At 37.9% G+C, this 72,089-nt stretch overlaps 3 protein-coding genes across 6 annotated transcripts; all 3 read left to right on the forward strand.

Moving 5' to 3' along the window:
* The first annotated feature begins 19,597 nt into the window (after positions 1-19,597).
* On the forward strand, positions 19,598-34,343 carry LOC104111565 (mitochondrial intermediate peptidase, mitochondrial). 4 transcript variants are annotated; one of them, XM_070197141.1, is made up of 19 exons: positions 19,598-19,780; positions 19,981-20,273; positions 20,432-20,513; positions 20,632-20,684; positions 20,787-20,841; positions 24,299-24,434; positions 24,517-24,571; positions 25,589-25,811; positions 26,533-26,628; positions 28,025-28,144; positions 28,246-28,371; positions 30,127-30,286; positions 30,742-30,854; positions 31,547-31,669; positions 31,764-31,831; positions 32,134-32,269; positions 32,384-32,549; positions 32,837-32,895; positions 33,605-33,738. In XM_070197141.1, the coding sequence occupies exons 2-18, from the start codon at positions 20,107-20,109 to the stop codon at positions 32,860-32,862; spliced, it is 1,905 nt and encodes a 634-aa protein (XP_070053242.1). In that variant the 5' UTR covers positions 19,598-19,780; positions 19,981-20,106; the 3' UTR covers positions 32,863-32,895; positions 33,605-33,738. The 4 variants fall into 4 exon arrangements, with proteins under 4 accessions (XP_070053242.1, XP_070053240.1, XP_070053239.1 ...); XM_070197139.1 differs by lacking the exon at positions 32,837-32,895 and adding an exon at positions 33,945-34,343 and having other exon boundaries at positions 19,600-19,780; positions 19,973-20,273; positions 33,605-33,880; XM_070197138.1 differs by lacking the exon at positions 32,837-32,895 and adding an exon at positions 33,945-34,343 and having other exon boundaries at positions 19,600-19,780; positions 33,605-33,880.
* A 481-nt stretch (positions 34,344-34,824) lies between these two features.
* LOC104111566 (protein LPA2) lies at positions 34,825-37,849 on the forward strand. Its single transcript, XM_009621294.4, has 2 exons — positions 34,825-35,328; positions 37,437-37,849. Exons 1-2 carry the CDS (start codon positions 34,923-34,925, stop codon positions 37,580-37,582), a joined length of 552 nt encoding a protein of 183 aa, XP_009619589.1. The 5' UTR covers positions 34,825-34,922; the 3' UTR covers positions 37,583-37,849.
* A 6,545-nt stretch (positions 37,850-44,394) lies between these two features.
* LOC138908026 (uncharacterized) lies at positions 44,395-44,892 on the forward strand. Its single transcript, XM_070198655.1, has one exon. It carries the CDS (start codon positions 44,395-44,397, stop codon positions 44,890-44,892), a length of 498 nt encoding a protein of 165 aa, XP_070054756.1.
* Positions 44,893-72,089: the final 27,197 nt, after the last annotated feature.

Consider the following 72,089-nt stretch of genomic DNA (forward strand, 5'->3'; position numbering starts at 1 on the left):
TGGATCACCTGGATCTGCACATGAAGTGCAGGGTGTAGTATAAGTACAACCAACCCAGTAAGTAACAATAATAAATAAGGAACTGAAAGTAGTGACAAGCTTCTCAGCTAAGTCCAAATATAGTACTTTCCAATATAAAAGGGTGGGCATGCTTTCAAGTTCAACATTTAATATTTCACAGAAATTTCATATCAAATTAGACCGACACAGAAAATAATATATTTTTTTTCAAATTTCCAAAATAGTGATTTATGACAGATGAAATGCAACAAATAATGCAATCAATACATTCTCTCAGAGTAACAGTCACTCAGTCCTTACATTCACTCTAACCTCACAGTCACTCATTCCTCACAGTCACTCGGCGCTCGCACTCGGCACTCGGCACTCGCACTCACACTCAGTAGGTACATGCGCTCACTAGGGGTGTGTACAGACTCCGGAGGGATTCCTTCAGCCCAAGCGCAATATCAAGTCAATCATGGCATATAACAATGAAACATGCTGCGGTGCGCAGCTCGATTCCATAAACATCCTCACAATTAGGCCCTCGGCCTCACTCAGTCATCAACCTCTCCAGTCTCTCGGGCTCAAGATGTCATGAAAATCAGCCCAAAAATGATAATATGATGCATCAATAAATAGCAATAGAGACTGAGATATGATATAAAATGAATGAATATGACTGAGTGTGAAATTACAATTTGAGCATATAATTCAACCACAGAAATGACCTCAGTGGGTACCAATAATAACAGCATATGTCTAAGCATGATTTTTAATACAAGTCTCAGCTCAATTTTCTCTAACACGTAGAAAATGTACGGATATCAACAGATAATTCAACCACACAGTTCCATGGAATTGACCAAGTCACAATTCCTACGGTGCACGCCCACACGCCCGTCACCTAGCATGTGCGTCACCTCAAAACCAATCACACAACACATAATCCGGGGTTTCATACCCTCAGGACCAAATTTAAAATTGTTACTTACCTCAAGCCGTGTAATTCTTTATTCTGCAATGTCTTTTCCTCGTGAATTGGTCTCCAAACGCCTCGAATCTAGCAACAAATAATTCGATTCAGTCAATAAAATTTATTGGAATTAATTCCATAAGAAAATACTAATTTTCCAACAAAATCCGAAATTTAGCTCAAATATCGTCGTCTCAGAACCCGGCAAAAGTTTCAAAATCCGAAAGTCCATTCAACCACGAGTCTAACCATACTAATTATACCAAAATCCGACATCAACTCGACCCTCAAATCTTCAAATTAAACCAAGAGGGTTTTCTAATATTTCCAACTTAATTCACCCATTAAATGTTAAAAACAATCACGAATTCGGATAATTTGACCAATAATGAGTTGAGAACACTTACACCGTTGTTTTTCTTGAAAATCTCCAAAACATTGCCTCTTCCCGAGCTCCAATCCGTCAAAAATGGAAATCAGAACTTAAACTTTATGTCTAGACCTCTCTTCTTCGCGAACGCAATAGGTCCCTCGCGTTCGCGAAGCACAAAATCGTGCTGCCCAACATTGCTCTTCGTGAACACGAGACACTGCTCGCGAACGCGATGCTTGACCGAGCTCTTCTTCACGAACGCGAGCTCTCATTCGCGGACGCAAAGGCAAAAACCCATGCCCACTATTTTTTCCTTCGCGAACGCGAAGGGAAAATCTTGCCTGCCTCAAATTCCCCTTCGCGAACGCGAAGAAGGAAATCAGAAAAACACACCAGCAGTCTTCAGCCAACATGCCAAGTTCAAAAATGATCCGTTAACCTTCCGAAACTCACCTGAGCCCCCTCAGACCTCAACCAAACATACCATCAAGTCCCAAAATATCATACGAACTTAGTTGGACCCTCAAATCACCTCAAACAACGTTAAAATCACGAATCATACCCCAATTCAAGCCTAATGAACTTTGAAATTTCAAATTTCTATAAACAATGCCGAAACCTATCAAATCACGTCCGATTGACCTCAAATTTTGCAAACAAGTCATAAATGACATAACAGAGGTATTTTAATTTTCAGAATCGGATTTCGCCCCCGATATCAAAAAGTCAACCCCCGGTTAAACTTTTCAAAAACTCGACTTTCGCCATTTCAAGCCTAATTCCACTATTGATCTCCAAATAATTTTTCGGACACGCTCCTATGTCCAAAATCACCATACGGAGCTATTGGAATTATCAGAATTCAATTCCGAGGTCATTGACATATAAGTCAATATCCGGTCAACTTTTCCAACTTAAATTTTCAATTAAGAGACTAAGTGTCTCATTTCACTCCGAAATCTTTCCGGACCCCAAACCAACTAACTCGGTAAGTCATAAAATAACTGTAAAGTATAAATTGAGTAGTAAATAGGGGAACGGGGTTATAATACTCAAAATAATCGGCCGGGTCGTTACAATTCTAATCTACACTAAAAATTAAAAAATTACTACCCGGTTCAAAATACATCTCATTGAAAAGAACTGAGGCAAAAAAAAAAACTACGGGGGGATTATTTCTACCTAAGGAAAACTAAAAGGCATATTTTTGTGTTTTTTCTATTTTGCAATTTGTTTCTTTAGACTTTAATCCCTCAAGAAAACTGTCTAGGAGACCCATCGTAAGGAAAAGTCCAATATTTTTTAGTTTTTTAGTTTTTTTAATTTTAAAATTAATCACATAAAATACTACACTACTATATAAAAAACAAAAATACAAAACTGAAAAAAGAAGAAGAAATTAACATACTAATATAATACTACTAATGATCTAAAGGAATTCTCTCACTCTACGCTTAAAAGAGTGCAGTGTCCCCAATACATAAATAAAGCAAAAAACAATAACGATGTTGGACAAGAAACTCCCCGAAAGGCCAAAAGCTGAAGCAATAGTAGCTCACGGGGTACTCAGACTTCTCCCACGGATGATCACCTCACACTAGTTCCAATCATCTGGCTTGCTTTTGCATACTTCCTATGACTTTTTTCCTATGCTCATAATCCTACAAAATAAAACAATACTATAAAAATAATAAAAAATAAAATTAACCAAAAACAAACAAAAATAAAAGAAAGCATTAAAGTTGGGTTGCCTCCCAACAAGCGCCTAATTTAACGTCGCGGCACGACGTGAATCATTTTTTGCCTCCACCTTGAACTTATGAATTGTACCCCTAACATGGCATCCAGTATGTGGCTATGCTCCTTTGGTGGGGTTACAAAGACAACCAGGCCAAGTAATAAATTTTTACTCTACACTTCTCGATTTTTAGATGAGAAATGTAATTTTTGCTTTTTGGCATAACAAATTCAGGAATATATGCACTCTCATCCTCACTCTTTGACTCCCTCATAGGCTCAGATGGCTCGATTACTATCTTACTATCTAAACACAATGTGGAAAAATGAATGGAATGAGGTCTAATGCGCCTTGCTCATGAATTGTACTACTATTTACATTAGGGGTAGGCATTTGGTTTTCGGTTTTCGGTTTTCGATTCGGTATTTAAAAATTTCGGTTCGGTATTCGGTTTATCAATTGTATATACCAAATACCGTACCAAAATAGTTCGGTACAGTTCGATATTTCTTTGTTTGGTTCGGTACGGTTTCAGTTTAAGACATATTCATGTGTCATGTACTGCTAAGTGCTAAGAGCCTAAGCATTAAGCAAGCAGAAACAAGCCAGATGGCGTACAACAAGAACAAAGGATCAAAATTTTACTACACCATCTCCAAGAAAGTCCAAATCTTTCCAAAAAATAATTATTTTGCCCCAAAATCAAAGAAATAATGAAAATTCAGATGCTTCTTTCAATACAAACCAATGATATACATATGAAGTATATTGAAATGGTCATATGATAAAGGAAATTATAGTTCTTCTTCAAATAAACAAGTATGAACTGCACATATGAGCTAATTAAAATGGTCATATGAAGACTCCACGAGTCATGACACAATGAAGACGTTACAATTCTTCTTCAAAAACAATTCAACATATCGCAAGTCCCAGTAATAAATTTGAAGTAGCAAATAAGGATATAAAAAATTGAAGGACAACACAAGAAATCTGCACCGATGTCTTTAATCGTCTAAGCTTCCTTTATCTCAACTTGTGAGATTTACTCTCCAATTTACCAGCTAGCAAGTTGCAAAAAAAAAAACTCTCAACAGAAATTAAGTATACATTTAAGCATCAAAGATCTAGTTTTTTCGAAAAATAAAAGCATTGCAACTTAGCTGGGGATGTTTTCCACTAAAAAATTATACTTTTTGAATAAACATCAAAATAAACATACGCCTTAAAGAAAACTGAGTGCAGTAATACATTTTTAATGCTTTTCAAAATCTTAAAACCTCAATACCAATCAATAGATTATACTTTAATCAGTAAAGGAAGAGTTAGCTAGCCATGGATCACGCAACGGATGCTCATAGGACTGATTTGATGACCATAGCAAGGTTCGTGTTGAATGAGTAAAGCAAATACCCTGAATCACGTGGTGACTTCACTATCTTACTCAGTCACATTGTGACGTCGTCTCTATCGCACTCCCATACTGCAGTCGCAGAGGCAGTCACAGGTTCACAAGTCACAGTCGATCCGTTCTGTTTTCCACTAAAAAATTATACTTTTTGAATAAACATCAAAATAAACATACGCCTTAAAGAAAACTGAGTGCAGTAATACATTTTTAATGCTTTCCAAAATCTTAAAACCTTAATACCAATCAACAGATTATACTTTAATCAGTAAAGGAAGAGTTAGCTAGCCATGGATCACGCAACGGATGCTAATAGGACTGATTTGATGACCATAGCAAGGTTCGTGTTGAATGAGTAAAGCAAATACCCTGAATCACGTGGTGACTTCACTATCTTGCTCAGTCACATTGTGACGTCGTCTCTATCGCACTCCCATACCGCAGTGGCAGACGCAGTCACAGGTTCACAAGTCACAGTCGATCTGTTCACTTCTTTCTTGACACTTGAGAGCTGAGAGTGGAGAGAAACCTAATTCTAATTCCTATAGTGAAACTAGGGAAAGCGACTAAGAGAGTTGGGCCTAGTCTTATTGGGCTAGAGATACAAACTTAAAATTTTGGATTGGGCTAGGGCAGTGTAGGACTAGGATAAGAATTAGGAAGCACATGAAATTCTTCAAAAATTCGGTATTTCGGTATACCGAAATTTCAAGATCTTAATACCGAGGACTATACCGTTATACCGAAATACCAAAAATTTAATACCGAAATACCGAAAAATTCAAAAACCAAAATACTAAATTAATTCGGTCCGGTTCGAAATTCAATTTTTTGGATTTTATGCCCACCCCTAATTTACATCCTCGTATATACACACACTCAATTCTCCAAAAGTAATGTTATTTATTCCCTCATATGACTCTAGAGCACTCTTCTCAATATTGGCATCATCAAAAAAAATATGGTCTAATAATTGGTATTCTTATTTTAGCTCCTCAATTTGGTCTAGAAGATTTTGTTCAGCTTCACACAACTCTTCATTAAATTGTTGGACGTTACACGCATCAACCTTTGCACTTAAATCTGCATCTAAGTTATGCACATCCAAGCAAAAATTATCAATTTTATGTGCAAGCTCGACTCTCTCCTTAGACCAATCATTCACCAATGTTGTTAGAAGACAACGTCGTTTCGTATATTCCCTTAATCGAGAATATTCGTCCCAATACCAACCCTTACTCCCATATTCAAATTCAGACCTCCCAGAGTTAAGGTCATGACAAGCCCAAAAATGTGGGCCATAAAAGTCTTCCGCCAACCAAGCATCTTCATCAATAACATTACCTCCGGATATTTCATCCCCATATGTCATGTTGAGAGAACTAGAAATATACTAAGAGAAAGATCAAATTGTTATTCAAATAAAAATATGTAAAAAAATGAAGAAAAAAAACTTGTAAAGATAAAAGTAAAAGTCTAATCTAGAAAATAAGCTAATTCTAAGTCCCCGGCAACGGCGCCAAAAACTTATTGCGGCCAAATGCACACGCAAGTATACGCGGTCGTCAAGTAATAAAGTGATTAAAAGTCGGATGTCGAACCCACGAGGGCTTGTGATTAACTATTAACTATATTTGATTATCCTAACTATTTAAACAAGAATTACAACTAGAAGTATTTGATTCTAAACTAACTAAAATAAATAAAAACAAATAATGAAATTTGAATAGAGAAAAATTAGATTTTTATGTTATCAATGCAATGAAAACACGATCCGGGGTTATGAGCTATCTAACATTCCTATTGTATTCTTCAATTGAATTGACTGAGTAATTCATCTAGTTCATTGGTTGACATGGTTAATATTGCTCATAAGAATCTGTCGAGTTCTTACTCGCCTATTCAATCTGACCTAACGCCTATATGTCTATGGAATTAGAACTAACAAAAACGCATTTATAATTCCTTCACATCAACCAAGCAAGGCAATTGGGTATATGTCTATCCTAACTGTGAATCCATTCCCCGATGCCCAGGTTCAAGAACTTGCTCTATTCAATCCTATGTGCAATCTAGAGTTCTCACTTTTGAGTTCAATTCTAGATGCGTAGATAATACTCAATTGACGATCAATCAATTAAATAATTAAGCGCAAGATTGAATAAATAAACCAATATGATAAATCAAGAAAGCAAAATCAATATCCGAATAACAATATTCATGAAAGAACCACAACCCTAGAACGTGAAGTTTAGCTCCACGTAGACATGGTAACAAAACAACAAATCATACAAAGAAACATAAAAATTACTAAGTTTGGTGGAAGAAAAGATAAAACACGACCTCCACGGCGGCTCTGTGCTCTCCTTTGGTCAAGAGTTGCTGTCAAAAAACGTCGTCTTCCTTTAAAATAGGTTTAGGACCCCTTTTATATGAGTTGAGGGCATGTAGGGTCGAAATAACCGACTCTCAGTCGAAATAGGACACTTTCACGTCTTGAGCGCCCAAGGCAGCGTGGGGCACTGGCCCTGGCACTCAACTTCTTCACATTCTGTTTTGTGCGCCACAGATAGCGGCCCACGCTGCCCGTGTCGCTCAAATGTGCACTTTTGCCTTTTCTTCTTATTTTCGCTCCAATTTGCACACTTTTATCCTAAATTGCATACGGATGATTCTTACACATAGAAATACCATAAATTAATATAAATCATTATATTATACATTCGAAATCTACGAGACATGAGCACAATGCGAGATAATATACATAAAAATATGCTTACTTTAAGCCGAATATCATAAGACAAGCAAAAATTCGAAGAAACTAATTCTAAGTGCAAGGCAGCTGCCGATAAACACTGTCGACTACTAATCTTTGAAGAATGAGATGATGTTATGGTTCTTTTGTAATAGAAAATGTTTCTAGTTGACACATATAACAAGCTGCAACCAAAGAAGTATGGTTCTTATTGCATCTTAAAGAAAATCAATGACAATGTCTATGTGGTCAATTTACGTGACGCGTTGAAAATTTTCAAGACTTTTAGCCGGATAGATTCCTAAATTTGTTGTGAAAAATTTGATTTGGATGAAATTTGATTTGAAGATGAAAATATGTTTGGACATCAGTTTTCAAAACATATTTCCCAAATTTATTTTGAAAAAACATAAAACATAACTTATACCCACAAGTTCTAAAAACTATCACAAATACCTAACAATACCATTATCAATAATATTCATTATATTATCGCAAACCATAGTCTTGAACATAAATAAATTTGATACAAAATTATCATTTTTATAATGAACTATATGATACACTATCAGGTGACCGAGAAAACGAAGTAACATTGTTACAAAATAATAAATGGTAGGCTCTTTTATGAAATACAAAAGTTTGGGACAATTTTAAAAAAATATAATAGTGATATTTTGGCCCAAAATCAGCTATTGAGTTGGTTTTGGGATTTGGTCAAAATGTAAGCAAAATCTATAGCCAAATATGTATTTATCAAATAAAATCCAAATTTATTTTGACAAAATCTATGGTCAAACGGGTCCTTAATATAACTGACCTTTCACCTTATCACCCATCTAAGGAACCACTCTACCCGGATGAGACAGTTAACTCGAGGACGGGTTCTTTTCCTGAGAAGTGGAGAATTGATGCAGAAAATTAGGCAGAGAATCAAATCCAATAATTTGGAGAATTTCCAGTTGAGATTTGGATGCTTTACAATGGGTTCTAAAGGGCTATTTATAGGCCGTTATAACCCATTGTAAAGCATCCAGAATTCAATACAAATTCTATCCTTAAGGCTTTTCTGTAAACGCTTGTTTCTTTTCTGTTTAGGTTTTGCCGTGAGCAAGCTTTATCTGATAGACTGTTCGTGAAATAGTCTTTCTATTCACCTAATTGTTTTTCTTGTTTGCTCATCCTACATCAGAAAAATATTTACTTCCTTGTTTATAATTTATTTGGCATTATCACAATTCATATTTATTTTATGTAATTTTTAAATAGTTAAATCTAATATTTAAGAAATTAAGAATTTATATTTCAAGTCATGTTCTTGTATTCAAATTGTAAAATGGCCATTTCACTCATTTTCTTGCTAAAAGTTCAAAAATCCTAATACTTACAATTTGACGACTGGAAAAACAAATTAACTTTGATAACATATGAAACTATGTACGCATCTCTTCAACTAACAAACGTACAAACCCGCAAACAAAAAATTTAGAATACAACACCGCTATAACATCAATTTCTATTCACATAAAAACGTGTATAAAAGACTCCATATGTTTCGATTCACATGTCACACTTCGCTTATAGTCCGTTAAAAAAAGAATGACACATTTTATATTTAAAAATTATTTAATTTTAAAGTTTATTTTTTTATTTTACACTTAATGAGTAGATTTTATAGCCACATAAATAGTATGACCCCATAAAGCTTTTACTTTTAAGCTTTTAAGACCATAAGTTCAAAAGTTTTTTTTAAAACTTTATGTCGAATCAAATTATGTCACATAAATTAAAACAGAGGAATAATTAATACAAAGAATGAACATCTTTTCTTATAACATATGAAATATAGTTAACACAAAGAATCTACAACTTTTAAGTTTTGATCAGTAAGCTTCAGTTGGACCCATATTAAATTTTACAAATTTAAAGATAAGGATGTCACGTGTTTTATCACTTGATAATTGGAATAACAAGCTAGTACTATCCGAGACGGATCCAGAATTTAAAGGTTATAGGTGCCACAATGTTTTCGAACATAGACGTATTGATATTTACATGGTCCAAGTGAGGTATTTATTTAACCGGTTTGATCCATTTCGGGTTTCGGTTCGAACTATTCATTTTTTTTTAACTTATATAAATAACTAATTAAGCAAAAAAAAAAAATCCTTTTTAATAATTATGACAACCTATCGTAAAGTACAACTTTGCTTGATATTGCTTATATCACAAAATATAAGAGAATCACACTCCTTCCAAAATAGTTTGGATCAAAATTAATAACTATAACATTCATGAAAAGATAAGAACGACTTACCAATTTTAATGACCTTAGAAATTAGATCTAGTTTAATCTTATCTAACAAACTGTAAACGTTGCTAATATATTAGGAACATTTACATCAATACATTGATTAATTCTCTTCTTTTTTTCTTCTTCAATTAGACGGGTAACCAAAAGAAATTAAGAGAAGATCAGAAAAGAAATAATAACAAAATATGCAACTATGTACATCTAGAGGACTTGAAAAAGGGGAAGGCATGGGAAGAGAATGCTTAATGATATGAGTTTGAGTTTTGAAATTGTGGTTGTTAAAAGGAATTGGTTTCTTTAGTTTAAAAAATAAAAAAAGATAATGTTTTTATAATAAACAGATTAAAAAAGTAAAGAAAGATAAAAGATTGAAAATGTATGAGGCTGACAACCTGAATGTGAATATCAAAGGCTGAAAGCCTAAAAATGAAGCGGAGACATGTTTGAAGCAAAGGGAAAAATCATAAGTTTCCCCTGAACTAAGACCATATTTCCAACTACACATTTTATCTTTGCGCGAAACCTATTATCCCTTTGAACTTTTTTAATACAGAATAAATACCTCCTCATATTGCTGAGATGGCACGGAGAGTGTGCTCACTCTCTTTCAGGCATGCGAGACACAAAAAATGAGTTAAAAACTGATTAATTTTTACACGTGCTATTGTTTAATTAGACACTTTAGAATAAATTATATTTAATTAATTATCATTATAACTTAAACTTTTCTTTTTTCTTTTAATTTTTTTGTTAATGCCTAAGAAGGCACGATCAACCAAGTGCTCGCAAAAACTCCAAATAAAAAAATAAAAGCTGATGTTAGATTGATAAGAAGAATAAAAAATTTTAATTTCAGAATCTTGATTTATTTATAAACACTTGAAATATTATTTTTAATTTCTGTGGTGAGCCTAAAAAATAATGAGACTACAGTAAAATTTTCATTGTTAGGTCTTTGGCAGCTAAGAAATAAAAAAAAATACGAGAAAGAAAAGAAAAGGAAGGGGCAACAATCATGGCGGATCCATGGCATACATCGTCGACATGGGAAATTAATAAAAAAGAAAGAGAAAAGAAAAAACGAAGAAGAAGAAGAAGAGAAAACGTAATAGAGCACGAAAGAAAAGGACAAGACAAAAAAAGAAAGAAAAGTAGCAGCAACCATGGTTGGTTTGGGATGAATAGCAGACATGACGAAAGAAATTGAAAAGAAGAAAGACAGAAGAAAAGAAGAAGAAAAAAAACAAGAAAAAGAGAAAACAAGGAAAAGAACAAGAAAAAAAAAGGAAAAAATGATCTTTTTAATTAAATATATATGTGGCAGAGCGTGTATATCACTGCCTAGCAAAACGTTGGTTGTCCAGTTTTAGGGTAGTATTTATTTTATTTTAAAAAAGTTTAGGGAGGTAAAAGGACCACCACAAAGACAAGGTGTGTAGTTGAAAATCTGGCCTTAGTTCAAGGGGGTACTTATGCATTTCCCCTTTGAAGCAAATGGATTCGAACTCTAGCACTTGGACACAAAAAGATAGGGCGGCAGAATACATAGAAAGACACTTTAACTATCCCAGAAATTCCACTTGAACACCTCAACTAAGCCATTTTTTATTGGAATACTTTTACTCTACCTTTACTGCATTATTTTAACACGTCCGATTGACATGGCAAATAACGTGAACATCACTGTTGTTGAGCGCGTGAACATTAAAAATATGCTGATAAAAACTATTTTAACAGTAAAATACAAACGGTAAAATACACCCCTTCCCTATTATATAATTAAACCCTCATCCCCTTTTACTAGCCTTAGTTCTTCACCCTTCCCTTAAATCCAGCCCTAGTTCTTCACCCTTTTCTTGATTTTCTGGTTTAAAAATTTTACTCTTCTCTCCAAATTAAAAGTAGTCTCGCCTGAGTGTTCGAATCTTGTCTTAAGCTCTCAATCTTGTGGATAATGTCTCTCACATCAAGAGTCGATTCATGTCGGTGTGGTCATGAATGTCAATTAAAAACTTTATGGTATCCATCTAATCCTGGAAGGAGGTTCTATGGATGAAAAATTGAAAAGGTAAGTGATAATTAACTACAATTAATTATTTTTAATATGTTGTCCCCAATTTTAGTTTGAATCAATTTTTTTTTGAAGGACAAAGGTGGATGTAATTATTTTAGGTAGATTGATGACGAGTTTCCTAGCCAAGCGAATAGGGTTATTTGGAGTTTATTGAACATGGTCAAAGCTTTTGAAGAAGAGAGGGCTCGAGCAAGAATATGGAGGAAGAAATTGACTTCTATTATAGTAATAATGCTAATTATTTGGGTTTACTACTGTGTTGTCGATCGTTGAAGTTGTTGTGATTCTGCTGGTGGTTGGAGTAGCTGTTGTATTTTGTGTTTGTAATGGTGGTTGATATATTTTGGGTGTATCTTAACTGGTAGTTTGTTTGAATGTAATTGTGTCCTGTGGTCTTATTTCAATAAAATGAAGATTTTTTTCTGCCATTGTTTTATGTATTAGTTCAAATATGGAACTCAAGGTGCTAACATGTTGAAGTTGTAACTTGAACTCAACTGATAAATCTTAACAAACAACCATATCAGCCTACCATCCTCCAGATTTACCAAGCACGTACAGTCCAACTTATGAAGAAAAAGTACTGCAATTGCATTCATAATTGATGCAAAGGTTGCTGAGGCTACCAACTGATGTTATAAAAGCAACAAACAGCACGAATGTTGGGGCTACCAATAACATTTAAATTACATTCACAACTAAAGTGTTTACAACACTAGTCATATTTTCAAACAACTAAATTATTTACAACTTAAAGTAGTGCCAACTGGTGACCCAAAAAAGATACAATATCCAATCCAAGTCTAGATACTTAGCAAAATACATAAAATCAAAATAGCATAATCCTAACACAACTACATTCTTGAGGATGCTCTTTTGCATTATGGTGCTGGAGGGGCTGGACTTGCAACTGAAGAGGTAGTTGATGAAGATCCAATTTGATTTCTCCTGTTTGCACTTAGTTATTGTAGCTGGAGAGTAATTATAGCATTTCTACCTTTAAACTTAAGCTCATGAGGTTTAAAACCAAGATCAATATTGACAGCACTGGTATCCTTCACAACCTTAGTCTCATATGATACAACTCTCTCACCTGAAGTACCAGGTTGAAATTGACATAAAAGCATATAGATTAGTCATAAAAATGATAGTACTAACATGTTCGAAGTTATAAATAAGCAGTCCTTACCTTAATGACATTCATTCCAGTCGTAGGGTTGGTCTATCATCCAAAACCAACATTTCTTGGCCTTTTTTGCCCATCAGATGGTGGTGCAGATTCAACACCTCTTCCCCTTGCTCTTTTAAACCCAACAGTAAGTTTTCTAGGAGCTGTTGCTGAAGGTACATTTGTAAATGTACCCCTGCCAAATCTAGTGTAATTTCCCCTTCCTCTGACACTGCTTGTGCTTGTATTAGTTGCTGGAGGTGCATTACCCCTGCCAAATCTAGTGTTGTTTCCCCCTCCTCTGCCACTGCTTGTATTAGTTGTTGCAGATTCTTTAGTTGCTTGACTTCCTTGGATTTCTTGAATTGCTTGAGTTGACTATCTACTCGTAGACTCTTCAACTCCACCCTAAAAAAAATTCAATTATACACTTATATAAGTTAGCATTTTAAGTGAATAAAAAGGTAAAAAATATTACAACTTACCTTTCATTGGCAAGTAGACTTGTTATGGCCTGCTTGATTACATTTTGAACATGTCATCTTAACTCCTTGCTTAGAGAGTATTCCATACTTTTTTTTTTCTTAGGCTCATTCTTGGCCATTTTTTTTGGCCTGGCATTGGCTTTGGTGCCGGAGGCTCAATTACCATGTTATTAGTGTCAGGCCACATCTTCATGTTGGGGATTGGTTCAAGAAAGTATTGATATGCCTTGAGAAATGTCCCATTTCTATACCAGTGATATGGTTCTTCTTCTTGGTGATATATTGCACATATTGCATGTGCACAAGGGATCCCTCTTAGCTGCCAGGATCTACAAGTGTATGTTCTTCTCCTCAAGTTCACTATATATCTGTATTCATACATCAACCTCAAACCCATCAGTTCCAAACCACAAAACTTTGCATTTCCAAAAAAAAAACTTTTTATTTTCTTCTAGAATCACCCTTGCTATAGGAGAAATGTCTATAATCCAAGTCTCTGCAAACTTTATCATATCAATATATCTTCTAACTACTTTATGTCTAATGTCCTCTAACATGCTAATAATAGACTTGTGCCCAGGTGCTAATATCCAAGAATTAAAGGTATCACACATATTATTTTCTACAATATCACATTTGGAGTGTTCAAGAAGAAAAAAAGCTTTACACCAATACTCTTTTCAAGATGTAGAGCTTCACATATACCCTTTTCAAGTTTTCCCAAAGCAGCCAATTTTTCTTTCAACTTCACCTCAAAACTAGCCTTAGAATATGTAATGACCCGGCCGGTCGTTTTGAGTATTACAACCTCATTTTCCCATTTACTGCTTAATTTATGCTTTACAGTTTTTATATGACTTGCCGGTGTAATTGGTTTGGGTCTGGTGAGATTTTGAAATGAATTGGAACACTTAGTTCCAAGGTTTAGAACTTAAGTTGAAAAGGTTGACCGGATGTGGATTTATGTGTAACGACCCCGTAGAATTTTTGCTAACGAAATTAAGGTTTTGTGGCAGAGAAATGTGTTTCTGCGGTCCATTATGCGACCGCAGAATTACTCTACGAACCGCATAATGGCCGCATAGTGAAGCAGATGTGAGGTAAGATTTGAGGAAATCTGTAGTGCATTATGCAACCGCAGACCTGATCTGCGGTGCAATATGCGACCGCATAATAGGTATGCAGGCCGCATAATCATCGCATACCTATCCAGGTGACCCTCATTTTGGAGTTTCAATTATGCGGTTAGTTTGCGGACCCCATACCTGTTATGTGATCACAGATCTGCGTCGGAGCTTCAATTTTTCTAATTTTTGACCCGACCCTATTTTGATATATTGAGGCAATGAGACTTTTTTGGAGCAAAAATCTGATGTTTTAGAGAGTGGTGAGAGAATATTAGAGAGATAAAGTGAAGACTTAGTCAATTGTTCATCAATTCTTGTTCAAGGTTTGAAGATTTCACAAGGATCTTGCTAGGGTTTCAAAGAGGTAAGAATTTCTTCCCCCAAATCTTCAATTTTAATTTTTGGGGTAAAAGATGAGAGATTAAGAGTATGATTCTTGGGTGTAAGAGTATCATATATACATACATATACAAATAAGGTTTGTGGAAAGATTATTTAGTTCAAATGGGTAAAGATTGGTTTGAAAATGGTAGAAATCTTCAAAGATTTTGATTGGAGATTTGAGGGTCGAGTTGATGTCGGAATTTGGTGAAATTTATATGGTTAGACTCGTGGTTGGATGTGTGTTCATATTTTGTAAAGTTTGTCGGGTTCCGAGATGTGGCCCCATGTGTTATTTTTAGTGCAATTTCAGATTTTTGTGGGAAAATTAGCATTTTTATGGAATTAATTCCTATAGTTGTGTGGACTGAATCAAATTGATTGTGGCTAGATTCGAGCCGTTCGGGAGTTGATACGCGTAGAATGGAAGTTCTGAAGCATTGTTTAGCTTACTCGGCATTGGATTCATTTTGTTTGAGGTAAGTAACTCTTCTAATCTTGGAGCTGGGGGTATGAACCCTGAATATACATATTATGTGTTTGGTATTGAGGTGATGCACATGCTAGGTGACGGGTGTATGGGCATGCACTGTGTGAGCTGTAATTTCGTTATTTCTGTGGTACTGTGTAGTTAACTGAACTTATTTGAAATCATGAAATGTCTATGTACTAGAGTTATCAAGCTATGATTCATGTTAAAAGCCATGTTTAGGCTACATACTTATTCTGTTTGGGACCCACTAAGGTCATTTCTGTTGTTGAGTTATCTGCTTTCATTCATTACATACTCAGTCATACGCATTCATATGCATATCATATCTCAGTCTCTATTGTTATTTATTGATGCATCATATCATTATTTTCGGGCTAATATCATGACATTGTGAGCCCGTGAGAGAGAGACTGGAGAGATTGATAACTGAGTGAGACCGAGGGACTGATTGATTATGATATTGATACTATGGCACGTGAGTTGTTCGTGTGGATTATAGCGCTTGGGCTAAAGGAACCTCTCCGGAGTCTGTATACACCACCAATGAGCGCAGTTGATATTATTGAGGGATGGATCTTCCCTGGATATGGATCTTGTCCGAAGTATTATATACCTGGAGATGGATCTTCTCCACAGGTTGGATTGGCCCTACTCGGTACTGAGTGACTGATGATCAGTTGATGTGTATATTCCGGGATGGATCTTCCCTGGGCCAGTTGGCCATATACAGTACCGAGTGATTGAACATGATGAGTGGAATGCATGAGAAAGTGAGATTAAGTACTCTGAGAGTGTGAGTACATGAGTTTGTCTATGAGATACATTGCATTGACATGCACACATGACATACATGCATAGAGATGCATTTTTCTCATGTTGTACGGTATCACGTCATCCATGACTTCTCACACATATTGGTATATAGGCATAGTGATGCATTTTTCACTGGATATCTGAAAAGAAAATAAAGCATCTTATTTATTGAGGAAATGATTTTTGGGAAATTTTACGATTTTCAAACTTACCCATATTTTTGGCAACAACGGTAAACGATTTGAATTTTTCACTAATATACTTGAAATGCAGAACTATTTTTCAGAAATTATGATTTTGTTGAGCATTTTATTTCTGAGTTACTTTTAGTATTACTTGTTTTATATTGTTATGAACTATTGTTGGTTATGAAAATTGGACTCTGACCTTGATACAAGCTCATCACTATTTTTAACCTAAGGTTAGGTTTGTTACTTATTGAGTACATGTGGTCGGTTGTACTCATACTACACTTCTGCACCTTGCGTGCAGATGTTGACTGTTGATGTTGCTGTGTTCGTTGGGAGCTGGATATGAAGATGTACATGTGTTCCAGTTGTTGCTGCCTCTTGTTCATGGTAGCCTTAGATTCATAAACTCTGTTTATGTACTTTTTGAACAAATAGTATATTTACTTCATACCAGCTTTGTATACTCCATTCTTAGAAGCTCATGATTTGTACAACCAGTCATTGAGGAAATAATAAGATTCATATATTTCTTTACTTAATTGTATTATTAATTATTATTGAAATTTGTTAGTGGTTAATTGACTTATCTAGCGGGTTGGGCTAGGTGCCATCACGACTAGTCAGATTTTGGGTCATGACAGAACACCTCCAAAATTGCTTTCTCATCTCCTCACATCTCCAAGTTTTTGACCAGTTAGACCATATGTGCCTAGCACACATTCAACGCTCACAATTTGGTAGTAACTCATGAATGCTTGGTACCAATCCCTACAAAACAGAAATGGATCAAACAGATGCCTACAAAATAGAGATAAAGTAGAAATTTAAAACATAAAGTAGAGATGAAGTAGAAATTAAAAAAAAAAGTAGAGATGAAGTAGAAATTTAAAACAGAAAGTAGAAATGAAGTAGAAAGTTTTGGTAAAATACCTTTTGCATATCAGACATAACTGCTAATCCAGCTCCATCTCCTAACTCCAAATCAGATATTAAGTTGTTTATAAACTAACTCCAAGATACTTTTGACTCATTGTCTATCACAGCCCATGCAATGGGATACATTTGTTGATTCCCATTTTTCCCAATTGCTAACAACAATACACCCTTACAGACTCCCTTTAGAAAACACCCATCAAATTCAATGATCTTCCTACATCCTTCCAACCAACCTTTTTTCAATGCATCAAAGCAGACATATAAATATTTAAACAGATTCTTACCAGGCTCTGAATTCCTATCAGATTTGACCAAGCAAGTGCTATCAGAATTGGTTTGTGTAATAATATCAGCATCGTCACATAATCTAGCAAACTCCATCTTCCAATCTCCTATAAACTTCCTAAGAACTATCTGTTTTGTCCTGTAACAAATGGTTCTATCAACATATAAAACCAATTTGTCTCTAACCAATTCTTGTATTTTTCAGATCCTAATATAGGACTGAGAAGTGATCCTATCTCTGAATTTGTTAGCAATATACTTAGAATTACAAAGCTTGTTCTTGTTCATTGGAGTGCACTTATGAATATGATGATACTTCTTAACTATAAAATTCCCTGAATCCCTGTCAATACTTGCAAAGAACTCTCACTGGCAAATCTTAGATTTACATTTCACCCTCACCCTAGATGGATCATTAGGTTTGAGTTTCAAATGTACATGGTATTCAATTGCATAGTATATCATCGCCTTCCTAAATTGATTGACATTCTGAAATATCATGCCAAATTCAAAAATAGCCATAACACATTCTGGATCATATTTTAACTTTGTACACTTCCTTTCTACTTGGTAAATCAATACCAATTTCAGCTTCCACATCACAATCATCACTACCTATATCTGAACGATCAACATAGTACTCACCCCTCCCCAATGTACCAGCATTTTTGTCTGCCTTGTTCTTGCCAATGTCTTCAAAACCCCTATTTATTTTTCCTTCTCTTAGAGGTACTTCTACACGAATAATTAATTTTTTCCTTTTTCTAGCCTATAACTTTGTTCTCTTTTCATTCCTGACAGCTATCAACTCTTCATCAACATCGCTATCATCTTCTTATGGAATAACATCGAAATCTGAGTCACTACTACTGTCCAGATCTGAAATAGCACCATCAAGAACTATAACATCACATTCTACAACCTCTTCCCTCCCCACACCATTTAAATCGGCAGAAACATCTTCGCTAACAACCTCATCCCTCCCACACCATTTAAATCAACATCAACATCAACATTTTTCCTAACAACCTTCTCCCTCCCCACACCAATTAAATCAGCACAAACATTTTTCCTCACTTCAGTTTCAATAGAAACATCTTCCCTCCTTTCTATGTTTGTTTTCCCAGATGCACCATTCACTTCAGTTACACCTATTTCTGGACCACCAATTAGTCCAGTAGGGGTCACATCATCCACTAACTCAGGGTTTAGAACAATATGCTGAATATACAAGTGTATCTTATCTCCATTTTCTTGGTTACACACAATATAAAATAATTGTGTATTATTTTGCACAAAGACAAAATTCTTATATTCTGGATCTTGGTAATAGAAGCCACCCACTGTAGCATATCCTATTTTTTTTTAGTATAATATAATAGTTCCGAAATTGAAAAGTAGTCTTTGTCAATATCAGCTATTAACACCTCCTGCTCCCCCACATATTTCGAGTTAGGGTCAAGGGTAAAGTTACCACTATGGTGAAAATTAATAACAATAAAATCTAACATCACTGTTTTTTAATATTCCTAAATTTCTTTTTAAAAAAACTCAAATTGTGGTCCCAAATCGCACGACCGCCAACCACTAAAATAACTACAATACAAAACACTAAAAAGGTTTACACTTTCGGCACTTTAATGATGAATATGAAGAATCTCTAATCAAGCGGAATTTCAACATTTTAGCACTTCGATTGATGATGTTTTTTCAAACACAGAAGGTAAATCGAACAAATATCAACCTATAGCAGTGATTACCACTAAATATCGGACGAAAACGAAGCAGAATCAACAGACATGCATCGCTTTGGACTGATTTTACTGAAATTGAATTTGGGACTTATTATTATTATTATTATTATTATTATTTTTTTGGTGTTTTGTCTTTGGGAATGTCCAAGAACGAGTGGGTTTTTAGGAAGAGGATAATTATATTTGGTTTTACCGGTAAGAAGTCTATGTGGCATTGCAAAAAACTTGGAAATTTTTGATTGGTTTGCTTATCCATGCTGGCAGCACTTAATAACACACGTGAAGATAGCACTCTACCTAGAACAAGTTTGTTAATCCAGGTGCCATCATTTGGTACATAGCTACTTTCTTCTAAATATACATAGAAGTGGTTCGCCGGCGGCGTGGCACCCCCACCTCCCTTAATAGACCTGCCCCTGGGTACTACACCTTGGCCTTCAAGGCCGTTAGCAGCTTCGTTACTTTTGGGTTTTATAACGCACGCATATATGACGTATGCGCTATAGGTACATAGTATTATACTAGTACGGTTTTTTAAAAGAAATTTTTTACTTTGGTTTCGGATTTCACATGAAAGTTTAAAACTGCATTTACCCCTACTATATTTTTGACATTTGAGTCAAAATTGTAATTGTTTCTCCAACGAGAACGATTTTCAAGTCGAAAAGCGCCATTTCTCACCGGAGTTCTTCTTCTAGTTTCTCAGTTTCTTCCTTTGGGACAGTAGAAGGACCTCCAATTGGAGCCGGCAGCTTCTGCAGACTGAAAGAACAAGAGGAGCAGGACCTCGTTGTAAGATTTGATTTCAGCAGCCCAGTCCACGGGGAACGCCATGCACGCTCTGATGCGCCAATCCGCCGCTCATGTACGAGCCAATTCCCACTTCATTCACATTTCAACATCTAAAGCTCCGTCAATCAAAGAGACGGGCCTCTACGGCTATAATCATTTGAAAACTCCTAAAGGCTTTCAACGATTCGTCGACGATGCTATTGAAAGGTAAGTGTTTAACAAACAGGTCGCAAATTCTTTACTTTTGCCCGGCGAATGTCAACTGCTTCGCTTGTCTCTTGTGAAAGCAATAGCCATATTTCAGGAATGAGTTTCTTTATCATGTCGTCCACGTGTTTGATAAAAAAATTTCACATGCTTATTAGGTCAGAAGAACTTGTGAACTATATAGCTGGCATGCCTTCATCTCCTGAAATTATCCGAGCAATGGATGAGATTTCTGATACTGTAAGTTTGTGTTTTTATGGTCTAATTCTGCTTTTGTTGAAAGAACACAAGTAGTTGGACTCGCACAGGTGAAACTTGCTTCAACTGCAGGCCATAACTGACCTATTTGATTTGATAGGTGTGCTCAGTAATTGATTCAGCTGAATTATGCAGACATACTCATCCAGACAGGTGGTGAACTAGGATTGAGATAATCTATGTAACCATATCTACAGTTTCCGATCTTATTTTTGTTTTTGCTTTGAGTACTTACATAGAAATGTCACATTTTAGGGAGTTTGTTGACGAGGCAAGCAAGGCGGGCTTACGAATAAATGAGTTTTTACATGTAAGATTTCTGATATATTATTGGGTTTGTTAGTTATGTTTTTCGCTTTGCTGATTATACAAAAAATTGAAATAATTGCTGCTTATCTTCAGCTGCATAATTCTGTACCACCCAAGAGCTATAAGTCCATAACCAATGCTTATACGGGAAAGTAAAACCTGGAGATGCACTTTAGACTGATAATATAAGAAATTTAAAATGTCATTACTTGTGTTTACACTGACAATTGTGTTGGACTAAATTGCTTCAATTTTAGTTAGTGATGTCAGAGAATAAATAGTTGAAGTAATTTAATGGTAAATACGATAATAGGATTATTAGGATATATCTCATACGACTGTCTCAACTTAGAGAAGGCTTTCGATAAAGTGCCAAGGGAGGTTCTGTGGAGATGTTTGGAGGCTAGAGGTGTTCCTGTTGCTTACATTAAGACTATTAAGGACATGTATGATGGAGTTAAGACTCGAGTTAGGACCGTGGGAGGGGACTCGGAACACTTTCCAGTTATGATGGGGTTGCATCAGGGGTCAGCCCTCAATCCATTTCTATTTGCCTTGGCGATCGACGCGCTGACGCGCCACATACAAGAAGAGGTGCCGTGGTCAGGGGCGAAGCTATGTTGGCCCAAGGGTGGTCAACTGCACACCGTTCGCCAAAAAATTATACTACGTATAAGGTAAAATATTATTTGTTATTAATTAAAAAATAGACTTTGAACACCCTTGCATAGCTCACAGGCAAAGGGTGTTCAAAATTTCCTGGCTTCGCCACTGGCCGTGGTGCATGTTATTTGCGGATGTCATTGTTCTCATTGACGAGACGCAAGACGGTATTAACAGGAGGTTAGAGATTTGGAGGCAGACCCTGGAGTCTAAAGGTTTCAAGTTAAGAAGGACCAAGACAGAATACTTGGAGTGCAAGTTCAGTGGGACGACTCAGGTCGTGGACGAAAAAGTGAGGCTTGATTTTCAATTCATCCCTAGGAGAGACAGTTTTAAATACCTTGGGTAAGTTATACCAGAGGCGGCCCAACGGTAAAGCAGATGAAGCGGCTGCTTTGGGCCTCCTACTTTGGAGGGCCTCAAAATTTCCCAACAGTTATAGTTACATGTGTCAATTTTTCTTTAAGAATATTAGGTATTTTAAAATAAAGTAAACAATTTCAAGGAAAGATGAGAACTTTGGAGAGACCTTCTTGCCTTATTTTTTTTATATATAAACATCACTATTAATGAGCCCACATTCTTTTTATCTCTTTATAACCTTTTTATGCAGAAGTGCATTCACTTTTACTATTCTACACTCGTTTGGCCTTCTCTAGAATTCAAGTGTTAATGTATGACTAACTATTTTATAAACTATTCATAAAATAAAAAACCAGAAATACAATTGTGACTTCTTTTGTTTGTTCTCAATTTTTTTGCATTGCATCAAGAATATTGAAGCACCAAAATATATGTAGTTATATCTATTTGTTGAATCATGTTTGATTGTACTATATTTTTATTATTGTGCATTTGAAATATTTTATAAATAAATTATTAATAATTTTACATCTCTAAAAGCTAGAACAATAAACTTCAAAAAAAGAGAGCTTAGGGCCCATCATTAAAGTTTGGCTTTGGGCCAAATATATTATTGAGCCGCCCCTGAGTTATACAAGGGAATTGAGAGATCGAATAGGATGTTACACATCGTATTGGGACGGGATGGATGAAATAGAGGCTCGCTTAAGGTGTTTTGTGATAAGAATGTGCCACCTAAACTTAAAAAGTAAGTTTTATAGAGCGGTGATCAGACCGACTATGTTATATGGGGCTGGAGTGTTTGCCAGTCAAGAACTCTCATGTGCAAAAGATGAAAGTGATTGAAATGAGGATGTTGAGATGGATGTGCGGGCATACCAGGCTAGATAGAATTAGAACTGAAATTATTCCGGACAAGGTGAGCGTGGCCCCTATGAATACAAGATGCGGGAGGCGAGACTTAGATGGTTCGGGCATGTGAAGAGGAGAGGCACAGATGCACCGGTGAGGAGGTGTGAGAGGTTTGCCCTGGAGGGCCTAAGGAGAGGTAGAGGTAGGCCGAAGAAGTATTGGGGAGATGTGATTAGGCAAGATATGGCATTGCTTCAGCTCACTGAGGTCATGACCATGGATAGGAAGGTGTGGAGGTTGAGAATAAAGGTAAAGGGTTATGATAGGTCGCCTAGCGTTGTCCTTGTCTATAACAATAGCTTTAGTACATGAGTTAGCGTTATTTATGTATTTTCGTAATCCTTGATTTATGTGATTACTTGTCGTTGCTTTCGTTTCGGCCTTCTGATTACAATACTCGGTTTTAGTTTTGTATCTTTGTATTTTGCTTCGGTTTTCTAATTGGTGTGCTTGCTATTGCCCTTCCTTTTATCTTTCTTTAAGTCAAGGTCTTTCGGAAATAACCTCTATGCCTTCTTGAAGGTAGGGGTAAGGTCTGTGTACACACTACCCTCCCCAGACCCCACTTGTGTGATTGCACTGGGTCTGTTGTTGTTATCTCACTCGACTGTCTCATTTGGTGTATGGTACTTGGTACACTTTGTGATCTTTGTCCCTTCTCACACTTGATGGTCGCCAATAATCAGAATTAAACTTCTGTAGACTCATGTGTTAGAGCACTTGTCCCTCATCCGTTGTGTACGAGTTTCCAAAGGGGTTTACATGGTCCTGGGCTACTCCACTCATTGCCTTAAGGTTTTGGGTTGGTTGCTCAGATTCTTTCAGGGTTTACATGGTCTTCTCTCTATCACATTGTAATGCTCACGGCTTCTCTCTCAACTCAGCTCAAAAAAACAAAATCCATATGTAAACTCTAGAAACAGGTTACACGTCTGGGAGGGTGTTAGAGCACTTGTCCCTCATCGGTTGTTTAAGGATTTCCCAAGGGGTTTAAACTTTAAATGGTCCTACACTACTCCACCCATTCTCTTAATTTTGGGTTGGATGCTCCAATCCTTTCACATCCTGAAGTTTGAGGTAATCTGGATTCGCTTATTCGTGGTACAGTAATCTATTCACATCCACTAAGCATCATTATGATATATTGGCTAAATTTCAAGTGAAGTTTTTCTACCTCCCTATATGTGGTATTGCGCTGATTATCCTTTGCCGACACAATGAAACTGTAAAGATAGCATGTCCTTGCCAAATTAGCAACAACAGCCATGAATTGAAGAATTAGATTAATATCGAGTGGAAAAAGAAGGAGGTAAAAGTAAACCCCGTGATGTAGAAACAGTTTCTAATCAAAATTGTCTCCAAGTTGGCAATGTTCACAAGATTGACGAAAGACGTTTGGAAGGATAGTCATATAGTCTGGAAATGTACTTGCCGCTACTGGATTTGCTTTTTGATACAGTTGCTTTGGAAGACTCTCCATTGTAATTGGTTGATTGACTCTTTTGCTCCTTGTCATGCAGTACCTTAATACAAACCATAGTATATACAAGGCAGTGATAAAAGCAGAAAAAGATAGCTCACTCACTCATGAAGCTCAGAGGGCAGCCCGCTTTCTACGAATGGACTTGGAAAAGGGGGGAATCCATCTTTGCCCTGGTACTTGACTTCTTACAACTGTTGTCTTTCCTGGTAAATCATTATAGTTGCACTAATTTAGGTACCTTGGTTGGCTTCACAGAAAAGCTTGATCGAGCTAATGAGCTATCCATTGACATTATTCAGTTGTGTAGAGAGTAAGTGAAAACCATCTCCTTGTTAGTGTTCCTGGGATTTTATTAATTTATTGATGTTTCATGTTTTCAATAATTTTAATGTTGTTAAAAGAGATCGCATGATTCTTGTAAGTATAGGAGTTGATTTTGAACTTGAAATGGGATTTACCAACTATTTCATGTCCTATTGTGTAACTGTTAGATCCATATCAGGTTGCTATTTGAATCATAGCTATATGTTGGATCAAGTCTACTAGAGGTAGATAGTGACTATTTTCTTTTTAGCAAGTATGCTACTCTAACTTTAGTTAATTTCTTGGGTGGTTATCAAATTTGCTCATATTCTTTAGGGAAGAGAACTATATTCAGTTCTTTTTTGATGAAGAGAACTATATTCAGTTCTTAACAAATTCGTAGTTGAGTTTAAATGAGCACCCATATAGCAAATGCAATTTTTTTTTCCGAGATGATTTACTGAATTAGTATCTGAAGAAGTGCTTTTGTGTGTGACTGGGATTCGTTTTGTTTCTTTTTAATTAATGTTTTATTCAATTTGCTTGTAAGAGCCTGTTTATTTCTGGCTGAATTTATGCATATAAATGCTGAACTTGTGCTTAAACTTGCATAACATAAGTAGAATTGATGGGTGAGTGTTCAGCACTTTTCTTGTCAATTATGAATACTCTAGTAACAGTGTAACACCTGATCTGGCGGGCCTCTAGCTGGTGCATGTTTAAATGGACTCATGCATTCCTTCCCCCATTTCCTCTTCCTTTAGGAGAGTCCAAATTTTTCTTTCTCTGTTCATTGTAAGTCGTATGCAGTTATGGGACCTTAACCTTACATATAGTTCTTGGAATCTCACCTATGGGTCATCTACAAATTTTCTCGAGATGGGACTTGACTTTAGTCAGTCTTTAGTTGCACTTTGACCCTTTTTTTATTGCATGATATATCAAATTGCCTTCAATGTTTCTAGTCGCTGCGTGCAGGCTTGTATAATTGGGACTAATGCTCATCTTTTTCCTTTTTTGTCAGGTATAATAAAAATATTATTACTGACCCTGGCCATGTGGATATATTTCCAGCCTCTAAGATCCCTAAGAAAATGCACCATTTTGTCAGCCCTATCTATCGTAACATACCAGGTGCATCTAAGGAATCTCTGGGGTCAAGAGATAACATAAAAGAAAAAGGATTCCGCATAGCAACTGAACCAAGTACTCTGCAAGGCCTTCTTCAATGTTTACCAGATGCTGGGGTAACTTTGATCAACCTCTATGTGCTGTTAGTTATAACTTAATCCTGCTCGGAAATTTCGCGTTGCTTTTCAGAATAATCAATTAGTATGCATATTGTATCAGTAGTGCAACTTCTTTCCTGTTCGCTCTTCCTCCTAGTGTTGGGAAACTAAAGCATTAGCAGTTCAAGGCAAACCTCTAACATTGACACCGGTAAGCATAGATGAGAGTGCAGGCCTAGCAAACGTAATATCTACTCCAATCATTTTAGTGGGTTATGTATGGGAGGTCTTGAATGCTGATTTTAGGGTATAGGGTTTGGGAAAGGAAAGAGAAGACCACCAAAGAAAAGAAAACAAATGATTCTAGTATCTCTTTATGAATTGTACATCATTTTTTGAACTTGACAAACTGGAGAATAGAAATGAAGTGGATAATCCTTTCCTTCTTAGTAGCAGGGATGTGTGGGTATCTTCATGAATCAGGTATTCTTTCCCTCTGTTTCTGCACAGTACAATACCTTGTTATTTGTTTCCTCAGAAGCACCTTCCTATCTTCAAAAGATTCCATCTAAATCTCTCCCTAGACTTTCACAAGTCAAGAAGAGACTTAAACATTTATATCCGTCTCAAGTGTCTTTACCTTTGGCTTATTTGTTGTCTTCATGAGGCTTCATTCAACTATTGACGGGAAAAAAAGAAGAGCTTTTACTCTTTAATGACTGAATATGATCTTGTCCAGGTCAGGAAGATGGCATATGTCCAAGGAAATTCTGTTCCACATGCAAACCTTGAGGTTCTTGATAAGCTTATCGCAACAAGACATGAGTTTGCTCAGGTTATTATGTTAACACTTTTGGTCTAGCAAAGAATTCAGTTTTTGTTGAATTGTCTGACATTCTCTTCAAAAAGCGTAAACTATTAGAGAAGGGGCATTTCTAATTAATTACTTTCTTCTGCAATACTCCTCATGGTGTAGCCTGATTTTATTCTTTGGTCCAAGCATGTGGAAATGCTCTTCAAGTACTTCTTGTACTGATATAATTTAATACTTCACAAAATAATCTATATAATAACATCAATTCTTGTGCAAATAGACTAGGTGTTTTCTTAAGAATGCCATAAGCTAATTCTGTATGTTTAGCTGCTTCTTCAAGTTGATTGGTGAGAGTTCCTCTTTCTTTGTAGTAGCTAAGTTGCTCGGACTCGGGTGCGGGTGTTCGATACGGGTGCAGATCTAGAGGTCAGATCCTTCATGATCTAAATTTAAAGATTCGGGGGTACGGATCCAAGTACGGATACGGGTGCGGGGATTCGGCTAAAAATAATTCAATTATTTAAAAATAGAGTTATAAAAATATGTATAAATTATGAGACATGTGAAAAACTTATAAGGTATTCCGAGAAGGAGAAAATATTGAACAAGAGTAGAATTTTAGAAGGAGATAAAAGGAAAAGGACTAACATAGAAATTTATATATACAAGGTATTCCATTTTCTTCCATATCACCCTAGCTTTTGATTTGTTTTCAAAAATCATAGTATCTGTCCCAAATTTCTCCGTTGATTTTGGTCAAAGTACCCAAAATCGGTTGACCAGATCCGATACGGATCCCACACCCATACCTACACCCACGTCGTGTCGACACGAGTGCGGCACTGAAAGTGAAGAGTCCGAGTAACTTAGTGTAGTAGTATTAATGTCTTGACATAAGACACTGTTGTAAAAGCAGTGGAATGTATATGTACCTAATTTGAGATTAGGTGTGTCCCAATTCATTCACCCATTTTGACTGGGCTATATTAAGAGAAGAGTTGAGAATATGAGTTGCTTAATATATTTGATCTTTTAGAAAATATATGGGGCCATATATTGATTCTCATGTTGTTAATGTTATAGAATAGTGAAAAAAGTGCATTGAGAAGATTCTTGTAACACTTTTTATGCTGTACAAACATATTCGGGGTTCCTAATTAAGGAAAGCCTGCAACGTTTTGTGACAATCCAAATAAGAAAGTAATATAACTATTTTCAGGACGGAGATTATAACTCGTGATTGGTATATGCTTAATCTGAATATTCCTGATTTGGTCAATCATTATTCAGTACTTTTTCTCCTTGATTCTCATTATTTCACTATTACTTCCACTTGTTCATTTATCAACGATATTAGATTCTTCAGTAATCATCTATTTTGGTCAATACTGATATGCTTTATCCTGCTAACTTGCAGCTTATGGGTTATAAATCTTATGCTGAATTTTCTCTACATTCTACTATGGCTGCATCTCCTGAAGTGGTCTTATCCTTTTTGCTTGAAATGAGCAAAGTGGTCAGACCAAAGGCTGATCAAGTATGTTCCGGGAGTAGATTTTACTTATATGAATGAGACACTGATTATATTACTCTGCCAGGGCTGATTCAAGCTCTTGAAAATGTTGATGCTTTAAATAGGAGTTTGAGGCAATTCGGGATTTCAAGAGAGAGAAAACTGGTGAGCCTAGTGGAGAGTTGGAGCCATGGGATGAGGCATACTTCACATGGTTGATGAAGTCTGCAACATACAAGTTGGACTCCTCGGTAACCAGCGAAGCCTAATTATTTTTCTATTATCTTATCAAGGTGTATTATGGGTATATACTGGGTTTGTTGTTGTTGTTGTATCTTATCAAGGTGTACCAATGCTCTTTCTTACTCTACATTCTATTTTTAGTATCTCCATAGATAGACGACAACAACAACAACAACAATCCTAGTATCTTCCCACAAGTGAGGTCTGGGGAGGGTGAGATGTACGCAGCCTTACTCCTACCCTAGAAGGGCAGAGAGGTTGTTTCCGATAGACCCTCGGCTGGAGACCGAATGATAAAAGTAATGGCAACAAGAAGGAATAACAACAAGATAAAAATACTGAAGCCAAGAAAGCAATTAAACTCTAGGTAATAATAGCAATCCGTGAATAAAAGGATATCATACTAATACTAATGCTAGCGAACTGGGAAAGACAAAGAGATACGCTCGACTACCTACTAGCCTTCTACCCTAATCCTCGACCTCCACACCCTCCTATCTAGGGCCATGTCCTCATTCAACTCCAGCTGCGCCATGTCCCGCCTAATAAACTCGCCCCAAGACTTCTTAGACCTACCTCTACCCCTCCTGATACCCATTGAGGCTAACCTCTCGCACCTTCTGACCGGGACTTCTATACTTCTCCTCTTAACATGCCCGAACCATCTCAACCTCGCCTCCCGCACCTTTTCGTCCACAGAAGCCACTCCACCTTATCCCGAATAACTTCATTCCTAATCTTATCCAACCTGGTATGCCCACACATCCACCTTAACATCCTCATCTCAGCTACTTTTATCTTCTGGACATGAGTGTTCTTGACCGGCCAACACTCTGCACCATACAACATAGTCGGTCTAACTACAACCCTGTAAAACTTACCTTTAAGTCTCAGCGGCACATTTTTATCACACAAGACACCGGAGGCGAGCCTCCACTTCATCCATCCAGCTCCGATACGGTAGATGAGAACTTATAAAATATATGCTGATAACTCATCAGGGATACAAAGTGATTGATTAAATTGAACTAAAAATGGAAAAAAGACATGTTTTCCCAGGCATTGAGAGGTCAGGGTTCTCCTGGAACTTAAAGCATTGAGCCAACTACTTGGCCTTTAAAGAAGGATGTTTCTCCATCTTCTTCTTTGTTTGCTGGAGTGCTATTTTGTTTCTTGGAGACGATTCTGTGGACTGATGATGTGAGTTCAGAAAAAGCATGAAATTGAATTCATAAATGGCTTTGGAAGACATGTATGACTATCTCATAGCTGTTTTCCTTTTGTACTCTTCATCCACTTGTTCTCTCATATGGACGACAAGAGGAAGTGATTACCATTGGCAATTAAAGGTTTTTGAGCAAAACTAGCGCCACTGTCAGAGCTTGGGCTTCGTCAGCATGTGTAATTAATGTGATCGAGTAAATTGGGCTTGCTCTTCTATTTTCTTGTGTCTCATGGAAATTTTACCTACTTTCTGTGCTTATTGGTGAAATTGGATGTAAATCTTAAAGAAGAGGTGGACTGAGGAGAGAACATACCATTGAAATTCCCTGTTTCCTCCTATTTTGTTGTGAATGGATTTGACATGTATGACTATCCTAGCTATAAATACTTATAGATTTCTGATTCAACTGACATATGAAGTACTAATTGCTGCTATGATGAAGGCTTTTACATGCTCTGAAGTTTCTTTTTTTGTTTTGTCATCTCAATGTAATTAAAGACGTTTCTTGACAGAACTGCTCTTGTTGTTAATATTGCAGATTATAGCATCATATTTTCCTTTACCACAGTGTATTGAGGGTTTGAAAATTTTGGTTGAGTCACTCTTTGGTGTGACTTTTCACAGAGTACCCCTTGCACCTGGTGAATCATGGCATCCTGATGTGTTAAAGATAGTGCTACATCATCCGACTGAGGCAAGTCTAACATTCTAGAATGGCTATCTTGTTATATAGTAACATATGTCATCTTAACTGGAGTATGAGATTACTGGATATCCACCTTTCAAAGAAAATTCTTTTTCTCTTTCTTTACTTTTGCGTTTCCATTTTGATTTGAAAATTTTGGTGTGGCAAAGGAGGAATTTCGTTCATAACAGTTATTTTGCTAATGATACTTCTTTACTAACCAACCTATCACTACATTTGACATGTATCATTATCTTTGTTTCCGATATTGAATTTTGGATGGCCAAATGGACTAATGGTCTAAAATTGGGGATGTTGGCAGATATTATTTAACTTTGCCTTTCTTTGTCCGTCAAGTTGATCCATTATAGTATCCTGATGTGCATTTGGCTCTTCCTTTAATGTCCATTTAGCGGTAGTCTTAACATCCATCCACTTGATCTAGTTTATATACGTGTTTGCAGGGAGACCTGGGGTACTTATACCTTGATTTAAAGTCAAGAAAAGGTAAACATCCCATTTGTGCTCATTTCGCTATCCGAGGAGGGCGTCGTGTTTCCGAGACAGAATACCAACTTCCTGTATGTAAGATCGTAATTCTCTTTTTCTTCATCTCAGTTTTTCATATCACATGCGATGCATGTATTTTTATTATGTCTTTATTTAGCAACTGGAGTAATGTGTAAGTTTGAGGAAAACAGGACCACCAGGAAATGCTCAGTTGATCAGTCAATCCATATTACATTGTTCAATATACCTGTTTCGACTGGGTATGGGTGAGGGCATTGGGACTTATCTTTCACAATACCCTGGAATAAAAATCATGTGTACCTGTACCTAGTAGCTTAAAACTGGTCAATTTTTAAAGGTCATCCAAAGAAGTTCGTTATAGTTTATGCTGATAGAACCCAATTGTTTTCTTAAATTAAATGTCTTTTTCTACTTGCAAGTTGTAGATTCTCTGATTTCTTGTTAGTTATGCTATCTAGATGAGTTCTCAAAGGTCATCCGAGGAAGTTGTTTTTAGTTTATCCAATAGAAACTTGTCCTAGCGTACCAAAAACCAAAATAAATAAATCCTAAATCAAATGTTTGTTTGTAATGTAAGTTTGAGGCTTCTGTGGTCTCTGGGTAGTCATATCATTTAAATGCATAATATCATGCTAGAGTCTACTTTAAGGTTACTGCTTCAGGATGATATGGATCATTGCAATATTTTTATTTTATTTTTACCTAGTTATTGAGAAGTTATCTGTGCATGTTAAACTCATAGGTTGTAGCACTGGTTTGCAATTTCTCTGGGTCGAGTTTGGCTCCTGTGAGGCTTAACCACTTTGAAGTAGAAACACTTTTCCATGAGTTTGGGCATGCTCTCCATTCATTGCTCTCAAGAACGGTACTAGTTTTGTTCTGCTTCTATTTGCTAGTGGTTTTTCACTTTCGCTTTGAAATATTCATCTAGTTCACTTGATGGCTGGCTACTTGTGCAGGAATATCAACACTTTTCGGGTACAAGAGTAGTTCTTGATTTTGCTGAAACGCCTTCAAACCTATTTGAGTGAGAAGAATGCTGACTCTTTGATCCATACTATTCATCAGTGATATGAAGACAAATGTTTGATGAACACTGCTCATTGGATTATCTGCTGTTTGTTTACCTTTTTGTTTCATGTGATATCATCGTCGTTAGATTTGGCACGAAATGGATAAATCTTTTGATCCTAGTTTTTCTGGTTTAGGCACCACTAGTATGCAATGTACATGCTATATATTCTATGTGCAGGGTGAATGCTTCATGCGCATGTTGATGCTGTCATATCAGTTATTAACTTGAGTACTGGCAATGTTGTTGATCCATAGGTCCTATGCATGGGATTGTCGGGTGTTAAAGACATTTGCTAAGCACTACTCAACTGGTGATGTCATTCCCAAAGAACTCGTGGAATCAATGGTGGGAGCTAAGAAGATGTTTGCTGCAACTGAATTGCAACGCCAGGTATCTTTTGCAGGGGCCTTCCTAGTTAACTCTGTTTGTGAGCATTTCTTCAGTTCAATTTTTAGGAAACTTGGGTTAAGAGCTTTGACCTATGCAGCCTTTTCATTTTATCAGATCTTCTACGCATTAGTTGACCAAACACTTTTCGGAGAGCAGACATCCACAGGGAGAGATACAATGGCGATTGTTGCAGATTTGAAAAGACAACATACAAGTTGGACACATGTGGAAGGAACACATTGGCATACCCGATTCAGTCACCTTACAAACTATGGTGCAGGTATCTGAATGATATAGTTAATGGACTCACGTTTGTGATAGTTGCCTCTATATGTGAGAGACCATTGCACTGTTATTTATCTGATATACCATCTGCACTCTTAACTATTTGGCGATTTGGACATAGTTCAATAAATGCATGATTCATAGTAGGTGGTCCCATCAGGATTTCTTCTTTACCACCTTTAAACTTTGATCTCAAGTATCTTTCTTGAAAAATGATTTTAGTATTAGATTAGTTACTTGTTAGATGTGCTATTCCTCTATAATCTGTTGTGTGATTCTCAGACCTCGAAGGTAGTGGGAGACAGTAATGGGGCTAGTGGAAACTTTGGCAAGATGGTATGGTGGGTGTTAGTTCCCTTTTCCCTTTTCTTCTGGCGAGTAGTTATATGTGTTTTCCTTTTTTTGGATGTCAATTGGTCATTCTTAGATTCTAAGAGACTTGTGCATTTATATCGAAAGTGGAGATTTGACTGATGTACCAAAATATTGAGATGCCACACGAACTATAAGTATAATTTGTTTAATTAGTCAAATGATGTATCATAAAGGTTTTTTATCCCCTTAAAGGGGATATTTGACGTAAAAAAAAATTCACTGCTTGATATGGTGTAATGGAGAATTGTGGAAGTAGAAGATGCAAGAAAGATGTACTCTATAACATCCAACCTTTTATCTTCAGCTTGTTCTAGTTGTGGAGTTCTATTCCTAAAGCTGTAAAATGCAGAAGGTTTTAGGTTATAGAGTAAATCGATAATGACGAGCTTGGAATGTAGAGCAACATTCGTCTGAGGTAGTTGTGAAGATTTTCTTTCTTCTTTGTTACTATTTGATTTATTCCTTTTTCTTATCTCTTTTTGATAAATATTGTTTTTTTGGAATGTTTGGTTCTAAATCTTTGTATTATGTCAGTTCTAGTATATTTTATTTTTCACTTCATTGCACTTACTCCCCAGACCCCATGCATGGGATTAAGCTGCGTTTGTTATTGTTGTTGTACTTCATTGCACTTACTAATAAAATGGTGCAACATCTTTAACCTTACTTGTGCAGGTTACTATAGCTACTTGTATGCAAAATGCTTTGCCACAACTATCTGGCAAAGGATATGCCAAGAGGATCCTTTATCACTTGACACGGGTTTGGCTTTAAGAACGAAATTTTTGCAGCATGGAGGAGCCAAAGATCCAGCTGATATACTGAATGATCTTGTGGGGAGTGGCATCGTAAGGAATTGCAGTGGTGGAATAATACCGGACATTACAAGCCTTTGTGAGGAAATGGAGCTCAAAAAACGCTAGCAAAAGGAGTTCTAACCCCCAAATAAAGGTAAAGTATTCCTTCCCCTGTACTAAACCATGGTGAGGCCAGTAGCTAAGCGTGCAAATTGCAGGCCATCATAGAAGGGTTGGAGTGACTTGGTGTTGATTTAAGAAGATGCTTCTCATCGTAATAGTAGTAACTATATGATGCTGGTCTGAAGAGATTTCATCACGGCCAAGCAAGCAAATTAAACAATTTGCCAGCATGTCATTCTTGAAGTTAGTGTTCAGAGGAAACATCTCATGGCCAGGCTATTTAATGAGCAATTCTCCGAAGAAACTAATTGTGTGTATTTTGATCATTCTTTACTTAATTTGACAAAGTGCGTGTATTCCAATAAAACAGAAGAGATGTAATGATGCAAGGGAGTTTATCAATGTGCAACATGAATGTTGACCAAGGAAGTGGTATGGAAAATAATCCAGCTTCTCTAAAAAATAAATTAATGGATGAAAATACACTTTTTCTACCTTTTTTTTTTTTTTTCTCAAGTCCTAGTCTTTCCCCCCTCCCCCAAAAGACAAAAGAAGGGCCAATAACATTCCTGATTTCCAGTCGCTGAATAGCAAGGCAGGGTGTCATGCAACGAATTGCTTGGATGATTTTTTCTTTTTTCTTTTCTTTCGTGTGTGACAGGTTCCTTAAATATCCCAACACATCTTGTATGGTGCAAACTCGAATCCAGGGCATTTAGTGCAAGTCTTTTTTTCTTTTCTTTTTCGATTAAGCAAATTCCAGATCTTGTATTAAGTAATGGAATTATTGCTTTTCCGAAAAAAGAAATGACTCCCATCTAGATTCTATAGTAAATGGCAAAAACAAAACATAACTTGAAAAAACATTGTAAAAGATTTAGCTTGAAAACTCAAAAATCACAAAAAAACTTTTTCACTCATATCCTTATCGTGTAATTACCAACAAATAGGTATTATTGTATATTTTTTTTTTTTGTAAGGAAGGGGCAAATATTATTCGTACATAATTAGACCACCGGGGTTACAAAGAAAGAAGAATAGAAAAGGAACCACTTTAACAAACTAAACTGAAAATGGCGCTACTACTGAACTACTCACCACATACTAAGAAACCTCATCTTCTTCACCATTCCCATCCCACCCTCAGAAATTTCTCAATCAAATTCCAGGACCCTTCTTCTGATAAATCTACAGAGGACACGTCATCATCTACGGTGGTTCCACCTCCGAAAAAGGCGAGCTCTAGTTCCTTAGGTTTTGGCTCTTCGGTAACATCATCCAAGAAGAAACAACAAAAGGGAAAAGGAGAAAGGGCTTCAGTTATTCGAAGAGAACCCATTCAAAAGCCTAGGTTTGCTACTCAACCGGAGGAATCTGGTGGATCGAAGGAATTTCAGAAAAATGAGAGTGCTTTTCTTCTTGCTTGGTTAGGACTTGGTGCTATTATTCTTGTGGAGGGTATCCTTCTTGCTGCCTCAGGTAAACTTATAGCCCCATCCTTCATTTTATCTCAAATTCACCCTTCAATTCTATTTTCTAATTTTTCCCTTTTAACTTCATTCCAATTGCAGTACAATTAAGTAGCTTCATTTCTTCTAGTAAGTGAGTGATTATCTGATTAATTGTCGCTATGCTTGAAATGTATTGAATTAGGATTATATTCCCTCAATTACACTATAATTTAGATGAAATCTCCTCATTATATGATGAACAATCCGTTCCTGTGTATAAACATATTACTACTAATAAAGTATATTTTGAGATTTGACCTTTAATAAGACACTATAGTTGTGAAAAATTAGTTCCAGACATGCTTAAGGCACGGATAGAGGGAAGTGCAATTTTGAATACAAGCATATATAAGAAATAAATTACTTTATATTTGTTAAACAACATCAATTTAAAATAATTTGACAAATATATTGAAATTTGTTCGTTGAACGAGTGTTTTCCGTATATAGACCAAACTATCTAAGTTCCAACATCAACAACCACTCCATAGGGTTCAGCAAAGGGTGTATCTAGTTAGAATAGACATTCGATGGATTTAAGGGGGGGCATATGGACCCTAAGGATTTTGAAATTCACCGTTGTTTTCCCTTACAGTTTACTAATTGCTTGAGATACATCTTGCCCAACCCAAGATCTTTTATTACAAAATACTACACACCTCGCTTCCAAAAACTGTCTCCCCCTCCACAAAAGAAAACCCAGAGGTGGTGTTAATCCAGTGCAACAGTAAACAACAAGTCAACAATGTAAACTAATTTGTCAATGCATCATACACAAGTGATCAAGTGCTTGACATTTGAGAAATAAAGCAAAGATGAGACTTCACATAGTCATAAAACATGATTACCAGGGTCTAAGCATTACAATTCTTAATATTTAATAGCTCAATCTTTCGTAATAGAGCCAATTATAAAAGTTCTGACCATGTTCCAAAGCCTTTGTAGTAAATCTCCTGGTTCACAAATGGACACCTGAATTACCTCATTTTCCTCTTGATGAAAGTTGAGGGTATAAAATCCCAAAGTACCGAGAGAGTACATATACAGAAGATCCCCTTGGTGACCTATCCAGGATTTGCCACTGTGTTCTTGTCAATCAAGTGGAGGTCTCTATATACCAAAAAGTTTTCAAATAATACCATCTTCACTTGTGAAAGATCTACCTTAAAACATGTGTAACACGATATTCACAAGATCAATTGTGCTTAACTAGTGCTAGGCCCACTCCAAGTTCCAAATTTAAAAATTTCAATTTGGAATTTTTTTTTGTTTATGATTGGTCTGCTCATTGCCAACTCTCTTATCCAGTTCTCTGCAAAGCGGTGTTCGGTCAATAAAGCAGTATTCAGTCTCCATTCCTCAAGTTGCTGAGTGAGCTGCACTCATTCTGGAGAATGTTATTAGGACCAGAACATGGTTTTTCCAGCTTGAAACTCTGAAATGCAACTTGCGTCAGATTAAAATTCCTAGAAAGACAAAAAAATTTAAAGCTAGTATTCTAATGATGTCCAATGGAGTGGTATGGGTGGCAGAGTTAAGAAAATAAAAATTAGGAGACACGTATGAGTTGGTCTCTCTCAAGTGCCTTCTAGTACTCTATATGTTTTGATGTTGGACATGAAAACAGTTGAAATAGGTAGCATAGAGTTTGGTGTTCATGTTTCCTACAAGTTCTCCTTAATAGCATTGGTTTAGAATGGCTTAGTTTTAGCGGACCAACACTTCCGACAATATGATGATGTTTGACTACATCAAGTTAGGAAGTATGACTGAGCATTAGTACAGTCTATGTTCATAATTTCTCACAGCTTCTTTTGCATCAATGGTTGAACATTTGTTCTTGTAACTAACAGATTGTTAGTAGATTACAGTTTCAGAACAACTTACTAAAAGTAGTTTGAAATGAATTATGTTGTCATGATACACATCATAAATCTTTCTCGCGTTAAATATCTCGATAGATAAAAATGTTTGGATTTGATAAATTAGTTTGACATTAGAGCTGAATGTATGAACAATTACTTTAGATATGTATATCTCCATGTGGTAATTTTCTACCTCTTCTGTTGCATCTAGGCTTTTTACCGGAGGCATGGGACAATTTTTTTGTGAAGTATCTGTATCCATCCTTTACTCCAACAGTCTTCCTGTTTGTGGCTGGAACAGTTACCTATGGAGTGTTGAAGTACCTGCAGAATGAGAAATTTAATAGTGAAAACTGATACTTTTTGCATGTTATATCGAGTATTTAGGTAACTTTAGTTAGGTTGTTCAGTCTTGTATGCTACAGATGTGAGAAGCTCTAACAATGGAATTGCAAGAAATACTTCTGGAAGTGGATTCTACCACAGGCTAATGTGTCATTTCAATTTGTTAAAGTTATCATAATTTATTGGTGAAGTTAGCTTCTTATACTGTATCTACTCCATACAGATACATTTGGAATCTACCATATTTGCAAGGGCATATAGTATTCCTTTTTTTCCAAATTGCAAGTCAAAGTGTTTAGTTTCTCAGTTGTCCTTCCCAATTCTTCCTTTCTTTCTTCATTTTTTCCCTTTTGGGCTTTGAGTTATTATAATTTGGAAGGTGGCAATGAGGTTTGACACTGATGGTGTAAAATAACTTTTAAGCTATCAGATAATGAGTGAGATTAAACAAATCAGTTGACATGCTACATTTTAAAATGCACTTTCTTTATAATGTCAGTATATATAAGTTAAATCTCAGTAACGGAATAGGATCTGAAACTCATTGGACATTCCCTTTCCCGTCTCTTGTGGACCAAAGTATATGATGTTTTTCTCCTTCACTTTTGTCATAATGAGTAATACGTCATAGTGCAGCCACAGTAAGAACATTGAAATGTTATTTATGCTACAACTGAGTTTATACAAAGGCCAATTACTAAGGTGCTTGATGTTGGTAACCCACTAATACTAGTTCGAGAAAATATTGTTTTATTAAGCTTTATATTGATATCAAATGGTCCTTTTCTCTTCCTGCTGGCTGCTGGAATCGCTGTAATGTGACATTTTTGTTTCTACAATGTGCAAGCTTGATACAGCACTCATACTCTCATGTAAAGAATAGCAAAAAATTTGCTGATTTTTCTCTATTCTTTTTAATGGCTGTTAGGCTTCCATTTTGAGTCACAACTACTGTTATTAATATCTGGTGAAACTTTTGAGTGGCTAGTAGTAATTATTAATTCCAATTGTTTACTTAGATGGGGAATTATTCTTTCTGACATGCCATAGATTTGCGCCAAGAACAGAAGCACTACTAATCAAAGCTTGATAACTTGCTTCAAAGTATAGGCCAAGTCAAGATTTATAATTTATAAGTTCAGGATTCTAGTCATTTTAATCATTGAATTTTAAATTAATAATTTATACATATTCAATAGATTTTTTAAAATAAATATAGTATTTGGATCAAAGCCTCTGAATTAACACGTAACAATTCTATTTGAGTATTAATTTTTCAATGTGTAGTAATAGCAATAGATGAACTAGAGCAAGTAATTAAAGTTGAACAACATTGTGACTTCAACTTCCAATTGAATGCCATGTTTCAAGGGGTGGTTCTTATTTCATTTACTGCAATGGTAGCAACCATTATTGCCACTATACATTATTCATTGGTCTCACAATTTCCATCGAAACTTCATCAATTTTCATGTTATGGTAAAGAAATCTCATAAATTTATAATTCATCAACTTAAAGCTATTTTAAATCCACATTCATATCCACAACTTGCTGATGGCTACCTACCTTTATTAGTCAGCCAGCCAGTACCTGCACTCATAATACTTCATCCACTCATTATAATGTCCATCTATACTAAATTTATGTTGATGGTGGGAAATTCAGAGTCTTATTCATATATAGTTCCAAAATTCTAGTAATACTTTCATTTGTATAGAGGAAATTTTTAGGACCACTAGCGATTGGGATCTGGCGTAGAGGTAGAAGCTCAGGTACGGGTTCACTTGAAACCAGTAGCTTTTGTTCAACAGTGTATTTGTATGAAAAATTATTGAATATGTACACATATTGAATTAGATTCTAGTTATTAACACTTGACGTCGTCGTTTTAAAATTCAAAATTCAGAAAGTTAAAATTCTATTAGCTAATACTAGATGCATAAAATCCAGGAAACTGGCTTAGAAGTCGCTGTTCTTTTCTGGACAAAAAGGAAAAAGAAAAGGATAGTAGTGTAACAAAGTAACAATGACATTATCCCAAAGGACTAAGAGGTCCCTAATTGTTGTCATTCTTTGCCTCCCTTTACCCTTTTAAAGCCAATCAATTAACATCAATGTCCATAAGGTCTTTGTCCTTTCCCTTATTCTCTTCTTGTGCTCACCAAACCAACCACAAAATAATTTGCTGCTGAATCAAAGAAAAAGTTATTGCCTTTCATTTCATATACAAGCTTGCACACCTTGTCAGTCTCAAATTTGAATAAAATAAGAAGGTTGTAAGTGACAGTCTGTGTAAAATAAGTTAATTTGTGATAATCCTCATTATACTTAATTATTAGGTATTGAATTAAGATGAGCAGTAAGAAGTTATATAACTAATTCCAACTTGTCAATGATTAAGACGGAATTGATGTTTTTGTTATTGTTTTCTTTTCCTAGCAACTTCACATATCTTAACTTAATTAAACTTCAACACTTGATTCGCACAAAACTTCTCTTTTTTTTTTTCTATCTATATTTTTAGTTGACAAGGAGAAAGTTAGGGTTCGTTTGGCCTTAAGAAATTTCTCTTTTTTTTTGGATTTTTTTTTTCAGTTTTTTGTTTAGAACCAATGTTTGGTCATGAAATTTGAAAATTTGAATTTCAGAATCTTTTGAAAATTTAAAAAACTACAAAAACCTATTTTTCAAAATTTTCACTTTCACTTACTCACAAAAGTTCAAAAATAACTCCAAACACAATTCTAATTTTTAAATACCATTTTTACTTGATTTTTTTTTTTTTTACTTTTTTCTGAAATTTCAAAATTCTTATGTCTCGAGCCAAGAAAAAAGATTTAAGTACTTCATTGAGCAGGAATATAGAGAAATTTGGAGTGCGCAGGTGGAGAGAGAGAGAGAATAAAATCTGAAAGGACTGGTATCCAACTTGGAAAAAAAATGCTAAAAATGTCATATAAAACTGATCTAGCTGTAATCCATTCTAAATGAGAACTACAAATAAAATAGAGAGGATATACCAAAGTAGATTGGATGTAACTTGACCGTCAAGTATTTAAAGGCCAAAGATGATCAATTATTGTGGAAAACACAATCATAATCAAGGATTAATTTACAAATATCGAGACAATTTGGAGAAACATGTTCTTTTATTTTATCCCTCATAGAGAGGTGGATACCTTGCTTGTAAGTCAAAGAACAGCTCCCCTTTAGGCGCCGATAGTACTTTTTTGCTATTGACTTATGTCACTGCTCACTAGTCACTACTACTATATTGTCAAAACAATCATGTTTTGTCAAATGTTTAATAAAATATTATTACTATGTCTTAATAAAATGAGCATTCCACTTTTTGGCAGGGTCCCTGCTTTTGCTTTGTTTGTGGAATGAGTACTCTCTCTAGTCTATGGTAGCAAATGAATGTTAGATTGAATCTAGTATTATTGGGGCCAACGTTCTAACATTAGTTTGTTCACAGTAGACTAGAGATTACCCATTATACGGGCGGCTCTTCTACCTGGCAGATAGATCTGAACCAACAATCTTAACTCATAAACTTTAAATTCTTGTTTGTGCGCCAACAATATGATGGAGTCTGAGATTCGGCCTTCCACTGAGAAAGAGACCAGGCAAACAAATTAGCAATCACTTTTGTTTACTCACAAGGCCAAAGTGGAGATATAGGGCGGAGCTATTGCTAAAAAAGTTTAATTTATATGTGTTTACCCTCGAAAACGGATAACAATTAGATTTATATGTGGTTTAAAGGATATGCGGATCAATACAAATATTAAATTGTGTTAGATTGAACAGATAAAGGACGTAATAGATCGTCAAATCAGTTAAGGAGAGTGATCCCGGACTTTAGTAATGTCTTAGTGAAGTGCTTGCCTTCGAACCCGGACTCAAACTACTGAAGAACTGATGAACAAAAGTAAGAACTTTGAATAACAGAGAAAATAAGAGTATATTGCCTTGATATGCGTGTTACAATGTCCTCCATGAATAATAAGCTTTCCACTTTATATAGTAGGTGAGTTTTACCTAAAGTACAATTCTAAAAAAGGTAAAGATCTTCCGTTTCGACGATCACTGATTTATCGCTGATACGAGCCGAGATTCACGCCGTGATATCCGGTTAGGTACGGATATCACGGCCCTTTGTTAGTCGTATGCAGTTACTTGGTAATGCTTTCCGAAGTTTCAATCCTTAAATCAGACCTCGATGATATGACCCCGATATCCCCGAGGGCAGGTGTTTGCCCGAGCCCTTATACAAGGGGTTCTTCGTTCTGGCTCCGATTCATTATGGTCACGTTCCTGCTCCGCTTGGCTCACTTGGAAGTCAAGTCATGCAGCGGGCTTGATTTTACCTGTATACAGATAGTCCCATCGTTTCTCAGAGAGTAGGCTAGCCGAAACGATGGGAGATGACAGATGACTCCAGTTCCTTCCTTCGTAAGTTACGACGGGGAGCCGAAACGTCCCATCAGTCGTGTTGTTCTGACTTCGGACACGTGCCTCTCACCGGCAAGTTGCCTCCGAATGTGAAGCGTCGGCTGTTTCTCTATAAAATCCTCCCTCCTTTGTCCTTTTTCTACTTTTCTATCAAAACCACTATCTTCGAGCCATCAACTATTATCAGAACCTTCTTTAAATCTTCATCCATGTTCTTCAATCTTCATAGCAATCTCCAAATATCTACCCAAAATTCCTTCGAATCTTCAGACCATGTTCTTCATATTCAAAACCTATTTCTCCAAAACGTCGTGTTTATATCTCAAATTTTCAAACTCTCTCCCAGATGACAATGGCAAAAATATCGAAAACCGTTCCTCAATAGGTTGCCTCTTCATCTTCTCAATCGACAAGTGGTACTGAAGCGGTCACCCCGAGGTGGTGGCCCTCAAAACATCTTCCCCTATTGTGGCTGCTAAGGAACCGGCCCCGAGCCTCCTTTGTCGTCGTTTATCCTCGGGGGCTGCTCAATTGCAGACGACTTCAAGGTAGAGAAGCCTTCGCTCAAACAAGACTTGGGTGAAGGGGTCTCGAGGTATATACCTTCTATGACCGAGGAAGTTCTTCCCATAGTCCGTAAGGACTGCGATTGGGAAGGCAAAGACGTAGTAGTCCCGGGGCCCGAGGATGGCGTTACTACCCATGTGGAGGGGTACTTAAGTGTTTATACTTATCCATTCATGTTAGGTCCGGTAGACCCGATCGTCCTAGATTTTTGCAAGAGGTACGAAGTGTGCCTCAGGAAAATCTATCCGTCAATGTGGAGGATCGTGACCCTTCTCCATTACTTTGTGAACAAGACCGAATCTTGTTGGTTCGAGATTGACCACTTGCTTCGATTATATAGTCCCCGGATGTTCCGAGGGGGACTGATCAAGCTCACATGTTGGGCAGCAAGGCCCCTTTCTCCAGTATCGATGAAAATCGAGACCGTGGTTGGTAGGGACGCTTCGTTCGAGTGAAGACCGAGGATTTGATCCCCCAGAATATATGTCATTCCCTTAGAAATGTAATGCGTCTCGTAAGTGTAACTCCTTCAGCAAAATTTCTTCTTCTTTTATTTTGATCTTCTCATTTATGTTTGTGGCTTTGCAGCTGTTTCCCGGGTTCCGAATGCGGTCCCCCGGTTAAAGGAGTGGATCGAGGGAATCTGTACTCAAATGTCCTACTTCGAGCGCACATGGCGCGTACTCTCAAAGGGCCGATGGGAAGCCCGTTCTCATCGTAAGGTCTCTTTCTGAATAGCCAACATTACGTCTCCGCTTTATATTATACTAACCCCTCTTCTTCATCATTGTATGTTTTTCTAAGACCACCAAACTTAGGCCTTTGGAAGGGGACGAAAATGTGCCCCCGCCCGTTGATCCCTCTGTTGCTTCCACGGAGGGAAAAAAGAAGAGGAAAAGAAAACCCTCTGGCTTCCCTAGCTCCGAGGCAAAGAAACCTAAGAAGCGTGTGCTCTGCAAGCCCAGGAGGGACACCAGTTCCCATGTACATGCCTCTGACTCCCTCCTTCGGCTTAGGGGTGAGCCAGAGGATGAATGTGTCTTCGTAACTCATGGTAGGGCCACATATCCCGGGGGATTGGGATGTATCCGAGGGGGAGACTCACAAGACCAACCCCCTCCAACTCAAAAAGCCGACGCGGATCCCCGAGGTAAAACTTCCTAGGATGCCGGCTCTGTAGAAGTCCCTGGCATAATTGAGATCTCGGGGACGCCCTCCTACACCGAGTCTATGCTCGAAGAGGCCCAAGCGAGGAAGGAGAAATCTAACGAAGGGGCTCATGGCATGGACAATCCCCTTTGTTCTTTTTTCGACGAGGTGGACTTGTACGCCTTGGAAGACTTTTCTGTGTTGGGTGACCTGGAAGTGCCGAGAAAGGATCCGTCTTCAGAGGTCGGCTGGCTAAACTCGAGCCCAAAAGTTAATCAACCAGTTCCCATCCCCGAGTGTGGATCCCGGCCGTAAGAGATCGGTAATCATCACTGTCCCGTAGGATGCCCCGTTTCTTTCTGCGTCCCTGGGAGTAGCGAGCTACCTCTGATGCCTGGTAACTAAAGAAGATCAGGATAACATGAATGAGGTGGACGTGTCGTGCCTATTGAACAAAGCGTAGCAGGCGCTGAATCGGGTAAGGCACCATTATGCTTTTTGAACTTTGACTTAGTTTTTGATATTTCTCATATTTTCTTCTTTTAACCTTTTGCATGCCTCGGTACTTCATCACGAAAGTTTTCTTTGCTACCGAGCTGAGGTTAACCAGCTTGAGTTTGAGGTCAAGGAGCTTGCCGAGAAAAGAGATATGTATCATCTTCTCAGTGAGCAACACGAAGGGGCCATCAAGGACCTTCAGGCCGGGCTAGATGAGTCTCAAAGGGACGCTTCGAACCTGAGGCGGGAACATGCCGATCTGGTCAAAAAGGTAAAGATTTTTGAAGTTAGCAATGAAGACTTAGCCATGGCGACTAACGACCAACCCTCGCAGGTTCAGAAGAAGATTGATCGGATCGACCAATTTCAAGCTGAAATGAATGAGGTTCAAGCCATGGCCGATGGTCGGAAGAGCAAAATGGACCAGCTGGTTTCGGAGAAGGAAACTGCCCAAGCACAGCTAGCATCGGTAGAGGTTCAACTCCGGGTGGCGAAAGAAAAATTCGGTAAACAATCTCAGTTGAATGATGAACTCCGGTCGCAATTGAGTTCGGCTCTGGCAGATCAGGACGCCCTCGGTAAAGAATGTGAAGCTATAAAATCTCAGCTACGCACAACCTACGTCGATGATAAAGACATGGTGGCCTAATATAGGGCCGATGTCGAGCAGCCGAGGCTCGCCTGAAGACTACTGTTGAGTACATGAGGCAGCTATCCCGGAGGGAGACCCTTAAAGAGATCCATGCTCGAGGTTTTGACTTGTCGGCCGAGATCGAGGAGGCGAAGAGACTTTAGGTCAAGGCCAAGAAGCTAGCTGAACCTGAAGATGAAAGAACCTCCGAGGGCTCTAAAGAACCCGAAGGCCCCGACGGCTCTGAAGAACCCGAAGGCCCTGACGACTCTGGTGATGAGGCATGTTCTGGTGAAGATCAGGCGTAGATGCCTTAGGATTTTTTTTCTTTATTTTTGTATCTTGTTCATTTATTTTGTTGCATTAACCTTTGTAAAGACATTCCGGAATGTATATAAAGTTTTTTCCCTATGGCAATTTTCAAGTCTATTATCTTTAGCATCCTTTTTACAATTGCAAAGATTTCAAATGCCTTAGCACAGAATCAAACGTAGTAATAAGTCATTTTTCGGAGGTCCGACCAAGACTTGTCCCCGATGCAAGTTTTTCTTGAAACTTATGGAGGCTCGGAGTGACCAGAAGATTTCTCTAAGATAATTGTTTAAATGTTTTTAGACTATCTCTTTATCAAGGGTAACCTTTGAACAGGTTTGAAATTTTATTGAAGGTCTTATGTTTTGATTACGGGCTTTGGACATCTCTGAATAATTTTTAGGGTGACCGTAGCCTTTTAGGTTTGGGCACTGCCTACTAAGTCTTGTGCCTCCAAGTTTTGATAACCAAAGCCTCCCGAACTTATCGCGGACAGCAGTCCCCGAGTGGGGGTAGCCCTTTGGGCTCGAATAAGGGTGGCCCTTGGTCTTGATAGTTCCTGGGTAGGAATAGCCTTAAGCTTGATACTTTTAAGAAGAAAAAAAGTTTGTTAGCAAGGTAGAGACTTTCTTTCATTTCTATGTGTAACGTACAAGATTGTAAGTATGTAGAAGCTCGTATTATGGCTGAGGTGACCTAAGCGGGCACAATTTATTTGGCCGTTTGGCCCTTACAATAAATCTTAACCACCGAGCCTAGGCTGTTCGAGCATAGAGTTTACTTCCTTGCGAAAAATCCCGAACCGAGGGTTATAGCCCCCAGTATTCGAGGTCGATCTTTGAGTGGGCTTGGATACTGTTGATGCGACCATTGCCTCTGATTTAAAACCGGTCTTCGACTCTAAGTTAGCACGGTTTATTGTTGCCTCGTTAAAAACCTTGTCGGAAAACCCATTTGGGACAAAACCGATTTAAGAAAAAAAGAGTGCAACGTGTGCTTTCAGGCCTAATTTGCTACATTCTCCTTTGGTTGTTACCTGCAAGTGTTAGCCCAAATTGTAATAAAATAAATAAAATAATATGAATGATGGCGTACCTTAGCAGTAGTATCATTTTATGTGGGTTACGTTCCAGTTATTTGGTAGCTGTGCGCCTTTTCCCATTTTGAGTTTATACGAACCTTTACCGTTAATCCCGATGACTTGATACGGACCTTCCCAGTTCGATCCTAGCTTCCCTTCATTCGGGTTCCGGGTGTTCTGTGTTACTCTTCTTAACATCAAGTCCCCGATGTTGAAGTGTCGGAGGTTGGCTCTCCGGTTGTAATATCTTTCTATCCGCTGCTTTTGGGCGGTCAACCAGACTAGAGCGGCATCGCGCCTCTCATCCAGTAGTTCTAGGCTTGTGCTCATGGCCTCTCCCTTTGATTCTTCAGTTTCATATCGCAACTTGAGGCTCGGTTCTCCCACCTCGATCGGTATTAGTGCTTCGGCACCGTAGACCAACGAAAATAGGGTGGCCACAGTACTGGATTTTGAGGTCGTGCGATATGCCCACAAGACTTCGGGCAGGATTTCCTTCCATTTTCCTTTGGAATCTATCAACCTTTTCTTAAGGTTTTGAAGGATTATTTTGTTCGTCGACTCTACCTGTCCGTTCCCACTAGTGTGGTAGGGTGCTGACGAGATCTTTTTGATCTTATGGTCCTCGAAAAATTTGCTTACCTTGCTGCCGATGAACTGCTTCCCGTTATCACACACACTCTCGGTCGGTATACCGAACCGACATATTATGTGGTCCCAAATGAAGTCGATGACTTCTTTTCCCTGACCTTCTCAAATGCATGAGCTTCGACCCATTTAGAGAAATAGTCAGTCATAAATAATATAAATTGAGCCTTACCGGGTGCCCCTGGCTAGGGACCGACGATGTTCATTCCCCATTTTATGAACGGCCAAGGCAACAAGATCGAATGTAGCAACTCCCCAGGTTGGTGGATCATCGGTGCATGCCTCTAACAGCTGTCGTATTTTCGCACAAAATCCTTCTCATCTTTCTCTATGTCGATCCAGTAATTGCGGGCTCTGATTATCTTTCGAACCAACGATTCCGCTCCCGAATGATTTCCGCAGGTGCCCTCGCGAACTTTACTCAAAACATATTCGGTGTCTCTCGACCCCAAGCATATGGCGAGTGGGCCATCGACCGTTCTTCTAAACAGAGTATCTTCGGACAGGCTAAACCTGGCTGCCTTCGTGCGTAGAGCTCTTGATTCCTTGGGATCCGAGGGCAACCTCCCAGTTTTCAAATAGTCTATATACTTGTTTCTCCAGTCCCAAGTTAAACTCGTTGAGTTTATCTCGCCATTGCCTTCTTCTGCTACTAATTTCATGAGTTGTACGACCATTCCCGAGCTAAATTCATCGTCATCCATCGGTGACCCCAAGTTAGCCATAGCATCGGCTTCGCCATTTTGATCCCGGGGCACGTGTTGTAGGGTCAATTCTTTGAATCGATGTAGCGTTACCTGTAGTTTATCTAAGTATCTTCGCATTCATTCCTCTTTCACTTCGAATGTCCCATTGACTTGATTTACCACGAGGAGAGAATCACATTTAGCTTCGATCACTTCGGCCCCCAAGCTTTTAGCCAATTCGAGACCTGCAATCATGGCCTCATATTCGACCTTATTGTTAGTCAATTTTACATTTTTAATAGATTGCCTAACTACGTTACCCGTTGATCTCGTCCAATTTCACTCCTCTCTTTGAGGTTATGAAAACGGTCGATGCAATAGTAATACCCAACAAGAGTCGGGGTCGAATTCAACCCGGGCGAACCAAACTGTACAAGAATGTCCATCTAACCAAACCGTATTGGCCTTTAAGCCTAATACACGTTATACGATTCAACACTTAATCATGATTAAGCTATTGAAGCACTAGGATCACCAATCATCTTAACAAGATTCAAAAATTCACTATTCATCTTCTTTTCCATTAAAGACCTCTAACTCACAATACTCATTTCAAGGACTAGCATAATTCTTCAACCAATTGGTACTTTCTACTTCATAATACATTCCAAATACTTAATCTATAGATGTATTTAAGTGTAGGGTAGGGATTTTACCTCTTGTAGCTCAAATCCTAACTTGAACCTTTTTGAATAATTCTTGAAGATTAGAGGATACCCTATGGATTTCAATCTATGTAGATGTTAATACTATCATTAACAAGTGTTAATCCATTATAAAAATATCATAAAACTCACCTTTGATGTGTATTTAGGTTTGGGATGCTCCACCTTCTCTCTAGAACCCAAAACTTAGCCAAAAATGAAATTTCTTTTCTCTCTCCCCGAATCCCTCTATTTTTATAGAAAATAGCCTGTGTAGGCAAATTGCGTAGCCTATGCAGCTTGCCTGCGTAGCCTACGCAGATTGGCTACGCAGGCCTGTGTAGCCTACGCAGCTTAAGTCCTCCCCCTCACTTCCATTCTGTTTTTGCCTACGCAGCCTGCGTAGGCTACGCAAGAAGGCTAGAATCCTTTCCTCTCTCTTAGCTCAATCATTCCAATCTATGCCTTTAATCATACAACTTGAGGACCTTAAATCCATCTTAACTTCATGCCTAAGTATTGTAATGATCCTATTACCCTCGTGTGGGTTCGCAAGCACTTTGAGGTCTCACAAAATATTCTCTTAAGCTCGAGTTCGGCCTAATCTTGTTAGAAAACTTTTCTAGGGCTTCACAATCTCCCCCTTTTAGAACCATTCATCCTCGAATGTCATGGTGAAGACGAAATCAAGTTCAAATATCCAATCACAATCCCTATTTGACCATTGCACCAAATGACCTCATTATTACTCATCCCTTTTGACTAATTCTCCGAATTCTCAAAAATTTCGGCAGAGCTTCCTTTGTTTTTAGACCTATCTAAATTTTTTTCACTTGCTAGCGAGCCACATGGATACAAATAAAGAATCCAATGCTGCTCTACACATCATAGCAATATCAACAATATAACATCGACCTCATGTGCCTGAATCATAACTGCATAGCCACTTTCGGCATCACAATAATAAATTCTATTATAATGAGTCAAATCTAGCCATCATAGGCAATAACTGAATCAACAACACTAATAATATGTGCAACCCTCAACTTATAATCAAGATAAATAAATTACTTACTCGCTCCATGGAGTCAAAATACGATATTCACCAAATTTGAAGATTTTAAGACGTAATCGTAAATGTAGTTCCAAACAAGTGTGGATATCCAATTTTTCATATTCTCCTAGATCACCCAAGTGACCTCCTCGAAGTCATGATTACACTAATTTACTTTAGCTGAAGCAATAATTTTAATTCCTAACTACGAACTCGCATAACAAGAATCTAAATTGATCCTTCCTTGTAAATCGAACCATAACTATTTATATCCAAACATGCTACCAAGAATAGAGAATAGCATTACCTTTAAGGTTATCTCATTCACCATATGAATCACACGTGACTCATCGTACGTATACTCTCGTAGTTAGGCAATTATAATATCAAATCCACTAACGGTAGTTCTGGTAGCAAAGTAAACTCATGTGCACACCTTCTCTCTTTTTAGAAACCATACGCAACCTTGAAAAAAACAGGCGCTTCCATCTGAGGCTTGCAACACTTTTCATTAACAATTTCATTTATGAATATTACATCATATTTCTTAAACCATGTTCTTGGTGAAGTCCGTCCGAATAACAACTTTACACTTGAGACGCCATGTATTTATTTTCATTCCTACATCTTTTATAGTTCTCTTAGAACCAAAGTTTCACCATAAGGCTTAAATTAACCTTACATAATTCGTCTTCCATTTTCAAACTTTTTGACTAAATTCACCCTTAAGGAGTTTTTTCTTTTTGGGTTAGGATCCCATTTATCAACTTTCTTGCGGAAAAGATTTCAAAATTATGTAACTCCTTCATTCGGATATTATTCATGATGTCATTCATCCATTCGAAACTCTTGAGACTTAAGTTCATCTGCATTCATTTAGAACATTACTTTATCCCTTCAAAAATCAAGCAGGACATTGTCTTACCTTGTTTGCCGCTTTACGGAAATCACAGCCAGGATTTCTTCAATTCTCAACTTGTTAATCATCATAGCTAATATGCCCTCTTCATAGAAAATATTCATTCCCCACTATTACTAAGTTTGTGACACACACACCAGCCATCGATTTCTTAATATCGACATTTGTGGTTCCATTCGGTAGGATTTCTTTTTATTCATCATAGTAATACCACTACCTGTAGGCCTTCGACACTTGGCCTTCAATATGATACTTCTTAAGGATTATCTCTCCCTTCCGACATACTGAAGTCACTTGGGCATCATGTCTCAACTTACACAGCCCACTTCATGTTTAGGAATATACTCGAAAAAATATTTCTCTATTCCCTCCAGCTACTTTTGTGCAATAACATTTTCAATTTTATTCACCCCCTTTTTTAAAAACTGGTATTCAAGTATTCAAGTCGGTTTATACCCAACCCGAACTTCTAAGACTTATTTGAACCATTTGATTTTTCATTGGCAACTTGTTCGAACAATAATAATCTACCTCTTTAATTTCCACAATAAAAATATTGTACCTCTTTTATTTACAATAAACTTGTAGCTCCAGTACAACCTACTTTATTGCTCTTATACTTTGTCTGCTCTTGGAATATATTTGATAAATTCAACTTGTCTTTTCCGTTTCCGGCAGGTAAGATCTCTCTTTCCTTCACCCATCACCTTAAGGTGAAATTATATGTGTGGCTCTCCCCCACTTAAGAGTGAGTCCTTTCACAAGCTTTTACGTTTCTTCCATGGACTTTACAAAGTCTTTAAACCATAAGTATACTTGCCTGGTATACTTACGTATCTACCCTAATGTTAAGGATCATTTATTTCCCAATCGAATCTCTTCTCATAGTCTCCACTTCCGACTGAGTTTGACTCAGATCTCATGATTATCATATTCGTGTTATCTTTTGATTCCGGTGATATGGTTGAATCTCTACACTCATCATAGCTCTCTTGGTTCCTTTACCTTCTTAAATACCACGACACTTTCAACCCACAACTCATGTCGCTAAGTATAATCATTCTCCACCCTTACTACAATATCATGATTAACATATTTCTCTTTCTGTATCTGTACAGACCTCATAACTTTACTAATGTGCACACTCATTGATCTTAGCTGAGATACGCATTTGGAGTACAACTCTGTTGTGTTATTCATGAGTATATATTCACATATATATTTCTACAAGTACAATTTCCTTATGATTCTGAGTCCATGTCCGAATATGTCATTAACAAGCACGGCTTCATTAAGCTCTAAGCCGAAGCTCAACCATTTTGAACAAGTACGAATGCTTCACATGAATTCGTATATCATATCTTTATGCAACTTTTTATAATAACTCCTTTTTTCCCGCAATTATAGCAAGCAAATCACAACCTATCTTTACATGCCATATAGACTTTCAAACCACATCTCCGTACGTATGTTTTTTCTCTTTTTCCTTTTCGATCATACCCTTATTACCCATGAATTTTAACATGTGTTTACACAATGAGATCCTCCATATCTAATAGGATATCCCTAGCCTCATGTCCACACAATATATTTATGATGCATGAGACATCAATGCATATATTTGAAACACTTACAATTCGTCAACTTTCGAAGTATAATATTACCGTTCTCCAGCTCTTTAGCCTTAATTCGTTCATGTAATATTTTACAACTTCTCAAAAGTATTACCTAGCCTCGTACTTCATTCAACACATTCAACCCCTTTACAATGTGAGAGTTTTAATCAATCCATACTAATCTGCTCCATTGGCCCATATAAAGCTTTTTGGAGTAAAATCTCAAAACTTTACCTTTCACAAATTTATCAACACCACTGAGACATACCCCGTCTATACAAGTTTAATATCGTCCTTTCATGAAAACTTGCCTTATAAATAATCTATCTTACCCCTTTAACCTCTGAGGTCATGCCTTTTATACACTTCGTACCTTGACATGTCATCTACTTATCCATTCTAGTGTCTTTATATCATTGCAATGTATATCAATATTTATTATTAACAATTAATGCCCTTCATAATGCCTTGATCACTCAGAAATGCGCTTGATACTCTAGATATGTCGTTGTTAGCTCATATGACATGATAATGACTACAACTTGTCATACTAAGTGTCCATCTGGCCCACATCAACTTTCAGTATCTATCTATAACAATCTCGGGACTCGAACTTTTTTAGTCAACTTGAAACTATCATATTCACTCGATTGAACTTTACCTCTCCTTGTTCAACTTGTCTTTCAGAACTGGTAGCTGACATATTATATTCATGTCCTTTTTTCCGAGCAGTCCCAAACATATACCAGGCCACTAGGGTAATGCCCTCTTAAGATGTGATTATTCTTTTTGGTAGCACAAACTTCCTGCAATTTTCGATGTATCACGACAATGGTCAACGCGATTACCGTCTTATATTCCTTTAAGCAGTTATTAGCTCTTGACAAAAAAAAACATATGATTCGTTATTGCATCATTCGATTTGAATCCATTTTATTTCATTTCTTATCTTTTCCCACATATTCATATACAAAGGCACCGACTCTTTCTTGGTAGCTCATCTAGTAGCTAGTGTTGATACTTAAATCTCAAGCATTATGCCCAGCACTCTCCTTCGTAAACCCCGCCAAGATGTCAATACATACACATGATTTTATCCTCACTTTAAGCTTTAACGCATGATCTAGAGTGAGAAGAAAGGAATGAGACAATTCTACAATGTCCATGTAGCCTTCCCGTTATGGGTGTGGTACACCAATAAGGAAAACTCTACTAGACACGATTTCATAGACTTCCTAGGACTCGAATTAGAACCTAATACTCTAATACCAAGTTTGTCACGATCCAAAATCACGTGACCGGCACCCGTCACACTATCCAACCCGAGCGAACCAAACCGTACAAGAATGTCCATCTATATACAAAATAAATACATGTGAAAGTATTTTTGAAAACACAATCATTTTAAATGATTAAAAACCATACATGAAACAAAGTCTTTAAATCCATTATTTTTCAATAATTGAAAAAAATACAAAAGAATAACAATATTTCTTTCATGCATGACATACGAATAACTCTCGATTACAACTCAAAAAAAAAAAGAATAACAACTGTCTATGGAATCTCTAAGACACAATGATGAAATAAATACTTGGGACAGACCCAACCAAAAGTAAGTAAGATCAACATGAAGACTACCACGGAATAGAAGTGATGCCTTGCTTTATGCTTCGGAAAGAGAGTCTTCCTATTGCCCCATCAGCTCGTCATGTACCACGTCTCATCCTTAAAACATGTAAAGTAAGTGGGACCCTGAAGAGGGGCCCCTGAGGGCTGAGTACACCACAGCGGTACTCAATAAGTGTCATAGACTCTCTCTAACTCAAGTTTCTAGGACAAGGCTTTACAAAAATAATGCAACCAACATTGATATAAAATGAGAACAATTATATCAATTCATGCTCTTTATCATTTTAAATGAAAAGACTAGAAAAATATAAATCATGATATAAACTTTTAAAATATTTATACTAACCCATGATTCTAATAAAATCATGTAAAATTATTTCAACTTCATTAAGTCATTGAAATCACTTTTGGCTCCTTAGGCCTAAATATAACAAAATTAGCTTTTACCTTTTCACCGGGAGTACCATACCGACACCGACATAATAAACAACTACTATGTGATCGACTTAGCAACAAGTATTTGACTCTACTTGTCTGGGCGACTTCCCGTAGTGCCGTACAAGTCGAATTAACCTCATTACTTTAAGTAATGATCATTTGCACTCTCAATGGGGGACTCTATCCCACAATCCTCGGCCTAGCCTTGGAATGTGTCCCTACACCGTCACGTGTAGTTCTATAGTAATGAACTCAACATTCGAACCAATCTCAGTGGTCTCCACTAGTAACTTCAAAAATATTTGATATTTCAAAAATAGATTCATAGTATATTAGCCTCAAGGGATCTATTTTATCAAATCATTGCTCATGGCCAAACTAAATCATTTGAATAAAACAATCAAACATATGATCTTTTTCATGTTAAAGCCTTTAGCAATTTAACATCCATCTTTCAAAGATACAACGAGTGCTATCCATTAATTAAGTTTTAAAAGGAAATACTTTTCATAAAAATACTTCTTCGGCACTCAAATATTTTATATTCTTTCCAATACTCAAGTTTGAATAAAACTTATAACATTTTCCTCAATTATCGTTTGACATGGAATCTTTAGAAAAAAGAATTTTTAATTGTAAAACAACAAAACTTTCTTTATGCAATACAACTCCAAATACATGGTGACATCCTTTCCTGCTTGTTCCCACAAGTATGGATACACATTTACAAACTCACGTAATAACTCAAATATGATTTTAGAGAAAATCCTTCAAGAAGAATAAGTATTAATCAACTTACCTCAAGTCCAAGCTTTAAAATAATAGTACGACGCTTCAATTCATTTATAACTCTCAAACGTCGCCAACAAGCCAATGTCTACATTAGACATCCCAAGACATCAAAATATATCCAAATATATGTCGATACCCATTTAAGGTTCACAAGTTAACTATAAGTCTTCAACAAGCCCAATTCACCCATATATATCCTTTTTATCCTTAGTTGCTTCCAGCATTGGCCTTTTAGCCTAATACATGTTAAACGATTCAACACTTAATAATGATTAAGCTATTGAAGCACTAGGATCACCAATCATCTTAACAAGATTCAAAAATTCACTATTCATCTTCTTCTCCATTCAAGAACCCTAACTCACAATACCCATTTCAAGGACTAGCATAATTCTTCAATCAATTGGTACTTTCTCCTTCACAATATATTTCAAATACTTAATCCATAAATGTAATTTAAGTGTAGGGTAGGGATTTTACCTCTTGTAGCTCAAACCCTAACTTGAAACCTTTTGAATGATTCTTGAAGATTAGAGGAATCCCTATGAATTTCAATCTATGTAAATGTTAATACTATCTATCATTAACTAGTGTTAATCCATTATAAAAATATCATAAAACTCACCTTTGATGTATATTTGGGTTGGGGATGCTCCACCTTCTCTCTAGAACCCAAAACTTAGCCAAAAATAAAATTTCTCTCTCTCCCCCGAATCCCCCTATTTTTTTAATAGAAAATAGCCTACATAGGCAAATTGTGTAGCCTACGCAGCTTGCCTGCGTAGCCTACGCAGATTGGCTATGCAGTCCTATGTAGCCTATGCAGCCTAAGTCCTCTCCCTCACTTCCATTCTGTTTTTGCCTACGCAGCCTGCGTAGGCTATGCAAGAAGGCTACGCAGGTCTGCTGGAATCCTTTCCTCCCTCTTAGCTCAATCATTCCAATCTATTCCTTTAATCATACAACTTGAGGACCTTAAATCCATCTTACCTTCATGCCTAAGTATTGTAATGATCCTATTACCCTCGTGTGGGTTCACAAGCACTTCGAAGTCTCACAAAATATTCTCTTAAGCTCGAGTTCGGCTTAATCTTTTTAGAAAATTTTTTTGGGGCTTCACAAGTTTGTATATCTAAATTTACACTTCCGCAATATTTGGTTTTGTTTGAAAATCTAAATTAAACTACGATTGAGATTCAAAGAATGAAACCAAGAAATTATTTTTGTTGTTTTTCAAATGATATAAAAGGCCTAGGGTTATAACCTTCACTTAGGTGCTTACCTAATGGGTTATAAACTTTAAAGCTTATTTTATTGGTCGGGGTATATTATAGCTATTAACACTCAAGTACCCACTCAATACCTCTCGGTCAGAGAGTGATTTTGCCCAATTTAGCTTTCTCAAGTCCAAATGGGTATTAAACAAAATATTTGATAAGAAGCTCAAGTCGGGTTTTACTATCTCTAGGTTCAACCCTTTAATTGAGCTTATCAATCTCTCAATTGACCCAATTTCTTGTTAGCCAAGTTTTCTTAGACTAAGTCTCTCTTTCTCAAGTGGAGACCAAGTCACATAGGCATGAATTAATATTTGCAACCATTAATTCTTCAAATAAAAGCAAGAACAAGGCTAGATAATAAACACCAAACTATAAATAAGCAATAAATCAAACACTTATTAAGTTTACACACTAGGGTTGGATCACAACCCTAGTGAAAGTTTAGCTACTCATGCTTAAATTGGAAGAACGAGGAGAAGAAATGATAATTAAACTCATATTGATAATTAAAATGATGAAATCAATATTCAAAAAGCTCAAAATAGCAAAAACTACTAAAAGAGTAAAGGAAACTGTCTACTGGTAACTGTAGCAGTGAACAGTGCCAAACAGTACCGTGAACAGTGACTTCGTCACTGTTCATCACGGACAAGCTGGAGCTTTAGGCTTCAATGGCCACAATGGTCGGCGACCAGCTAGATTTTCCGGCTGATCTGCCCTCCCCCAGCGTTGCACAACAACATAAAACAACTAACGCCAACCCAGCTCCTCTAGATTACTCTAAGATTTTGAAACCAAATTCTTTAAATCCTCTAGCGATGGCTACTGCTGCAGCTTCAATTCAACCCATTCCACTGCGACGAGCAGTGTATTTGAATGGCCAACCAGTGGTTAAATTCACAGAGGCAGAAGTAGATAGAATGAACGTGATTGAAGGCCTCCAATATGTTGTCGTTGGCAAGCTTTCATATGGTTCTCCGGAGATTCACGAGCTTCGCCGAATAATTCCAACTCAATGTGGTATCAAAGGTGCGTGTAATATCGGATTCCTTAGAGAACATCATGTGTTAATTAAATTAACTCTATGGCAAGATTTCCTCGATTTCACATCGAAGAGTACGTACTACATCAAAGCCAAAGATGGGTACGAATACCAATTGCGTACTCTTATCTACGATGCAAAATTTAAGGCAGGTGAAGAAACTCCGATGGCGATGGAGATGGCATGGATTTCTTTTCCTGGACTGCTGCCTACCTTTTTTGTAAAGGAAACTCTGTTTTCTTTGGCTACAGCTATGGGAAGGCTAGTGTGTCTTGACGCAGCATCTATAAACAAAACTAGGCCGATTTGCTCATGAGTAAAATTTCTTGTTGATTTGTTGGCCGAACTACCTAAAAAGGTATGATTGGATATTGATGATGAAGCTTCTGGTGGTGTTCAAACAGAATGGGTGAGAATTCAGTATGACATGCTACCAAAGTATTGTAAGGAGTGTAAACTATAAGGACATGATGAAATTGAATGTTGGCATTTGCACCCCAAGCTTATTGAGAATCGAAGCAGCAAGAAAAGGAATGATCTTGCTGAGTTGAACAACTAGAGTTGTGCTACTGATGACAAGGAAAAACCAAAAATCACATTACCCCTTTAATGATTCTCATGAGTGGAAAAGTAGTTGGGAACGTAGGTGCACAGTGGAAGGAAGTTCGGGATAATCGGGGAACCAACAAAAATAACAAAACCCAGGTACAAGGGCAAACTGGCAATGCAATCATGCCAGTGAATGCTGGTGTACAGCAGGTGCACAATAACTTTGCACTGATGGAAGTCGAAGAAGATCAGACAAACAAGGTTCAAACAAGGAATAAATTTGCAGTATTAGAGGAGGAACAAAGTGATATAAACGAGAACAACCAACTGGTTTTGGTGGGAGAAAAACCAGTCTTCAGTCTAAAGATGGTCCTACTCCTTTTGGGATTCAGTCCACAATCGACTGGGTTCATAGAAGGTTTGGGACTAGCAAAGAGGATCTAAAACAACTCAATGTGACCACAAACCAATCTGGTCATGCGATTCCATCTCAAACTTTTAAAGATTCTGGGCAGATGGAGGATCTTGATGAGGTAAACTCTACAAAGGTCTTATGGAGCGATGCAGTTGAGGTTAAGAATAATCAGCTGGGCAAAACAAAGACAATGGAAGACAAGGTGAAGAAGGACAACAATCCAAGCTCACCTGGCGATAGGCTGGCGACGCCAGACCTAAAGCCAGGCTCACCGGGCGATAGGCGGGCGACGCCAGGCCTAAAGCCAGGTTCACCTGATGAGGCAGCTATAGTAAACCCCAACCTTAGAGCCACTGGAGAGATTCTGACCTATGTAGATGGTGTTCCGGCATATGTCCATGAGCTACAATTCAAGGAGTATGAACAGGTTGATGAGCGGGCAATTGTTCCAAGAGCATCCGGGGAAATAGAGGAAGTACCTATGGAATCTGGCACTGATCAAACCATGAAACTACATCTTAATGTTCTAACTAAGACTCCTCTACAATATTTATATGATTTAGTTACACACAATGTGAAACCAATTGATGAAAACTTATTGAGACAAAATCCAATGGAGGATGAAGGAGATGATGAATCAACTGCCGAAAACTTCAAACAAGTGGCTAGGGAAGGGGATTTATCACCCACAATTAGTGCTAAAGGAGGTAAAAAACTAAGAAGAATCAGAGTAAAGATCCACCACAACCTTCAAGAATAATGCCCAGGAGGGCAGCTTCTCTATCTAGATGATGATCAAAATATTAATATGGAACATAAGGTCTGTGAATACACAACAGGCCTTTCCTAGGGTGATCAATATGAATAGGGAGCATAATTTTTGTGTAGTTGCATTGATGGAGCCTTTTCAAAAGAAGGAACTCATTGATAGATATAATAGGAGGTTGCATATGGAGACTACTTATACAAATATTAATGGGCAAATATGGTTGTTCTTCGATGCAGTGGTGGAATGGGAATTAGTGGAGGATACTGAGCAACATGTGACTATGAGAGTATTTCACCATGACCTGGGGCAGCACATGATGATGACATTTGTTTATGCAAAATGTTCAGCAATAGAGAGGTTGGATTTATGGGATCACTTGTATTATTTAGCAAGTGATATGGAATTACCATGGTTGGTAGGAGGGGATTTCAATGTGATACTTCATGAAGATGAGAAAATAGGGGGACTTTCAGTATACCCTCCTGAATATGAGGATTTTGTATTTTGTGTAAACTCTTGTGGTTTGTTTGAGCAAGGGTACAAAGGAAGTCCATTCACATGGTGGAATGGGAGATCCAATGCTGAGTGTATATTCAAGAGATTGGATAGGATTTTTTTGAATTTGCCATTTCAGAACATGTTGCCAACTATTGAAGTTAAGCATCTAATCAGAACTGGATCAGATCATGCGCCATTGCTAATGACATATGGGGTGCAAACAACCAATTTTGTCAAGCCTTTCAGATTCTTGAACTTTTGGACAAAGCATGCTATATTTATGGATGTGGTGAGGCAGAATTGGGAAGCGAATTTCATAGGGGATCAGTTTTTGATGTTCAAGTAGAATATCAAGAGGGTGAAGGCAGCACTCTCAAAATGGAATAGGGAAACATTTGGTGATATCTTCAAGCAATTGACTATTTTGGAGGACATTGTTAGGGTGAAGGAGATGTTGTTTGAAGAAGAGCCTACAATTGAGAATAGGATTGTGCTTCAAAAGGCTCAATCTGAATTAAAGAAATACTTGAATATTGAGGAGCAGTATTAGAAGCAAAAAGCTGGGATGACTTGGTTTGCTGAAGGAGATAGGAATACAAGTTTCTTTCACAACCATGTCAATGGCAAAAGAAAGAAATTGCAACTGAAGAGGATCAAAAGTGGCAGTGGGCTATGGATTGAAGACCAGGAGCAATTGGCTACAGCTGCAGTGGACTTCTATCAAAAATAGTTCACAAATGAAGGTGATGCTTCTGAATTTCCCTTGCTCAATAATGTACCATCAATGGTCACTATGGATCAGAATTTGGAACTTAGCAGATTGCCAACAACTGAAGAAGTAAGGGCATCAGTTTTTGAGCTTAGTAGGGAGAGTGCTAGTGGCCCTGATGGATTCACTGGCTTGTTTTATCAAACATGCTGGGATGTTATTGGTGTTGATATACACAACATGGTGCTACACTTCTATGGAGGAGCTGCATTGCCTAAATCCATCACTCACACCAATCTAGTGTTGCTGCCCAAGAAACCTAGAGTTGAGACCTTCTCTGACTTAAGACCTATTAGTTTGAGCAACTTCATTAACAAGGTTTTGTCTAGGGTGTTACATGACAGATTGGAGAGTTTTTTGCCATCTCTAATAGCTCTTAATCAAGCCGGATTTGTAAAGGGTAGGAGTATATTTGAGAACATCTTATTGACTCAAGAAATTGTCACTAACATAAGGTTAAGGGAAAAGCCAGCTAATGTGGTGATCAAGCTTGATATGGCTAAGGCCTATGATAGGGTCTCATGGAAGTACTTATTTCATGTGCTAAGGAAGATGGGATTTTCTGAACACTTCATCAACATGGTGTGGAACTTGATGTCAAATAACTGGTATTCAGTATTGGTGAATGGGCAGTCCTCAGGGTTCTTTAAGTCGACAAGGGTTGTGAAACAAAGGGATCCCCTGTCTCCAACATTGTTCATCCTGTCAGCTGAGGTACTTTCTAGGTATTTGAATAAGCTTTTTGAAGACAAGTCATTTGTGGGATTTGGAATGCCTAAGTGGTCTGATTCTTTAAACCACTTGGCGTATGCTGATGATACGATAATATTTGCATCTGCTCATCTTCCCTCTTTGAGCAAGATTATGGCAGTGTTGGGGAACCATGAGAAGATATCAGGTCAGATGATCAACAAAGATAAGAGTTCATACTACATATATTCAAAGGTCGCTAATGGATTGTTTCAGGCAGTTGGAGCTATTACAGGATTTGCAAGAGGTAAATTCCCCTTCACATATGTAGGGTGTCCTATTTTTTACACTAGAAGGAAGAAGGACTATTATGAGGATCTTATCAAGAAGGTGAAGGCTAAATTGCATTCATGGAAAGGAAAACTGCTGTCTTTTGGAGGAAAGGCAACACTCATCTCTAGTGTGTTGCAAAGTATGCCAGTTCACATGTTATCAGTCCTTGATCCACCAAACAGCATCCTGGGGCACCTACATAAGACTTTTGCTAGGTTCTTTTGTAGCACAAAGGAAGAAGGGAGAAGCAGACACTGGGCTTCATGGCAAAATCTTTGCCTTCCTAAAGAGGAAGGGGGGGCTAGGTTTTAGGTCCTTAAATGATGTCTCAAGGACACTGTTTGCTAAACTATGGTGGAGGTTTAGGACCACAAAATCTTTGTGGTCTAATTTCATGTGGAATAAGTATTGCAAGAAGGATCCACCAATTGTGGTGAGTTTTAGGGGAGGGTCTCATGTTTGGAGACAAATGCTGAATGCTAGGGAAGAAGTAGAACATGAGATCGTATGGGAATTGAAGAGTGGAACAACTAATATTTGGCATGAAAATTGGACTGCATTGGGTACACTTTATCATGTATTACTTGAAGACTTTCCAATCAATGAAGGTCTTCAGGAGGTGGCAGAACAGCGGCAAAGGGAAACATGGGATGATCAGGTGCTAGATCAAACTTTCAATGAGGAAATTGCAGAACATATAAGGCTAAATGTGCACCATGAAGGCAGTGAGGGATATTGGGATAAGCCATACTGGATGCCAACTCCTTCAGGCAAGTTCAGTGTTAGCAGTGCTTGGCAAATATTAAGGCATAGGGCAGATCCTAATCAGGAATTCAAGTTAATATGGATTAAAGGTTTGCCATTCAAGATATCCTTCTTCTTGTGGAGATTGTGGAGGCAGAAAATAGCCACCGATGACATGTGGAGGAGGCAAGGGAAAATGGTGATGTCTAGGTGTTGGTGTTGTCAGCAGCCCCAAGAGGAATCCATTGAGCATATATTTGTCACAAATCCTACTGCCTCTAAGGTATGGAACTTGTTCATGAGGGCTGCTGGAATTTCTGTGCAATTGATTCAATTGAAGCAGATTATAAGGCATTGGTGGTATGCTCAGTGTTGTCCGAAATTAAAGCCACTATTTCAAGCAGTACCAGCTATCATCACTTGGGAGCTTTGGAAGAGAAGAAATGCAGGTAAACATGGTGGTTCAATATCCACAAATAGGGTGATTCATGAGATAAATAGGATATTGCATCAACTAGCAAGGGTGAGGTATGATTGGATCCATAATATTCCATTGTTATAGCCAGACATGATTCAATACTTTGAAGGATATAAACCTATGTTGATCACTACAAGAGTAACATGGCAGCTTCCTTGTCATGGTTGGTACAAATATAATACTGATGGAGCTTCAAAGGGAAATCCTGGACCTAGCTCCCTAGGCTTTTGTGTGAGGAATAATGAAGGTGATGTGGTGTATGCTAGGGCAGTAGACCTGGGAGTGACAACTAATGTGGTGGCTGAAGCTAAGGCTATTCTTCAAGGGTTGGAATATTGTATGGAGCATGATTTTCACCCTCTCATACTGGAGACTGATTCATTAGTGATGAAGAAGGCGATAGAAGGGGAATGAGATTCTCCTTGGGTAATTGCACAGGATGTGAAGAAAATTATAGAGATGTAGGACAACTTCAATGTGATCTTTCAACATGTGTTCAGAGAAGGTAACTCAGTGGCCGATTTTATAGCTAACATTGCATTCTCTTTTGCAGGTACATCTAAGTTTCATTCATTCTCTGAACTGCCTAGTACAGGGAGGAGGTTGATCAATCTAGACAAATCTCAATCACCTAACCTTAGGATTAGGATAGCAAAGAGAAGAACCCAGACTGATGGCTTCACAATATTGGACTCTCCACAAACTGATATGTCCAAATGCTAAGGAAAATGTTGAACCCATCATATGGTATTTTTGGAGATTGTTGAATCATTTCTCAGTGGTATTAGCATGCTTTCAAGCTCAATATGAGGATGGTTTAGCAATGTTTTGAATGATGACTACATTGAAGGTTCTAGTAGGGAAGGATCTGAGCTTACAAGATCACAAAAACACACATTCTCAAAGGCTGGCCTTTGCCTTGCAAAGTCTTCTTAAAGCCAGATCATTCTTGGCTTTTGCCTTGTAAAGCCAGCCTAAAGCCAGCTCATGCCTGACTTTTGCCTTGTAAAGCCTGGCTAAAGCCAGCTCATGCCTGGCTTTTGCCTTGTAAAGCCTGCCTAAAGCCAGCTCAAGCCTGGCTTTTGCCTTGCAAAGCCTGCCTAAAGCCAGCTCAAGCCTGGCTTTTGCCTTGCAAAGCCTGCCTAAAGCCAACGCATGCCTGGCCTTTGCCTTGTAAAGCCTGCCTAAAGCCAGCTCAAGCCTGGCTTTTGCCTTGCAAAGCCAGACTCCTCTTCTACACATTAATCTTGATGAGTGAGCACATGATTAATACTTGAACAAAATCAGTTCACTGCTTATGGAGATCATATAGTAGCGACATTTGGAGGACGATGCAGACTTCAACTCTGCGGTGGAGATGTTTGGAATTCATTTTAGCGTATGGACAATATACCCTGGCGCCTGGTGAGAGCTTGATAGGTGCTGCTTGGTATTTGCCAATGACAATTGGATTCACATACACTAATAGGAGAAGGAAGCATTCAACTTATCATGTTGTAATAGTTAGTTCATTAGATTTTAGCCTTTCTATCTTTTTTAATAGCTAGTAGCTTCATGCAACTTCTATTTTAGTTTGGACATCTTGTAAGTATTGGACCCATTTTGGGATTTTATTTATATATTAGCTATTAGGCAAAAAAAAAAACCGTCTACTGTAGCAGTTGATGTCAAAAAGTTGACCTAAAAAATAAAACTCTTCTATTTATACAGAGCTGGAATTTTCGGACAAAAATGCCTTTTCAGAAGTTCTGCGGCCGCACAATTTCATGTGTTGTCCGCACTTTTCTTCAGTTTGGCAGGATTCGAGATCTGCGACCGCATAATTCTGAATTGCGGCCGCACTTCCCTCTTTCTGCGGTCCGCACAATAATGTCTGCGGCCGCACCTTGTTCTTTCGTGGTCCGCACAAATGTGTTTGCGGCCGCGTAGCTCTACTTCTGCGGCCGCACAATAATTGTGCGGTCTGCACTTGTGTTGGACTTGAGGTTCAGGTTCTCTGAACTTTTTCTCTGACCCAGCTTCTGCGGCCGCACAAGGCACATTTGTTTGATGGGAATTTCTTCACAACCTGCGGCCGCATATGATATTCTGCGGTCTGCACTTCCGAGCTTTTGTGCCTGTTTTTGTCCTTGAGTTCAGATTACTCCTTCTTGAGTTGAATTTCATCTTGGGAGCTCATCTTCCAATATTCCTACAATTAAACACATTTTATCAGTTTTCGAAAACACAATTAAATGTTTTTGGACTAAAACAAAAGCTAAAAGGCGCTAATAAGTAGTCAAAATCTCCACTTATCACGCGCAGGCGGCTTCAACACGATGCTGAGTCCGGACCCCTTGCGTTCGAGGCACCATCCGTAAAGAGGGTCCAGATTCCCGAGGAGGTCCCCGAGGTTAACAACATTTCCTTTTCGACTTCGGGTATTAAGGCCGGCGTGAAGTCAGCCACGAAGTCTGCCAAAATTTGGGATTTGATGGTTGTTCGGGGTTGATATTCGTTATCGTACCCGCTAATTTCATGGCCCATTTGGCCTCGAAAATTGATAACAATTAAATTTATATGTGGTTCAAATGATATGCGGATCAATTCAATACAAATGTTAAATTACGTTAGATTGAACAGGTAAATGACGTAATAGATTGTCAAACCAGTTACGGAGAGTAATCCCGGTGAAGTGCTTGCCTTCGAACCCGGACTCAAACTACTGAAGAAGTGATGAACAAAAGTAAGAACTTTGAATAACAGAGAAAATAAGAATACATTGCCTTGATATGCATATTATAATGTCCTCCATGAATAATAAGTTTTCTCCTTTATATATAGTAGGGGAGTTTTACCCTAAGTACAATCCTAAAAAAGATAAAGATCTTCCGTTTCGACGATCACTGATTTTTCGCCGATACGAGGCGAGATTCACGTCGTGATATCCGGTTAAGCACGGATATCAAAACCATTTGTTAGTCGTGTGCAGTTTCTTGGTAATGCTTTCCGAAGTCTCAATCCTTAAATCGGACCTCGAGGATATGGCCCCGATATTCCCGAGGGTAGATGTTTGCCCGAGCCCTGATACGAGGGGTTCTTCGTTCTGACTCCGATTTATTATGGTCACGTTCCTACTCCGCTTGGCTCACCGGGAAGTCGAGTCATGCAACTGGTTCAGTTTTACCCATATACAATATGCGCACCAATAGAGTATAAAATTAATATACAATAAATAGAACGACAACAACTCAATAGAATTGGTGTCCTAAAGTTAAATCTTAATAAAATGCCATAAATATATTTCATAAACTTACAATATATTTTTATTTAAAGTGATAGTCTGCAAAACGTTAAAGAAAGAATGAAAAAGTATACGCTATCTGAATTATTAATGATTCTTATGTTTGGCAAATTACGCAGATGAGTATGAGGAATGCAAAAAAATGGAAAGAACTTGGTTTTATAATAAATTTAATTTAGTAAAAAAAAATCGTACTATCTATCTATCTATATCTATATTTATTATAAAAGCACGAATGTTAGGAAGCTAAATGTTAAGAGATGAAAATATCCCCGAAAAGTTGATGGACTTGTTTGCCCTTTAAAGTCAATTTTTCTTTTTATGTAGCAATTTAATGATGGGTATAAATATAATTTTGGGTTAGGACTAAGTAACCTTTTTCTGCTGGGACTCAATCCATTCTAATATATACAATCTTTCTTCAACAAAACAACTTCATAATTGATTAAAATTATAATAATTACCTATATAAGAAGAGTTGGCAAAGAAAAATTCTACGAGCACGTAAAAGACTTGTCATAGTACATATACAAGCACTACCCTAATTATACGTGAAGTTTTATAACTTTATTTCTTGTGCAAAATTTATGTTTCTTATTTAATAAGATTATAATTTCAACTAAAAAGTATTTACCAAAAACTAAACCTAATAGACGAACTTCTTCAAAGTTAAGTTAGTCAAGGACTCCTTCATGCTCATTTTAATCAGACAATTTGGTTTGGCTTAATCATCTATACACAGTCGTATCTATTCTTTTTTTTTTTTCAGAATTTGACATGAAAATATTTCGTTTCAATAAAACTTAATTATAAAACTTAATTTTTTTTAGAATTTAATATGTCATGGGCTGCTTTCCATCATCGACCCATGACCCCTTGAACGCGTCCCGTGGCGTCCCGGCAAGCCTCCCAACGCCTAGCGCCACGGTCGGCCCCGTGGTCTCGGCAGCGCCAAGTGACAAGTACGCATGCGCTTCTGTCGCCCCACCGATAATCAGTGCCAACGCCCAGCGGCTGGCGAATGCCATCAGTACCGTGCGCACCGACAATGCCGCGCGCACAAATCATCATGTTGCCAACAGCGCCGCCCGCACAGACAGTGCCACGCGCGCAGACCCAATGCCAAGCACCAGCGCCCAGCCTCTGGCAGATCCAAATAGTGTCGCGCGCGCCAACAACAATGTGCGCGCAGACCCTGATGCTCAAGACAAAGTTGCTGCCATCAGACTTGCTTCCATAGAAGACGCAGTCTTTTTCATTGTAATTATAGAGTAGTTTTACTTCATTTATTTTCAGTGTGTTTCTACAGCTTTCTTAGGTCAACTCATGTAACTTTGATTTATTTTTTTTAAGCATTATTAAGGGGGACCAAAGCATTCAAACATTCAACCATTCAAACAATTCTCTATACTGGTGTCTTCCCTCTCCCCGACACCGCATTGCATCTTATAATAGCTTTCATCATCATCAATACAATCATCAGCTTTCATCATCAATTGCTCATTTTTCGCTGCTCAATTGCTCATGACATTGATTTTCCCGTACGGCACTGACAATCTAGTCTAGCGTACGGCGAGGACCTCAGTTGGCGCATAGTAACCGCACTGACATCGGTTGCTTAGCCTTACGTCGCCCTTTCAAGTAACTTCAGGAAGGAGCCGCGTAACAGTTGGTATCAGAGCCTAGGCTCGACATCGGACGAGGGAACTCATTACCATCATCATCACCATTTCTGACCATGGTGAATTACGGGGATCGCAACATGACCCTCGAAGAGACGGTTGACGCATTACGGCCCATCATCGATACGTTGCCTGATCTAAAAACCAGCCTAGTGCATAGGTTGGATGACCTGGACCGCAGAATGCGGCAGGCAGAAATTGACATAGCAAACATCAGTCACAACTCTAAGGAAGACAGGGAAACGGCTGCCGTCGAGGCAACAAAAATTCATGGCAAATTCGAGGACCTCCAACAGGAGCGTGCCGAGGATTTAGCCCATCGGGAACTAGAGGCAGACTGACTGACCGTCATGCAGCAAACCAGAGACAACTTAACAGGCCAGCTCAATGTTGTCAATGCTGCCCTTCAAAGCCTGCTCAAAGGAGGTAAAAACCACATCAGGGGTGCCATGAACATTGCCCCCATGCCACAAAAGCTGAAAATTCCGGAGCCCAAGCCATACAATGGAGCCCGGGATGCTAAAGAAGTGGAAACTTCATCTTCGACATCGAACAATACTTCGCTACCATTGGACAGTTGGAAGAATCCAAAAAGGTAGCAACTGCTGCCATGTATCTTCAGGGTGATGCAAAACTCTGGTGGCGAGTCAAATACGAAGCCATCAGGGACGGTGAAGATACTCTCCAGACATGGGCAGAACTGAAGGCCACCAAACGCCTGCAGTTCTTTCCCGAAAATATGGAATACAATGCACGGAGAAAGTTGCGTGAACTCCGCCACACCAGGTCGGTGCGAGACTACATGCGTGAATTCTCCGCACTCATGCTAAACATATGGGATATGGGGGACAAAGACAAACTGTTCGCATTCATAGAAGGATTAAAACCTCATGCTCGTATGGAGCTGCAAAGACAACGGGTAGATACCCTGCCCAAGGCCATTCAAGCTGCAGAGTGCCTTGGGGATTATCAGTTGGAAACATAGAAGGATAGGCCCCAGCTGCCTGTCCGAGGGGGATACAACGGGAGCCAACCTAGCAACGGTGGCCCCAACAGAAATGGAGGAGATCGAGGTGCATTTAAATCTAAGACTCTTTCCTCAAGCAGCAACAGTGTTGCATCAGTCAACAACAATCAGGGGAGAAAGCCCCAATCAGAATGCCGTCATTGCGGCGGGGAACATTGGAACAATCAATGCCCCAATACACAAATCAATACTCAACAAACTGTTGACGATGATGTGTCAGATGGGGACGGCTCAGTCGGCGTAGAACAAGTAGGTGCCTTCAACGCATTTGTTGGCTCCATTCATGATACCTTGGTGGGAACCAGTGCTGGAAACCCCAAGAAGAACGCATTCCCAATCGACAAGAAAGGGAAAGGAAAGGCGGACGAAAGGCCTCCCACATCACAAAAAGGACCCTAATGTTCGTTGACATAAAAGTAAACGGCAGACCTATTCGGGCATTGATAGACACGGGTGCTAGCCACAACTACCTGGCCTCAACTCAGGTGCAACGCCTCGGTCTAGCAGTGTAAAAATGTAAAGGTCGTGTCAAGACTATCAACTCTCCATCTCAGCAAGTGAGTGGAATAGCCAAAGAAGTGCCAATCAAGCTTGGCCCATACAAGGGAATATTCGACCTACACATATCTATCATCGATGACTTTGAACTGATAGTGGGATTGGAATTCCTCAGGCAGACCAACACCATCCCGGTACCATATGCCAACATGCTCCTAATGATGGGAGACAACGGGGCCAAACCCCGCACCATATCGTGCATACCTATGAAGATGGCCGCTGGAAACATCACGGACATGCTGTTAAAGGAGGGAACCAACAGACCTGAACCCACGGTTCCGGCTGCCCTCAACATCATCAAACAATCATCCTATCATCGGTGTCTAACAGCTCATGGCGCCCCTCATTGTGTGAAGACTTTTCAAGCATTCCAAAAGGACAAATCGGATCACTCAGCACAAGCGGGACTCTTGGAGCCGCTACCTGTCCCATAGAGACCTTGGGAAAGCATTTCCCTGAATTTCATCACAGGATTACCCAAGGTCGGAAATCATGCAACCATCATGGTGGTTGTAGACTAATTTTCCAAGTATGTTACCTTCATCGCAGCCCCACAGAACATATTGGCAGAAGATACAGCTCGACTCTTCTTCTCTCATGTTGTCAAACATTGGGGTATGCCCAGCAACATCATTAGTGACTGCGACCCACGCTTCACTAGCAAAGTTTGGACCCAACTCTTCAGTTGCGTGGGATCCAAATTGAGTTACAACTCAAACCATCATCATCAGCAAACATATGATCAAACAGACCGGTTCAATGACATGCTGGAGGAATATCTCTGCCAATTTACAACCAGGTCACAAACACATTAGGTGAAGCTTCTGGATGCTACTCAGCTGTGTTTCAATTCACAAAAGTGCGCCCATACAAACAAAAGCGCTTTTGAAATTATTACCGGACAGCAACCGCTACTCCCACAAAATGTGAATGCACCAAACATGCCATCATCTCATCGAGCTGCCAGTTTCTCAACAGAATGGGAGCAAACTTTGAAGATAGTGCGGAGCTATCTTGTCAAAGCCCAAGAAAGGGCAACGAGGTATGCCAAACAAAACCTTCGCTTTGCCCAACATCAAGCAAGGGACAAAGTGATGGTAAGAACCCCAAGGCGGAACTTATTTGCAAAGAGGACCCAAGATCCTCGCCTATTGCAAAGCTACATTGGGCCTTTTTTCATTGAAAGGCGCATCGATAAATCCACATACCAGCTCAACACACTAGCCTGGTGGAAAATCCATCTAGTCTTCCATGTCAGCTGCCTCCGACCATTTCAGAAATACATGAAAGATCATTCAGAAAGACATCTCACAACACCGAGGGGAACATACCTCCCAGCCAACAAGAGCCTGACCAATCATCATCATCCGGCAGGTAAGGCTCCGAGGACGTCGCCAACTCAAGTGGGGGAGAATGTTATGGGCTGCTTTCCATCATCGACCCATGACCCCTTGGACGCGTCCTGTGGTGTCCTGGCAAGCCTCCCAACGCCTAGCGCCACGGTCGTCCCCGTGGTCTCGGCAGCGCACAAACCATCATATTGCCAACAGCGCCTCCCGCACAGACAGTGCCCCGCTCGCAAACCCAATGCCAAGCACCAGCGCCCAACCGCTGGCAGATCCAAATAGTATTTCGCACGCCAACAACAATGTGTGCGTAGACCCTGATGCTCAAGACAAAGTTGCTGCCATCGGACTTGGTTCCATAGAAGACTAAGTCCTTTTTATTGTAATTATAGTGTAGTTTTACTTTATTTATTTTCAGTGTGCTTCTACAACTTTCTTAGGTCAACTCATGTAACTTTGATTTATTTTTTTTAAGCATTATTAAGGGGGACCAAAGCATTCAAACATTCAAATAATTCTCTGTACTGGTGTCTCCTCCCCCCCCCTCCTCCCCCCCGACACTGCATTGCATCTTGTAATAGCTTTCATCATCATCAATACAATCATCGACTTTCATCATCAATTGCTCATTTTCTGCTGCTCAATTGCTCACGACATTGATTTTTCCGTACGGCACTGACAATCTAGTCTAGCATGCGGCGAGGACCTCAGTTGGCGCATAGCAACCGCACTGACATCGGTTGCTTAGCCTTACGTCGCCTTTCCAAGGAACTTCAGGAAGGCGCCGCGTAACAGTTTACATGTAGAATTGTAGAAGTTTTATAACTTTATTTCTTGTGCAAAATTTATGTTTCTTATTTAATAAGATTATAATTTCAACTAAAAAGTATTTACCAAAAACTAAACCTAATAGACGAACTTCTTCAAAGTTAAGTTAGTCAAGGACTCCTTCATGCTCATTTTACTCAGACAATTTGGTTTGGCTTAATCATCTATACACAGTCATATCTATTCTTTTTTTTTTTTTTTTAAGAATTTGACATGAAAATATTTAGTTTCAATAAAACTTAATTATAAAAGTTAAAGATCAAAACACCACAGGAATGTTACTACGTTTAATTTAATCTTTTGACGTTATTGTTCATTTATTACGGTTATTCTTTCTTTCAATATTCTTATTTTGTAGCAATAATGATGGATATATATGCTTTCAAGCATTTATTTATCCCCAAAATTCAGCTTTTACCGTAAAAAATGGATGATAACCTCTTTAATTCGTCCAGAAATAATTGCATGTATGCTTGTGTATTGCAATGACGATAAATAAAACACATAGCCAAATAATTTCAAATGTTGGACTATATTTGTGCAATATATTTTATTACATTGACTATAATATATTATATTTTTCAAGAGAGATATCAATGTCGACAACAAGAGTTCAAATAACAACACATCTAAAGTATCTAAAGGAACAAACACCAAAAATATCACACACACACACACACACACACACACACACACACACACACATATATATATATATATATATATATATATATATATATATATATATATATATAAGTATTAGATAAGATACAGTTATATTTTTTATTTCTATATTATAAGTACATATATCATTCACAGGTTCAGACGATGATGTTGAATCATTGTAAATTCAATTATTATGGAAGTGTAATCACAATTGAAGATTGTTATATTTTCTTCCACATCAGCTGTTGCAGTCATATAGATAGTATTCTACGTAAATTTAATTTTTGGTCCCTTAATTTATTATATAAAAAATGATTGAGGATCTATGTGAAATGTATGAATATCAAATTGTTTAGTGATCGAACATCAACGTACT

The sequence above is a fragment of the Nicotiana tomentosiformis genome, chromosome 3, assembly GCF_000390325.3.
Source record: "Nicotiana tomentosiformis chromosome 3, ASM39032v3, whole genome shotgun sequence".
Lineage (NCBI taxonomy): Eukaryota > Viridiplantae > Streptophyta > Magnoliopsida > Solanales > Solanaceae > Nicotiana > Nicotiana tomentosiformis.

Excerpts from the sequence above, each read along its gene's own strand:
- LOC104111565 (XM_070197139.1), top strand. The coding sequence starts at position 20,107 with ATGCACGCTCTGATGCGCCAATCCGCCGCTCATGTACGAGCCAATTCC. Across the intron at positions 20,685-20,786 it reads AGACATACTCATCCAGACAG|GGAGTTTGTTGACGAGGCAA; the intron begins GTGGTGAACTAG and ends GTCACATTTTAG. Across the intron at positions 32,270-32,383 it reads CAACTGAATTGCAACGCCAG|ATCTTCTACGCATTAGTTGA; the intron begins GTATCTTTTGCA and ends TCATTTTATCAG.
- LOC104111566 (XM_009621294.4), top strand. The coding sequence starts at position 34,923 with ATGGCGCTACTACTGAACTACTCACCACATACTAAGAAACCTCATCTT. Across the intron at positions 35,329-37,436 it reads TATCCTTCTTGCTGCCTCAG|GCTTTTTACCGGAGGCATGG; the intron begins GTAAACTTATAG and ends TGTTGCATCTAG.
- LOC138908026 (XM_070198655.1), top strand. The coding sequence starts at position 44,395 with ATGTATCATCTTCTCAGTGAGCAACACGAAGGGGCCATCAAGGACCTT.